The sequence below is a fragment of the Rutidosis leptorrhynchoides genome, chromosome 4 (genome assembly GCF_046630445.1).
Source record: "Rutidosis leptorrhynchoides isolate AG116_Rl617_1_P2 chromosome 4, CSIRO_AGI_Rlap_v1, whole genome shotgun sequence".
Classification (NCBI taxonomy): Eukaryota; Viridiplantae; Streptophyta; class Magnoliopsida; order Asterales; family Asteraceae; genus Rutidosis; species Rutidosis leptorrhynchoides.
This window is the reverse complement of record NC_092336.1, coordinates 206,252,553-206,324,641: the sequence shown is the minus strand read 5'-3', so window position 1 is coordinate 206,324,641 and position 72,089 is coordinate 206,252,553. Positions and strand designations below refer to the sequence as shown.

The window sequence follows — 72,089 nt, the reverse complement described above, 5'->3', positions numbered from 1 at the left end:
AATACATATTCTATATCTATATGATATGCTAACTTAATGATTTAAAACCTGGAAATACGAAGAACACCGTAAAACCGGACATACGACATCGTAGTAACACCGCGGGCTGTTTTGGGTTAGTTAATTAAAAACTATGATAAACTTTGATTTAAAAGTTGTTCTTCTGGTAAAATGATTTTTCTTATGAACATGAAACTATGTCCAAAAATCATGGTTAAAATCAAAGTGGAAGTATGTTTTTCAAAATGGTCATCAAGACGTTGTTCTTTCGACTAAAATGACTACCTCTTATAATATTAACTTGTAACATATATTTCTGACTATAAAGTTATACTTTTTCTATTTAGTTTCATAAATTTCAGTTCATTATGAAACCATGGCAACTTGAATCACTCAAAACGGATTTAAAACGAAGAAATTATGGGTAAAACAAGATTGGATAATTTTGCTTGTTGTAGCTACGTGAAATTTGTAACAAATCTATACAAATCATAACTTAGCTAACTTATATTATATTATACATGTATTCTAACATATATTATGTAATCTTGGGATACCATAGACACGAATACAATGTTTTGACATATCATATCGACCCATCTATATATATATATATATATTTCGGAACAACCATAGACACTCTATATGCAGTAATGTTTGAGTTAGCTATACAGGGTTGAGGTTGATTCCAAAATAATATATATACTTTGAGTTGTGATCGAGTCTGAGACTTGTAGACACTGGGTCGTGGATTGATTCGAGATAATATATATTGCTTTATTTCTGTACATCTAAATGTGGACAACTAGTTGTAGGTTACTAACGAGGACTGCTGACTTAACAAACTTAAATCATTAAAACGTAATAAAAATGTTGTAAATATATTTTGAACACACTTTGATATATATGTGCATATTTGTTATAGGTTCATAAATCGACCAGTGGCCAAGTCTTATTCCGATGAAGGAAAAATCTGTGAAAGTGAGTTATAGTCCCACTTTTAAATCTAATATTTTTGGGATGAGAATACATGCAGTTGTATAAAGGTTTTACAAAATAGACACAAGTACTTGAAATTACATTCTATGTTGGATTATGAATACCGAATATCACCCTTTTAGCTTGGTAGCCTAAGAATTAGGGAACAAACATCCTAATTGACGCGAATCCTAAAGGTAGATCTACGAGCACTAACTCCCCCCATACTAGAAAATGGTATGCTTTACTACTTTGAGTTATTAATACAGAAGGATTTCTATTTTGGGGATATTCTATATGCATTTTGTTAATGTCGGTTACTAGGTGTTCAACATATGAATGATTTTTATACAGATTATATGTTATTGAAAAGTGAAATCTTGTGGTCTATTATTACGATTTGATATATAGGTTAAACCTATAACTCACCAACATTTTTGTTGACGTTTAAAGCATGTTTATTCTCGGGTGATTATTAAGAGCTTCCGCTGTTGCATGCTAAAATATGGACAAGATTTGGTATCAACATGCTTGTATAATATTGTTTAAAACTGCATTCGAGATTTACTTTGTTGTAACATATTAATATTGTAAACCAATATGTATTGGTCATGTGTAAGTGTGATATTTTTAGATTATCAAATTCTTGATAATCTAGGTGGTGTCCTTTTAACCTTGTCAATAAAATAAAGGTTATGGTTTGTTTTAAAAACGAATGCAGTCTTTGAAAAACGTCTCATATAGAGGTCAAAACCTCGCAAAGAAATCAATTAACATGAAACGTTTATAATCGATATGAACGGGACATTTCAGTTGGTATCCGAGCGTTGGTCTTGATTTAATAATTGGCATGGATTGGCTGAAAAAGGTGAGAGCAGAGGTTGTTTGTTACAAAAATACGATTCGTATTATGCGCGAAAAAGGAAAACCTTTAATGGTGTAGGGAGAAAAGAACAACGCGAAGTTAAATCTTATTAGTAGTTTGAAGGCGCAAAAACTAATAAGAAAAGGTTGTTACGTCATTCTAGCACACATCAAGGAAGTTAAACCTGAAGAAAAGAACATCAGTGATGTTCCCGTCACAAAAGAATTTCCCGATGTATTTTCGAAAGAATTACCGGGATTACCCCCACATCGATCCGTTGAATTCCAAATAGACCTTTTACCAGGAGCTGCACCAATAGCTCGTGCTCCATACAGACTCGCACCCAGCAAAATGAAAGAATTACAAAGTCAGTTACAGGAACTTTTGGAGCGTGGCTTCATTCGACCAAGTACATCACCATGGGGAGCTCATGATCTGTTTGTCAAGAAGAAAGATGGTACATTCAGGTTGTGTATCGACTACCGAGAGTTGAACAAACTTACCATCAAGAACCGTTACCCATTACCAAGAATCAACGACTTATTTGATCAACTACAAGGCTCGTCAGTTTATTCGAAGATCGATTTACGTCCTAGATATCATTAAATGCGGGTGAAGGAGATGATATTCCGAAGACTGCTTTTAGGATGTGTTACGGTCATTACGAGTTTATGGTTATGCCGTTTGGATTGACTAACGCACCAGCTGTGTTCATAGACCTCATGAACCGTGTGTGTAGGCCATATCTCGATAAGTTTGTCATAGTTTTCATCGATGACATACTTATCTACTCAAAGAATGATCAAGAGCACGAAGAACATTTAAGATAAGTGTTAGAATTATTGAGAAAAGAAAAACTGTACGCTAAGTTTTCAAAGTGTGCATTTTGGTTGGAAGAAGTTCAATTCCTCGGTCACATAGTGAAAAAAGAAGGTATTCAGGTGGACCCGGCAAAGATTGAAACCGTTGAAAAGTGGGAAACCCCGAAAACTCCGAAACATATATGCCAATTTTTAGGGCTGGCTGGTTATTACAGGAGATTCATCCAAGATTTTTTAAAAATAGCAAAACCCTTGACTGCATTAACGTATAAAGGGAAGAAATTTGAATGGAAGGATGAGCAGGAAAAAGCGTTTCAACTGTTGAAGAAAAAGTTAACTACAGCACCTATATTGTCATTACCTGAAGGGAATGATGATTTTGTGATATATTGTGACGCCTCAAAGCAAGGTCTTGGTTGTGTATTAATGCAACGAACGAAGGTAATTGCTTATGCGTCTAGACAATTGAAGATTCACGAGCAGAATTACATGACACATGATTTGGAATTAGGCGCGGTTGTTTTTTCATTAAAGACTTGGAGGCACTACTTATATGGGGTCAAAAGTATTATATATACCGACCACAAAAGTCTTCAACACATATTTAATCAGAAACAACTGAACATGAGGCAGCGTAGGTGGATTGAATTGTTGAATGATTATGAATTTGAGATTCGTTATCACCCGGGGAAGGCGAATGTGGTAGCTGACGCTTTGAGTAGAAAGGACAGAGAACCTATACGGGTAAAAGCTATCAATATAATTATTCGTACTAACCTTACTACTCAAATAAAGGAGGCGAAACAGGGAGTTGTAAAAGAAGGAAATTTAAAGGATGAAATACCCAAAGGATCGGAGAAGCATCTTAATATTCGGGAAGACAGAACCCGGTATAGGGCTGAAAGGATTTGGGTACCAAAATTTGGAGATATGAGAGAAATGGTACTTAGAGAAGCTCATAAAACCAGATACTCAATACATCCTGCAACGGGGAAGATGTACAAGGATCTCAAGTAATATTTTTGGTGGCCGGGTATGAAAGCCGATGTTGCTAAATGCGTAGGAGAATGTTTGACGTGTTCTAAGGTCAAAGCGGAGCATCAGAAACCATCAGGTCTACTTCAACAACACGAAATCTCGAAATGGAAATGGGAAAACATTACCATAGATTTCATTACTAAATTGCCAAGGACTGCAAGTGGTTATGATACTATTTGGGTAATAGTCGATCATCTCACCAAATCAGCACACTTTTTGCCAATGAGAGAAGATGATAAAATGGAAAAGTTAGCACGTTTATACTTAAAGGAAGTTGTCTCCAGACATGGAATACCAGTCTCTATTATCTCTGATAGGGATGGCAGATTTGTTTCAAGGTTTTAGCAGACATTACAACAAGCATTGGGAACTCGTCTAGACATGAGTACTGCCTATCATCCACAAACTGATGGGCAGAGCGAAAGAACGATATAAATGCTTGAAGACATGCTACGAGCATGTGTTATTAATTTCGGAAACAGTTGGGATCGACACCTACCGTTAGCAGAATTTTCCTACAACAACAGCTACCATTCAAGCATTGAGATGGCGTCGTTTGAAGCACTTTAATGTAGAAAGTGAAGGTCTCCGATTTGTTGGAGTGAAGTGAGGGATAGACAGATTACGAGTCCGGAGATAATACAAGAAACTACCGAGAAGATCATCCAAATTCAACAACGGTTGAAAACCGCCCAAAGTCGACAAAAGAGTTACACTGACATTAAAAGAAAATATATAGAATTTGAAATTGGAGAGATGGTCATGCTTAAAGTTGCACCTTGGAAAGGCGTTGTTCGATTTGGTAAACGAAGGAAATTAAATCTAAGGTATATTGGACCATTCAAGATTATTGATCGTGTCGGACCAGTAGCTTACCGACTTGAGTTAGCTCAACAACTCGCGGCTGTACATAACACTTTTCATGTCTCCAATTTGAAGAAATGTTTTGCTAAAGAAGATCTCACTATTCCGTTAGACGAAATCTAAATCAACGAAAAACTTCAATTCATCGAAGAACCCGTCTAAATAATAGATCGTGAGGTTAAAAGACTTAAGCAAAACAAGATACCAATTGTTAAGGTTCGATGGAATGCTCGTAGAGGACCTGAATTCACCTGGGAGCATGAAGATCGGATGATGAAGAAATACCCGCACCTATTTCCAGAAGATTCGTCAACACCTTCAACAGCTTAAAATTTCGGGACGAAATTTATTTAACGGGTAGGTACTGTAGTGACCTGAACTTTTCCATGTTTATATATATTAAATGAAATTGACATTTACATGATTAAGTGTTTCCAACATGTTAAGCAATCAAACTTGTTAAGACTTGATTAATTGAAATGAGTTTCATGTAGACAATTTGACCACCCAAGTTGACCGGCGATTCACGAACGTTAAAAACTTGTAAAAACTACATGATGATATATATATGGTTAACATGAGATTATGATAAGTAAGTATCTTACTAAGTGTATTAACAATGAGTGATATACATAAAAATGAGATTACTGAATTAAGAAACTCGAAACGATATATATAACGATTATTGTTATAACAACGTCTTACTAAATACATATGAATCATATTAAGATATAGATACACTACATTTAAGATGATAAAATGATATTTAAGTATATCATTAATTGTGTTAACAATGAACTACATATGTAAAAACAAGACTACTAACTTAAGGATTTCGAAACGAGACATATATGTAACGATTATCGTTGTAACGACATTTTAATGTATATATATCATATTAAGATATATTCATACATCATAATATCATGATAATGTAATAATTTAACATCTCATTAGATATAATAAACAACGGGTTAACAACATTAAATGAGATCGTTAACTTAAAGGTTTCAAAACAACACTTACATGTAACGACTAACGATGACTTAACGACTCAGTTAAAATGTATATACATGTAGTGTATTAAGATGTATTTGTACACTTTTGAAAGACTTCAAGACACATATCAAAGTACTTCTACTTAACAAAAATGGTTACAATTACATCCTCATTCATTTTCATCAACAATTCTACTCGTATGCACCCGTATTCGTACTCGTACGATACACAGCTTCTAGATGTATATACTATTAGTATATACTCTTCAATGATCAGCTCCTTAGCAGCCCATGTGAGTCATTAAATATGTGGGAACCATCATTTGGCAACTAGCATGAAATATCTCACAAAATTACAAAAAATATTATAAATCATTCATGAATTATTTACATGAAAACAAACTTACACATCATTTATATCTAATCCATATACCAATGACCAAAAACACCTACAAACACTTTCATTCTTCAATTTTCTTCATCTAATTGATCTCTCTCAAGTTCTATCTTCAAGTTCTAAGTGTTCTTCATAAATTCTATAAGTTCTAGTTTCATAAAATCAAGAATACTCTCAAGTTTACAAGTCTACTTCCAAGCTTTCTAATCCATTTCAAGTGATCATCCAATCTCAAGAAATCTTTCTTATTTACAGTAAGATATCTTTCTAATTCAAGGTAATATTCATATTGTTAGGACCCCGAAGTTGTATAGTGTTAATGTGAAAATAAGCTTAAATGAAGGTTCCTTAGAAGAGGGCTATAAAAGGAACCTAAGTAGTCCTAATTAGATAGCCATTGCATTGTAACCGAGTTCTAGAAGCTGTGGAATGTAATTGTACCGATTCTCTCTAATACCGAGTCTCATGCTTACATACCGAATCTCTCTTTATCTTATCATTTCTCTCAATCTCAACATGATCTGACCTATCATTTGGTATCAAAGCTTCCAGGAAGTGATTCTACATCACTATATCGATCCAGAGATTGTAGATTACAGAATCTGATTACTCTCAGTATTTTGAATCACATTCGGTATCATCGAATTTGATAATCTGACGTTCAAATTCTTGTGATAAGTTCAGCAAAGGTGCATTAGGTATTTTAGAAAGAGTTTCGATCATCATTACAGCTTTTTAACTTCAATTATGGAGAATCAAGTTGATTTTTAGAGTTTGTGGCTAAAACTCTCGGTATTGCTTAATCCAAGCTTGATTCTGGATTTTTGTGAAGATTTAAGGATTCAGTTGTGTTCGTGAGGTGTTAAATCACATTTCTGACGGTTTAATTTCTTCAATTCATTAAGTTTTGAAGATTCGATCAACACTCGGTATCGTAACTATCATACCGAGTCTGCTTCATTACTTAAATTCATCTTAAGTGTTGCAGATTGTGGTGTGATTGTGATTCTATCACATTCGGTTTGATTATACGCAGCTAATTGGTGTGGTTTGAGAAAGGATTCTGTCATATTTCTAAATTTTAAACTTAGACTCGGTATTATCAACTGCTACAGTTGACATTCGGTATCCTATACTTTCGGTATCTTTGATATTTTGTGTGATACTAACGTGTTTCCTTGTGCAGCAAGGTTACAGAATCTAATTCAAAAGGATTGAATTGAGTTTGAACTTCAAATTCATACAGAATCTGACTACCGAATCAAATATAGAATCTGAGTTTCTATATCACTTAATCCATTACTTTAAGTGGTTACAGGCTACAATTCTTGTGATTACCAAATCTATACTGAATCTGGGTGTGTCTCTTGTATTTCTGATCAGTTTCTTTTACAGAATCTGATATACAGAATCTTTACCGAATCTGCTACTTTACCGAATCTGCTACAATACCGAATCTGTTACAGAATCTGACATTCTGATCAGATTGTTGTGATTTTTCATCTTAGATTTGTGTAATACAGAATCTTTACCGAATCTACCTCATTTTCAAGATGTCTACTCAAGATACTTTGATCATTGGATCAGATTCCCGTCCTCCAGTGTTGTTTGATGGCAAATACACTCAGTGGCTTCACCGTATCACTCAGTACATAGACTATAAGGGTGAGAAAGCAAAACACATTTGGGCTTCTCTGAGAGATGGTCCAGTTGTTGATTATCATCCGGATACTGGTATGCCAATTCCAGTCTATGAACTTTCTGGTGATAAGCGCGAGAGAGCTCAGGGTGACATAGAGGCAAAGAATATTGTTATGCAAGCTATCCCGTATGAATTGTTTGAAAATGTTGATAGCAACACAACAGCAAAAGATATATGGGATGAGATCAAACGACAGCAAGAAGGTTATGACATGTCAGACGTTACTAAATTGAATAAGGCTCTGGGATTCTATGAAGATTTCAAGCAGGAAACTGATGAACCACTCAAGGATACCTATCATCGTTTCAATGGTGTTCTCAATGAGTTGAAAAGGTGCAAGATCATAAAAGTAAATGCTGAAGTCAACATCAAGTTTCTCAAAAAGCTCAATGCTGATTGGCTTCCTTATGGAACCATTGTTCGATCTACTAAAGAGATTGACAAGTTGACTATTCATGAGCTTGTTGGAGTTCTTATGCATTACCAACCTAAAGTGTCTAAACTTCAAGAAGGAAGGAAAGAGTCTTCTCCGGGTGATCCACTTGCCCTAATTGCCAAAAAGAAGAGCAAATCGTTGACGTCTTCCAAAAGCTTGTCCAAGAAAGTGCTTATTGAAGAATCAACTGATTCAGAAGATTTGAATCTTTCTGATGTTGATGATTCTCATCTTGAATTAGTCAAGATGGCAGCCATGTTCACAAAAGCCTTGAACAAACACAAGTTTAAAGGCAAATCAAGCAATCAACGCAAAAACTCATCATCTTCCTCGTACTACAAGAAAGCTGATCAATCTAAACAATAACGTGCTGATGATTCCAAGAAGGAAGATTCAATTTGTTTCAAATGTGGCAAAGCTAGTCATTACTCTCGTGAGTGCAAGATGCCTAAGAAGAAGGACGCAGCTTACTACAAGAAGAAAATGTTGATGGCTAAGATTGTGGAAACTGGGGGAGAGCTAAAACCGGTTGATGATACTTGGTTTAACTGGACTGACGATTCAGATTCAGAGGTGGAACATGCAAATGTTTGCAAGGTGACAAAGCTCATCAAAGCTAAGGAAGCAATGGAGAATTCTGACACAACATCCGATGATGATGAGGTACAATCATCTGAAATCTCACCTGATTTTATAAAAATGCAAAATGACTTGATGAAGAATCTGGTCTCAATGTCAAAAGAAGTCAAAGGCTTAAAATCTGAAAACAAAGTTTTAAAAGATAAAATCAAAATGAATGAGACCAGACCTTCCTCATCCAAATTGCAAACGGATGTGCAACAATTGACTCTCCAACTCAACTCTAAGGAAACTGAGTTGGAAGATCTGAAAAAGACAATTCATCCAATTAAAGTTGAAAGAACTGATTATCGTTTAAAATCGGAACGACTTGCAGAAAAAGTTCAATTTTTAGAAAAAGATCTTTCTGATTTGAAAAACCAACATGAACCTACACTTTCAAAACTAAACAAGAAAATCGTTCAACTGGAAAACACCATAATTGAAAAGAACACTGAAATTTCTTTATTATCAAAAGAATCTTTTCAAATGAAAGCACAACTTGCTCGATATGAGGAAAAACTCTATCGAACAGAGCAATCCAAAGCTATCATGGATATGGAACTTTCAAAACAAACGATTTTCATGAATAGACCAAAAACGATTCATGGTGAAAAGTGGGGGTTGGGTTATGAAGATCCGAAAATTTTGGAAGATGCTTCCAAAAAGATTCCAGGATTAAATCATTCTGATTATTTTCAAGCTGGTTTACCATCGCATTTTGTACATGCTTCTGATGCTAATTTTGATGATATTATTGTAAATCGTAAATCTAGGAAATACCATCAAATTAGCTTAATGTATGAAAAAATCAATGCTAAGATAGGTAAATCGAATCCTGATTTCTTGAAAAATCTTGGTGAAACTGAAAAGAACATGCAACGTGAAGATTATGTACCTAAGCGTAGACTGGTTTATATCCCAACACTCATGCTAGAGAAATACATTTTAATGCTTGAGAATGAAGTGTTTAACAAACCTAGTTCTAGCATTACTGCAATAGATGAGGTGTTTGATGAACCAATTTTTGATGTGAAACCAATTCTACCAACTTTACCTGCATGTCCAGATGATGTTTTCCGTGCAGACCTAGCACATGAACTAACTGTCTTCTTTGAGACAGATTCTCTAGGTCAAAATTCTTTAGATGATAAAGTAGAACCTCAGGATGAACCGAACATTGAACCTTTAATAGATTTTGAAAGTCAACTTGATCCTTTGCATGATTATTACTTGCATTTGCCTGCTGTATGTAATTTGAATTGTATAGTAGCTCAACTTGAACAGGAGAATATTGACTTGCAACTTAAGTGCCAATCATTAGAACAAATGCTTGCTTTGTGTGATAAATTGCCTTCACTGCCTAAGAAAGAATGTACTTATGCTTTTAAGGAGGGTGAAGTGATAGTTTCTGCTGAAGAATTATGTCTTGAGATTAAAAGCTTAAAACAAAAGATAATTCAAATGAAACAGGCTAACACACTTAAGCAAACGTCTAATGTTGCAACCAATGTGCTTGAATGTACTGGTGGGATTACTAAGAACGGGAAGGGAACAACAACATCTAAGGATGTAAAACCCATTACTATTCTTAAAAATCCTCTACGTTCTCAATTTGGCAATCATGGTTCGAAAGTTGTTTCTACAACTCAGTATATTGTTAAAAAGGTTCATTCTCCAAATGGTTCTGTGTTAACTGAAAAGATTCCTATGATTCTTATGACAAAAACTTCAAAAGAGAGTCTTTTAAAGAAATCAGTTAAGTCCACAACATACACAAGTTCTAAACCTGATTTAAGTGAGTATGATGCAAAAGAACGTACAATCAAATTGGAAATTCTGCAAAATCAGTCATCTCATGTGTCAACTGAAAAGTTTGGACGTCTAACTAACAAAGGTGTTTTTCGTGTCACATGTCATAATCCAAACATGAATTACAAATCTGTATGGGTTCCTAAGTCCACGGCTAATAAAGTAGCAACCAAACCAAAGCAATCTGCTAGTCGGCCTAGGAAATCATCTCATGTTTTTCAATTTTCGTCTGTGAACAAAACATCTACTTGGAATAAATGTGTGTTAAGACTTCTGATAACGATGTAAAGATTGATATTGCGTATGATGCTTCATGTAATGTGGTTTTAAATGATGCTTTATTGTCTAAACTGCATGATGCTTTACGTGATTATTTCATCATTGATCCAAAGTTTGTTGTTAATCCAAAGTTTATTGTTGGTACTAACCGAAAAGGACCCAAAAAACTTTGGGTACCTAAACTCTAGGAAATTCACATTTACAGGGTTTCGACGTCTGTATTTGGTATATCGATTCCGGTTGTCCTCGACACATGACGGGCGATAAATCCTTGCTTGTCAACTTCATTGACAAATTCCTAGGAACGGTTACATTCGGAAATGATGAGATTGCAACAATAACGGGTTACGAAGATTTTGTGCAAAATGGCATAACAATCAAACGGGTTTCATATGTTGAGGGTTTGGGGTGCAGTTTATTTAGTGTAAGCCAATTCTGCGATGGAGATCTCAAAGTTTTGTTTGAACGTCGACAATGCTCGGTGCAATCCGCCGGAGGGAATGATCTTCTTGTTGATAAACATTGTGCTTCACTATATACTATTGACCTCAATGATGCACCATCACATGCAACCATGTGTTTGGCCACTCGTTCTACCAAATAAAATTCATGGTTATGGCATCATCGGATGTCACACCTGAATTACAAGGGTATCAATCGACTAGTCTCTAAAGATTTAGTTGATGGTATTCCAACCTTTCAATATGATAAACATCATGTGTGTCCATCATGTGCGATGGGTAAGCTGAAATGGACTAATCATCCGCTTAAGCAAAACCCCAGTACTTTATCGTCTTTGCAATTATTGCATATGGATTTATGTGGACCCATGCGTATTTCTAGCCTCGGTGGCAAGAAACATGTGCTTGTCATTGTTGATGACTATACCCGGTTTACATGGATTTTTCTTTTGCGAACTAAGTCAGAAACCCCCGCCATTATCATTGAATTCATTAAAAAGATTCAATGCTCTTTTAACAAACATGTTAAGAGCATCAGAACTGATAATGGGACGGAATTTAAGAATGACCCGCTTGATAGTTATTTGAAAGACAAAGGCATTGAACATCAGTTCTCTGCTGCTCGGACCCCCCCAACAAAATGGAGTAGTCGAATGACGTAATCGTACGTTGTGCGAAGCAGCACGAACGATGCTTGCCTACTCCAAATTACCTCCAAAAATGTGGGGGGAGGCCATTTCAACTGCATGCTATACCCAAAATCGTTGTATTGTAAACAAACATTTTGATAAAACTCCATATGAGTTATTATATGGTAGACGCCCGAATGTCAAATATTTCCGTGTTTTTGGTTGTATATGCTATGTGCTTAACGATTTTGACAGCCTCGGAAAGTTTGATCCTCATGGCGATCAGGCCATATTTCTTGGTTATTCCTCTAACAAAGTTGCTTATCGTGTTTATCATAAGCGGACAAAGATGATTAAAGAGAGCATTAACGTCAAGTTCGATGAATTTTCGGGAATGGCTTTTGAACAACTCAGTTCAAAACCCGATCCTAACCTGACTATTACTTCTTCCGCGCAAAACTCAATTTTCTCGAAGAAGGGTGTTCCTACGGTTACATCCGAGGAACTGGATATCTTGTTTGATAGTCTTTATACTCCTCAACGGGATTCAAATGTTCAAGCCGTACCGGTTACACCATCACAGTCAACTACTGTGGAGACTCTTCAAAGTCTTTTTGATGAAGATTCAACACCAACTGATTCACCTGTTGCTTCTTCATCCTCCCTCCAACCTCCTGTTACTGATAATCTTGAACCAATTCAAGATTCATTAGTTGATACAACTCCAACTGTTTCTCCAGAAACTCTATTGAATCCATTAGATAATGTTACATCAGATCCAGCAGATCAAGGCTCAACGTCAACAACGGTTGATGTTTCAATGGATACCACTGATGTACAACCTCTTCCACACACCCGATGGACTAAAAGTCATCCAATAGATCTTATTATTGGTGACGCATCTGCTCCAGTGTCAACTCGAAGGGCTACTCAGAATATGTGTCTATTCACAGCCTTTCTTAGTAAGATTGAACCAACAACGGTTGCTCAAGCTTTACTAGATCCATACTGGGTAGTTGCAATGCAAGACGAGATCAATCAATTTGAATGATTGAAAGTATGGCGATTAGTTCCAAGACCAACGGGTCAACGACCAATAGGGGTAAAGTGGATTTTCAAGAACAAGAAAGATTCTGATGGAATTGTGGTTTGAAACAAGGCACGTCTTGTGGCCAAAGGATATCGACAACAAGAAGGCATTGATTATGACGAAACGTTTGCTCCGGTTGCTAGGATTGAGGCAATTCATCTTTTCCTTGCATTTACTTCTCATATGAAGTTCACGGTGTTTCAAATGGATGTCAAAACTGCTTTTCTGAATGGTTATCTTCAAGAGGAAGTCTATGTTGATCAACCAGAGGGCTTTGTCGATCCCATTCATCCAAACCACATTTACTACTTGGAGAAAGCTTTATACAGTCTGAAGCAAGCACTGCGTGCATGGTACGAGACCTTAACAAAGTATTTACTGGACAATGGCTTCTCTCGTGGAACGATTGATACAACGCTATTCATCCGTAAAAACCACGGTCACATTCTCTTGGTTCAAATTTACGTTGATGATATTATTTTTAGTTCCACGTCCCCGGCCTTATGCAAAGAATTTGGTGACCTTATGGCCAGCAAATTCGAAATGAGCATGCTTGACCAGTTAACTTACTTCTTGGGGTTACAAGTAAAACAATTACCAAATGGGATTTTTATCAGTCAAACAAAGTATATCAATGATATGCTAAAATGTTTTAAAATGACTGCTTTAAAACCAATGACAACCCCAATGAGGACTTTACTGGATGCTAATACTAATGGGGAACCCTTTGATATTACGCTTTATCGAAGTATGGTTGGTTCTTTAATGTATCTGACTGCAAGTCGACCAGACATTACACTTGCCGTAACTGTATGTGCCCGCTTTCAGTCCAACCCTAAGAAATCTCACTCCAAAGCGGTTGTTAGGATTTTTCAATACCTTAAAGGTACACCTAACCTTGGGATCTGGTATCCTCATGGATTCGATTTCAATCTCACTGCTTATACTGATGCGGATCATGGTGGTTGCCATGTTGATAGAAAAAACACATCTGGATCAATTTAGATGTTGGAGAATAGGCTTGTTGGTTGGTTATCCAAAAAGCAGAACTGTGTGTCTTTATTAACAGCTGAGTCTGAGTACATTACTGCAGCTCACTGTTGTTCACAAGTTTTGTGGATGCAAATTCAACTCTTGGACTATGGCTTTAAGATTTCTAAGACCCCGATCTATTGTGATTCACAAAGTGCTATTGCAATAACAAGTAACCCGGTTCAGCATTCTAAAACTAAACACATAGATATTCGTTATCATTTCATTAAGGACCATGTAGAGAAAGGGGATGTAGAATTATACTTTGTGCCTACTAAAGTGCAATTAGCTGACATGTTCACTAAACCTTTAGATGAACTTAGGCTAAAATTCTTGATCAAAGAGATTGGCATGGTAGAGTATAGTGCTTGATATTCCTTAGATCTGTTGGGACTTATTTTTGGGATCTTGTGTTTAGGGGGAGTAGATACTTTCTAGGGGGAGCAACTAAGTTTCAGTGCTTTAGATAATTTTTCTTTAAGGTACTGCCTTTAGATTAATGATAACTTCCTTGGTACATTTGTTCAATGGTTACGCAAGGGGGAGGTAACTCATTGATATCCTATTTCAAGGGGGAGTTGATTCATTTTCTTGGAAACATAATCAAAATGTTGATTTACTTTCTTGTATATCACATTTTGAGGGGGAGAAAAAGGGAGAAAATGAGAAAATTATTCAAAAATATTGTTTTTCAAAAGTGAATTCAAAATTTCTTTGTTTTTATCTGAAATAATTCACTATGGCTTGTATACATCTCAGTATGCAACCCGTGTCAACAATTGGTATCACTGGAGATTTGTACTTTGTATAAAATTCAAAGTTCTTTTAAGTACAAATCTTATTTTGAAAAATTCATAAAAATTGGAAAAGATAAAATCCAAAAATATTTAAATTTTACTGAATAAATGCTATTTTTAGCATTTTACCGAGTCTGACAACCAACTGTACAGATTCGGTAAGTTCAAAGTTTTCAAAAAATTGTCTCAGAATTGTTTTTCATGAAAAGATTGAAATGGATTTCAAGAGGAAAAATCAGTTTGTCAAGATTTGGAGTTAAATTGTTTATGTTTTGAAAAATTGGACTGAATTCGGTATATTAGGCCCATTCTGTAAAGCCCATTCGGTATTTTACCTTCGGTATCTATAAAAGGAGAGTCAAAGTCAAACATTACTCTTACTGTTATTAATTACTTACCGAGTCTGTTGATTATACCGAATCTGCCTAATTCTACCGAGTCCGTCATTCTGTTTCTTCAAATTCTTAGTAATTGTTCATTTTAATCAATGTTTAAGATATATTATTATTGTAGATCTGAGATAATTATGTTTTTATCAACTAGAAAAGTTCAAAATAACTGGATTATGATCTTTAATTTTTGAAATCTTGTTGATTATACCGAGTCTGAGTCGATTTCAATTAATCTTTGATTAAACTCAATTGATTTGGAAAATCAACATGAAATCTTGTCTAATCTGAGTTAAATAGACTGATCTATCATTTGACCGAGCCTGATTACAAGTTTAATTGCTTATTTGATGGATTCTGTATCTACCGAATGTGTTCTTATCTTGATACCGAATTTGTTCATACAATTAACATGTTAATATGCTTGTAAATGAATGGTTGTTTGATCATGGTTGTGAAATTACATGATATGTGATAGAATATGCATGTTTGAGTGACTTTCTGTTAATTGTTGAAGATACCGAATCTGGTTTTCCTTCTTGATACCGAGTCTGAAATTTGGTACCTTGAAATTTTCTGATTTTTATCTTCAAACACTTAACATGTTTATTCTATATTTTTCTGATATGAAAACTCAAGCTTATTTGGTTACAGAATCTAAAGTTTTCATAACTACCGAATCTGCTTGAATTGTGCTGAAATTGACTAAGTGTTGTTTTGATTCCTTGTGTTACATAATTGACTTTGCATGATGATTTTGTACTAAGATGAATATCATATGAATGTCATGGTTGTCAATTATTTGTTCATATTTGAGAATAAAAGACTTTTATATTTGAAAAACCATAAAAATCTTAAAATTTAAAAATATAAAAAGGATTTCAAAGGCAAATAAGAATAGAGATATATGCTTTTTGCTAAATATCTTGTGGTCTTCTATTTCTTATTTATACAGCTAAATGGCGAACAATCACTTTATCAACTCTGAAACCAATATTCCCTGCAAATATTGGACTGCAATTCTAGAGAGGCATACTTTATGGCCTGCTCTGAGCTCCACAGTTAGTGTGCCAGAAACAGACTTGGATATTCTTAACAGATCAATCAGATTTGTGGAGGCCACACAACCAAATGCTACTAATCCACAGGGCGAACCAGCCAGATTTGAATTTAGGCTGAGAGGAGTACAAGGATTCAGGAGTATCACAAAAGCAGACTTCAGGAGGATATTCAGACTTCCTCTTGTACAGAATGCTCCTGCTTTTCCTGCTACTCAGCAAATGATGACTTCTGTCTTTGATCTTGGTTATGTTGGAGCTACCAATGTTCCACCAGCTAAGTTTCAGAAGAAATATCTGCACTCAAGGTGGTATGTGATCTTCTCAATCATCAACAGATGCTTGTTGATGACAAGAAGTGGATCTGATAGCTTAACTGTGCCGATGCTCAAACTTTTCTACTCATTCACAAGAGTAGAGAATCCTGATTTTGCAGAACTTATATGGGATTTGGTTCAGGCACAGGTTGAAAAGCCAAGGGGTTCATACATCCCTTGCGAAAGGTTTTTCTGTATCTTTATCCATGATGCTATCAATGCTTGCAGAAATGCAAATATCTTTGTACCAGGTACACATGGATTACAGATGAAAAGGTTTGGAGAGCTGAAGATGAACACCCCTATGGTGTCTGATAATCAATTCACTGTGCCAATTCCAAATTGGCTAGTGAGGCTAGCTGAACCCCAAGATGCTCGTATGCGTTCTTATTTTCAGGATGTAGGAATACCTCTTTCGAACTCGGTACAACAAGAACAAGTTGAACCTGCCGTGGTTCCAGCCCCAGAGGTTGTAGAGGAACCTGTAGTTCAACCACCCGGGCCAGCTATTCCTCCACTTAGGGTGAACCTCAAACGATCTAGGGTAGCACACCAAGCTCAACCCGTGAGGATCAGGGAACCTAGTCCAACTAGGATTGAACCAACCCTTTCCACAACACCCGAAGTAAGAAGTGACACTTCAGCAACATCATCTGAATCATCTCCTGAACATTCTCCTAAGAGAACTCGATACATGCCTGATGAGATGATTCAGACTCCGCCAACCCAACGAGTAACTAGATCTAGGACTTCGACACCCATCGTCTGCTAAACAGTTACTCCAACCAGTGGTGATACGGACCAAGACCTAGAGCTAATTAGGTCACCCTCACCCATCTTCGTATCACATTCAAGAATAACAGTAAGCCCTACGCTAAATGAAGCGCAAGCTTCGGTAGGCAAGAGATCTAAACGCACGGATGGTAAAACGACCACTAAGCCCATCCAATCTAAACAGGACTTAATAATAAATCCTACAAAGCAAGGTGCTTCGGCATCTAAGGAAGTAAAGTCTTCCTCTGCAGTAAAGTCTGCGTTGACTCAATCGATTGAGGAAACTCAATCATTGAAGTCCAGAACGGCCGAAGGGGAGCCGAAAAATCTTGAAAAGGCACCCTGTATCGGCTGGAAATCCTCCTGTACTTCAACGTACAACAGGGTCTCGAGGTCCGGCTTATCTTGATGAGGAAGATCTGCCGCGTCCCATGGAAACGAGTCAACATGACAATCCTTCGGGATATATATCAGACTTCCAGCAGACTGTTCCCTTGGTTCATGAAAGTGATCCATTGGTTCAAACCACTTATCATCCGGATTCTGAATCTCAGGGTCTGGAGGAAGAGTCTTTAACTGAAAGAGATGTGCCACCTCATGGTATATCAATGATTTCAGGAGTCGGGGATAGCAATATCTCTGCGAGAACTAAACAGACAGGTAGTTCTACTACTCTGTCAGAGTCCCATGAGACCAAAGTCATGGAGGCGGATGCTTCGAAAGAAACTTCACCGGTGACAACTCCGGTTGTTACCCAACCTCCATCAGAAGGGGATATCACGAATCTGACTAGTAGTATGTACAGCCCTACATATAAGAATAATATTGCACAATCATCCTTACCTGCCCTCACGGTAACTCAAACACTTCCACCGACATCGCCTTCAACAGTTGCTGCTGCTGGTGTTCCTATTGTTACTTTTCCACCATCACCTTCTCATTTACCACTTTTCTATGATGCTTTGGAGCAAGAATAGTTCAGTCGTATGTTTTCTAGAGTCAATCTAGATGTTCTTCGACACACTTCGCTTCAAGCATTGTTTCGTGCTCGTGTTCGATATCCACTTAATTCCTGCTCTTCTCCGTTGAGTCCTCACCGTGATGATGAACATGACGATTCTGATCCTCAGAATAGCCATGAGGGGGAGATAGGAGTAGATGGAGAATATCTAACGGTAAACATTTCAACTAAGGGTGGTGGTGTAAGGTCTTCATCAGCTTCACAAGCTCAACAAGTTCAGATGGAATCAGAAATGGTTTCTACACATGATGAAATTGATGATAAGGAGCCTGAGCAAGTTATAATTCCGATTGTTCATAATGAGGCTGATAGTGGACTGGTAGATGAGGATTTGAACTTGAGTGATTTCTATCTTGAAGAGACGGATGACGATGGATTTGTCATTCTAAGCAAGTTATCATCAGTATCTTCAATTCCGGAAGATGTAGAGATTGTAGATGAAGAGAATCCTGAACCAGTAATAGAAAGTGATGATGAAATGGATTCTTCTGATGACGATGAAGACAAACTTTATGTTAATCCAAATGAAGATGAGATCTTTGATCATATTGAAGATGATGATGTAACAAATCCTACTGGTCATTCATCAAATTATACACCCTCATCGAGTTCAAATCCAACAAATGCTAATGAAAGTTCAACTTCTGGTACACCTACATCAAGTGAAACAGTAAATTCCAAATTCAAATACAATTATGGAATATTCTTTAAGAATCAGGAGCAAAGATTATTGTTGAGAGTAGAACATGATTTTATAACGTTACGAAACACATTCATCGAGGAAAATGCTTACAAGATCTTCCGCATCAATGAATTACCAAGGAGTAAAAGGTTTACTTATATAGGTTCACGATTGCTTCCAGCAAGTGAAAGGAATTGGTATGAGTTTATGTGGAGAAAACATATCAACAAAGATGAAGATGATTTGTGGCTTCAAAGAAAATATCGTATTTCAGAAGTGTTGAATATTACTCGAGTCGGAGTAGAGATAAGCGAAAAGAAAGACGTCATCAGTTAGTTCCACGTTATTAGAGAAGATGAGAAAGATTACAAGTTCACAGAAGCAGATTTTCATAATCTTCACATGCTTGACATCATTCACATCTACAACTACCTCAGTATCATTATCATTCGACCTTTTGCTAAGGCTCAAGCTTTGGAAGCTGTAAAAAGATACATGATGGAGACAATTGAACTGATGAGACGTGAAGATTTTCAAATAGGTCTCGAAGCAAAAAGAAAAAAGATTAGAATTACGTGTCCGGATCAATTTACAGAGGGACTGAAGGATATGAGGATGTTTCAAATGCAATTCGAACCCGAAGGGTTTGTTTTTGTAAATTCTCAAAAAGATAAGGTGTTCATTCGTACTGAAGAGCTGAACAAATATTCAGATGGAACACTTAAGGCTGCACTTAAGTATCTTAAGATTCATCAAAGCAAGTTCCATGACATTGACATGATAATGGGTCTTGGAGAATTCATAAAGCATATAAGAGATCGTCTGAAACTCCGAGTTCGTACAAGACAGTTTGAGATACTTCGTGGACATAGAAAGAGAAGATATTTCAAGGAAATGGATGAATATCCATTATATGAGGGAGATCCAAGAAAAGCGTGGGGTGTCTGGAAACCTTCTAAACAAGTTTCAGAAAATCAAGTAGAAGTTTCGAAACCAGATGGCACACGATGGAAACTAACGTTTGGACCTCTCAAGATTTCAAAATAGGGTTATGTTGTAAAGTTCACATTTAACACTAAGGGAGAGATTGTTAGGACCCCGAAGTTGTATAGTGTTAATGTAAAAATAAGCTTAAATAAAGGTTCCTTAGAAGAGGTCTATATAAGGAACCTAAGTAGTCCTAATTAGATAGCCATTGCATTGTAACCGAGTTCTAGAAGCTGTGGAATGTAATTGTACCGATTCTCTCTAATACCGAGTCTCATGCTTACATACCGAATCTCTCTTTATCTTATCATTTCTCTCAATCTCAACATGATCTGACCTATCACATATTCAAACTTTGGTTCAATTTCTATAACTATAACAATCTTATTTCGAGTGATAATCTTACTTGAACTTGTTTTCGTGTCATGATTCTACTTCAAGAACTTTCAAGCCATCCAAGAATCCTTTGAAGCTAGATCAATTTTTGTCACTTTCAGTAGGTTTACCTACTAAAATTGAGGTAGTAATGATGTTCATAACATCATTCGATTCATATATATAAAACTATCTTATTTAAAGATTTGAACATGTAATCACTAGAACATAGTTTAGTTAATTCTAAACTTGTTCACAAACAAAGTAAATCCGTCTAAATTGACTTTTAAAATCAATTAAACACATGTTCTATATCTATATGATATGCTAACTTAATGATTTAAAACCTGGAAACACGAAGAACACCGTAAAACCGGACATACGCCGTCGTAGTAACACCGCGGGCTGTTTTGGGTTAGTTAATTAAAAACTATGATAAACTTTGATTTAAAAGTTGTTCTTCTGGGAAAATGATTTTTCTTATGAACATGAAACTATATCCAAAAATCATGGTTAAAATCAAAGTGGAAGTATGTTTTTCAAAATGGTCATCAAGACGTCGTTCTTTCGACTGAAATGACTACCTCTTACAATAATAACTTGTAACCTGTATTTTCAACTATAAACTTATACTTTTTCTGTTTAGTTTCATAAATTTCAGTTCATTATGAAACCATAGCAACTTGAATCACTCAAAACGGAATTAAAACGAAGAAATTATGGATAAAACAGGATTGGATAATTTTGCTTGTTGTAGCTACGTGAAATTTGTAACAAATCTATACAAATCATAACTTAACTAACTTATTGTACATGTATTCTAACAAATATTATGTAATTTTGGGATACCATAGACACGAATACAATGTTTTGACATATCATATCGACCCATCTATATATATATTTCGGAACAACCATAGACACTCTATATGCAGTAATGTTTAAGTTAGCTATACAGGGTTGAGGTTGATTCCAAAATAATATATATACTTTGAGTTGTGATCGAGTCTGAGACTTGTAGACACTGGGTCGTGGATTGATTCGAGATAATATATATTACTTTATTTCTGTACATCTAACTGTGGACAACTAGTTGTAGGTTACTAACGAGGACTGCTGACTTAACAAATTCAAATCATTAAAACGTAATAAAAATGTTTTGAATATATTTTGAACATACTTTGATATATATGTACATATTTGTTATAGGTTCGTGAATCGACCAGTGGCCAAGTCTTATTCCGACGAAGGAAAAATCTGTGAAAGTGAGTTATAGTCCCACTTTTAAATCTAATATTTTTGGGATGAGAATACATGCAGTTTTATAAAGGTTTTACAAAATAGACACAAGTACTTGAAATTACATTCTATGTTGGATTATGAATACCGAATATCACCCTTTTAGCTTGGTAGCCTAAGAATTAGGAACCAGACACCCTAATTGATGCGAATCCTAAAGGTAGATCTACGGGCACTAACTCCCCCATACTGGAAAATGGTATGCTTTAGTACTTCGAGTTATTAATACAGATGGATTTCTGTTTTGGAGATATTCTATATGCATTTTGTTAATGTCGGTTACCAGGTGTTCAACATATGAATGATTTTTATACAGATTGTATGTTATTGAAAGATGAAATCTTGTAGTCTATTATTACGATTTGATATATATAGGTTAAACCTATAACTCACCAACATTTTTGTTGACGTTTAAAGCATGTTTATTCTCAGGTGATTATTAAGAGCTTCCGCTATTGCATGCTAAAATATGGACAAGATTTGGTGTCAGCATGCTTGTATAATATTATTTAAAACTGCATTCGAGATTTACTTTGTTGTAACATATTAATATTGTAAACCAATATGTATTGGTCGTGTGTAACTGTGATATTTTTAGATTATCAAATTTTTGATAATCTAGGTGGTGTCCTTTTAACCTTGTCAATAAAATAAAGGTTATGGTTTGTTTTAAAAACGAATGCAGTCTTTGAAAAACGTCTCATATAGAGGTCAAAACCTCGCAAAGAAATCAATTAATATGAAACGTTTATAATCGATATGAACGGGACATTTCACAATCAAACAAGCAAGATCATAAATTTGATCAAAAAAAGTAATGAAACCCTAAGCTAGAAAGCTTGGATCCCTTAATAATAATTATGAGATTTCAAACCTAGAAAGCTTGAATCTTTTATGTTCTTGAAGATCTTTAAAGCAAGAAGCTAGATCTTCAAGTTTCATGAAGATCGTAAACACAAGTTTTGATCTTTTAGCAAAAACAAAGTGATCTTAAGCTATAAAGCTTAGATCCATCAAAGTAATGAAGATGCAAAGCTAGAAAGCTTGAATCTTTTATGTTCTTGAAGATCTTTAAAGCAAAAGGCTAGATCTTCAAGTTTCATGAAGATCATAAACACAAGTTTTGATCTTTTTAACAAAATAAAGAGATCATAAGCTAGAAAACTTAGATCCAACAAAGTAATGAAGATTCAAAGCTAGAAAGCTTGAATCTTTTATGTTCTTGAAGGATTCAAATCAAAGTTTGAATCTACAAGATATAACAAGATCAAAAATCTAGAAAGCTTGATCTTAGATGATGATGATGTCGTGATCATGAAGAGAAAAAGAAGAAGAAGAAAATTTAAAACTTACTATTTTTAGTGTGAGAAAGACTAAAGAGAAAATTAGAGAGCAAGTATGTGTAAAATGAGAATGAGATCAAGTGTGAAATGGGTGAATGAGGCTTAGTATTTATAATGGTGGTAGATGGTTTAGGCCATGGGTATGGGGAGGGGATAAGGGGACAACTTTTTGCTTTTTGCATGGTGGTGGTCTAAAGGTGGTGCTTATTGTTGTGATCCCATGCAACATTTGTAGTAATGGTTAACAAAAATGCTAGTATGTTAGCTCATCTTAATGGGTTTTTGTCCTACTTCTTAATGGATCATAATCCATTTAAAATTGGGCTAACTTAAGAGTCCAATAGCTAGAGTAGGGTGGGCTTAAGTCTAATAAGGTAGAAAGTCCATTAAGACTAACTAGTGTGCATTAGCAAATTACTAAGCGTAATTAAGCAACCAATAAGCCAAGTAATTGTCATTAGAAAATAACAATTAGTATTACGTAGTCATAATATTCTAATTATGACAAAAGTTAAACGTGTACCAAAATACATAGCTCGTTCTAAACGTCAAGTGACACTAACGGTCATAAAAGCATTCGAGGATCAAGTTAAGTAACTAAGTACTTAATAACACGTTTTAAAATATAAACGAAAGTAATCAACATGAAATAAGATCCCAGAATATAATCTAACACAGTACGCACAAATACGCAGTTTCGTGAAAATATAAAGCACAAATATAGGTCGAAAAAGTCGAGTCGTTACATTACCTACATGTTAAAGAAAATTTCGTCCTGAAATTTTAAGCTGAGGTAGACGGTAGAGTTGTGAAGAGGTGAGGACACTTCTGCTTCATTTGATCCTCTCACTCCCAAGTAAACTCGGGTCCTTGTTTAGCATTCCAACGGACTCGGACAATTGGAATCTTGTTGCGTTTCAAGGTTTTGACCTCAAGGTCCATAATTTCAACAGGTTCTTCCACAAAGTGGAGTTTGTCGTCAATCGTAAGCTCCTCGAGTGGTATGACAAGTTCTGGTTCAGCAAGACATTTCTTCAGATTCGACACGTGGAAGGTGGGATGAACAGCGCTCAATTGAGTCGGAAGATCCAAACAGTAAGAAACGGGTCCAACGCGCTCCAAGATTTCGAAAGGACCAATATATCGCGGATTTAGCTTCCCACGCTTTCTGAAACGTATTACACCTTTCCATGGTACGACTTTCAATATTACGCAGTCACCTACCTGGAATTCGAGATCTTTACGTTTAAGGTCGGCATAGCTCTTTTGACGATCACGGGCCGTCTTGAGCCTCGCTTGGACAATCTTCTCGGTTGTTTCATGGACGAGTTCGGGTCCAGTGATTTGCTTTTCACCTACTTCGGCCCAACAGATAGGAGAACGGCATTTGCGGCCATATAAAGCTTTGAAAGGTGCGGCCTTAATGCTCGCGTGATAGGTATTGTTGTAAGAGAATTCGGCCAGAGGCAAATGCTTTTCCCAAGCTTTTCCGAAATCAACAACACAAGCTCGTAACATGTCCTCCAAAGTTTGAATCGTGAGTTTGCTTTGTCCGTCAGTTTGAATCATGGCAATCGAACATGATTTTCATATAGTTTTCCAATACTTGGAAAATCAGATTATAGTGTTTATAAAGCTTTAAAACATGATAAGACAGTCAACTTTGACAATTGTTCAACAAGACGAGACGTGCCTTATATAGAAATTCATTTACTCGATTAGTAATATTTGAAAATCCAATTTATCAATCTTATAAACAAGTTGTTTAAATATCAATTACAGATTCAAAAGCAATTTCAATTAATGTTAATTATAATTCAGTTGACCATAACTTTTAATCCGTTCATCGAAAACATACGATTTCTAAATGAAAAGTTATTAATTTTTCGACAGCTTTTCAATGACATGCATATCATATACCTTTTATCAATAATATATGTATCAAATTCGTGATTCATTATTGTAGAAAAGTACTTAGACGCAACGGAGATGATAAATACTAGTTTGACTTTTACCCATAACCTCCATAGTTATAACCCATAGTTTCCCTAGCTCTATCCCGCTCGGAAGGCTTGTTTGAAAATAATTCGCTCATGACCTCGTCGTAGTATTTTATGTATAATAATACTAATAATAATACTCCTAACTATAAGATTAATAATAATATTAATCTTAATAATAATAATAATATAAATAATAAATATAAATAAAAAATATATAATATAATACGGAGTAATATAGATATTAATATGTGTGTGTGTGTTGAGCAAACTGGCCAATTTATAGAATGTTTCTGAATTCTGACTGCCATGCGATCGCATGGGTTTTATGCCTATTTCTCATGCGGTCGCATGGCCCCAAAATCCAGCTCACAATTTTTTTGTTTTCTTGTTTCTCGACATATTATTATATATATATATAATATATATAATTTATATTAATTATATATATATATTATATTATATTCATGTACATAGTTGACTTGTAATTTTAGGTCCGTTGACTCGTACGTTGATACTCGACTCGTGTACCACTTTCGGTTTTTCGAACGCACTTTCGTACGTTTAGAAAACTAGCATTTTACGTTACACGACGTGTACCCTTATTAATAATTTGACTTACTCATCAATAAATTACCTTATAAAAATGTAACTTATAAAATTGAGCGTTGTGGTCATTTGCTTCTATAAATCAGTGACTCGTTGTTTATCAAAATATATTATTTTAAATCAGGACATTTTTTGACTAAGTTAATATTATATTTTTGTAAATATATATATATATATATATATATATATATATATATATATATATATATATATATATATATATATATATATATATATATATATATATATATATATATACACGTATATTTTCCAATCCAATTATAATGGTTCGTGAATCGTCAGGGTTTGGTCAAGGTTAAATGAATATATGAATACAGTTTACACTTCTTGAGATTCAACTTAACAAACTTTGCTTATCGTGTCGGAATAATATAAAGATAAAGTTTAAATTTGGTCAGAAATTTCCGGGTTGTCACAAAGTCCATCGTTATTCCTTCCCACTTCCATTGCGGGATTTCGGGTTGCTGAAGTAACCCGGATAGCCTCTGATGTTCGGCTTTGATCTTGGAACAAGTTAAACACTTTCCAACATAAGTAGCAACATCCCTTTTAAGGTTTGGCCACCAATATTGGTCCTTGAGATCGTGGTACATCTTACCAGCTCCTGGATGAATCAAATACCTTGACTTGTGGGCTTCGTCTAGAATAAGGCTTCGTAAATCCCCATAACTAAGTACCCATATTCTTCCGGCGAAATATCGGAGTCCGGTTTCTTTAACCTCGAATCGAGAGACGAGAATGTTCAAACGTTCCTGAGAAATATTCTTCTCTTTAAGAGCCTCTTCTCGGGCTACGCAGATTTGGCTATTGAGATTCGTGTGAATGGTGATGTTCAAGGCGCGGACACGAAGAGGTACCATTCTCTCCTTTCGGCTCAAGGCATCGGCTACAACATTTGCCTTACCAGGATGGTAACGAAGTTCACAATCATAATCGTTCAACATCTCGATCCACCGTCGCTGTCTCATGTTCAGCTGCTTCTGATCGAATATGTGTTGGAGGCTTTTGTGGTCGGTGAAGATAGTGCTCTTGGTTCCATAAAGATAGTGTCTCCACAGTTTGAGCGCAAAGACGACAGCTCCAAGTTCGAGATCGTGAGTCGTGTAGTTCCGCTCGTGAATCTTCAATTGTCGGGAGGCGTAAGCAATAACCTTCTTCTGTTGAATCAATACACACCCAAAACCTTGTCGGGAGGCATCGCAATACACAACGAAGTCATCACTGCCTTCGGAAAGGGATAAGACAGGTGTGGTGGTTAACTTCTGCTTCAGGGTTTGGAATGCCAACTCTTGCTCGGTTGCCCAAACGAACTTCTTCCTCTTGTGAGTTAATTCACTCAAAGGACGTGCAATCAAAGAGAAACCTTCGATGAACCTACGATAGTAACCGACGAGGCCTAAAAATTGGAGGATATGAGTAGGAGTAGTGGGGGTTTCCCACTTGCTAATGACTTCAATTTTCGCGGGATCGACTTTGATACCTTGGCTACTAACAACGTGGCCAAGAAATTGAACTTCCTTCAACCAAAATTCACACTTGGAGAATTTGGCATAGAGTTGCTCTTGTCTTAAGAGTTCAAGCACGAGTAGAAGATGTTGCTCATGTTCTTCTTCGCTTTTGGAATAGATTAGGATATCATCTATGAAGACGATAACGAACTTGTCTAGGTACGGCTTGCGTACGCGATTCATGAGATCCATAAACACGGCAGGTGCGTTAGTTAAACCAAATGGCATCACAAGAAACTCATAATGACCATAACGAGTTCGGAACGCAGTCTTAAGTACATCGCTCTCCTTCACCCTCAACTGGTGATAACCTGATCACAAATCAATCTTGGAGTAAATGCTGGATCCTTGCAGCAGATCGAAAAGATCGTCAATCCTGGGAAGGGATGCCGGTTCTTGATTGTTAACTTGTTCAGCTCTCGATAGTCGATGCACATGCGGAAAGATCCGTCCTTCTTCTTCACGAACAAAACAGGTGCGCCCCAAGGTGATGAACTCGGTCAGATAAATCCACGGTCTAGCAATTCCTGCAGTTGACTCTGCAACTCTTGCAGTTCGGAAGGCGCAAGTCGATAAGGTGCGCGAGCTACCGGTGCAGCTCCCGGCACTAGATCAATCTGAAACTCCACTGATCGCGGCGGGGGTAATCCCGGCAATTCTTCTAGAAAGAAGTCGGGAAATTCGTTCACAATTCGTACATCATCCACGTTTTTCTCCTCAGTTTCTAACTTCTTCACATGCGCCAAAATAGCAAAACGCCCTTTTCTCATGACCTTTTATGCCTTCATGCAACTAATAAGGCTCAGCTTTGGGCTACATCTCTCCCCGTATACAATTAGTGGCTCACCATCTTCGCGAGGTATATGAAGAATCTTCTCATTACAGATAACTTTGGCTCTTACCTTGGACAACCAGTCCATACTGACTATCACATCAAAACCCCCCAACCTAATGGGTATCAAATCAATCTTGAAATCCACACCAGCTAAGTTTATAATACCTCCTCGACCAATTTGGTCAACTTTCTCAAGTTTTCCATTGGCCACCTCGACAAGTATACTCTCATCCAAAGGAACTAACGACCAATCTATCTTAGAGCAAAAGTGTCTACATACATAACTCCTATCGACACCAGTATCAAACAAGACAGAAGCTAATAGGTTATTGATAGTGAATGTACCTGTGACCAAGTCAGGATCCTCGCGGGCATCTCTGGCGTTTATGTTGAAGACTCTTCCACGTGCTGGCCTGCCATCCTTCTTCTTGTTAGGACATTCATTCTTGAAGTGGCCCTGCTGACCGCACTCAAAACACTTCCTTGGCCCATTCGGATTTGTCCTCACAGCTGGGGTGCTGATCTTACAATCTCTGCCGATGTGTCCAGTCCTTTTACACTTCTCACACACTACGTTGCAGTATCCAGTATGATGCTTGTAGCATCTCTTACAATGAGGAAGGCTACTTTTGTAATTAGGGTTAGGGTTAGGGGTCCTCCAGTCGTTGTTTCCCTTAAAGTTCTCATGCCTCTTAGCTGGGTTCTGATCAAAACCTTTTCCCTTACTTTCGTCCCACTTACGTTTCCCATTACTAGCTCCCGATTCTGATTTCACCTTCTCCGGCTCTTGGCGGGTAATATGATTCATCAGGGTGTGCGCCATGTCTAATGACCCGTCCTAATCCATCCGGACGAAGTCCATATCGATTATAAACGATTCATAATAGTTCATTTCATCGCGAGGTACTTGACCTCTATATGATACATTTTACAAACATTGCATTCATTTTTAAAAGACAAACTTTCATTTCATCGAAAGTTGACAGGCATGCATCCCATTTCATAATATATCAAAATATCAACGACTTAATAATAATCTTGATGAACTCAACGACTAGAATGCAACGTCTTTTGAAATATGTCATGAATGACTCCAAGTAATATCTCTAGAATGAGCTAATGCACAGCGAAAGATTTCTTTCATACCTGAGAATAAACATGCTTTAAAGTGTCAACCAAAAGGTTGGTGAGTTCATAGGTTTATCGTAAACAATAAAATTCATCATTTTAATAGACCACCATATTTAATATTCCCATTTCCCATAACCATTATGAATAAAATTCATTCATATGGATTGAACACCTAGTAATCGACCTTAAAAAATTGCATATAGAATATCCTCATCATTCTGTGACAACTTCGGGCATGATAAATTTACCATCATTCCGGGAAAACTTCGGACATGATAAATTCGCCATCATTCCGGGAAAACATCGGACATGATAAATTCGCCATCATTCCGGGAAAACATCGGACATGATAAATTCGCCATCATTCCGGAAAAACATCGGACATGATAAATTCGCCATCATTCCGGGAAAACATCGGACATGATAAAAAGGGCACATTCGATTTCGATAATTCAACCATAGAATGTATTTTCGATTACTTGTGTCTATTTCGTAAAACATTTATAAAAGTATTTCATGTATTCGCAGTTCAAAATATATTTCAAAAACATTTAACAAAACAGTTATAAAACAGCGCATGTATTCTCAGTCCCAAAAATGTAAAGAGTAAAAGGAAATTAAATGAACTCACAATACGTATTTTGTAGTAAAAATATTCATACGACGAAACTGAACCATGCAGGGTTGGCCTCGGATTCACGAACCTATATCAATTGTATATCTATTAAAATATATAATGAAAATCACATAGTTTCCCTTTATTAATGTGTTTGTAGTTTATATAATTTATATTAAATTCCATTTAAAATATATAATTATATTATATCTTAAAGTATATGTTATATATATTTATTTTATATATATTTAAAATGATTAAAATTTACACATTTAGTTATATTAATATATCCATATATATATTTAGTATTATATTAAAAATGTCAAATTTGTTGTATGTAAGTATTTATATAAGAAATGTTAATATATCTTATATATATAGTTATATAGATTATTAATATAATTGTAGTATATGTGATAAGTAGATTTTATATACCAAATATTTATTTGTTAAAAATGATAGCTTTGATATTAATGATTTACTAATAATAGTCATACTAATAATAACTTTATTAATAACGATAATACTAATAATAAAAATGATAATGATATTAATGATAATACATATGTTAATAATGATTCTAATAATACTAATAAGTACATAATGATACTAATACTAATATTAATATTAATAATAATAGTTTGTGTTATTTTGTTAATAATAATAATCTTAATCATCATAATAATAATAATAACAATCTTAGTATTAATGATAATATCAGTAGTTATCCTACTTAATAATAATACTATTAATGATAATAATATTAGTATTACTAATAATAATAATCCTAATTGTAATTATAATCATGATAATAATAATAAATTGTAACTAATACTTTTATTAGTAATAATATTGATAATAATAACTATAATACTACTAATAACAATAATAATAACAATCATAATAATAACAATAATAATTATGATCATAACAATATCACTTATAATAATAATAATAATAATAATAATAATAATAATAATAATAATAATAATAATAATAATAATAATAATAATAATAATAATAATAATAATAATATAATAATAATAATAATAATAATAATAATAATAATAATAATAATAATAATAATAATAATAATAGTTTAGGTAACAACCTTTGAAGAAAAACAAGTCCCAAAAAAATACGCCACTGCCCGGGCTTGAACCGGCGACCTCTCGATAACACGCAAGCACTCAGCACCACTCCTCCGTTTCAATATTTCTGATTTATATTACTCCTAAATTAATTTAAACCTGATGTTTCCTGTTTTCCTAACTTCCTTCTTCTTCTTCACTCTTTAAACGACCAGTGATCAAACCCAGTTACAAACAATTTATTTGATTTATTTTAGGATCTTTTAAACGTAACAAAACCACGGATAACCATTTACATTAATTTAACAGACTTGATTAACTCAAAAAAATAAATAAAACAGTTTAAATGGCTCGATGATAACTCAACCATTGATTCAAAATTCTAGATGTTTTTAGCTTACGATTATAACATGAATTATACTCTAAAACTTATTTATAAACTTTCTGAACCCTTAATAGATCCTAAAACATCAAATTGATTTTGAATTTCGCGAAGAACAATAACTTTGATTTTTTGAAAAACAACTTTGACTCAAAAATTCAGAATCAATAGAAAGAATTGGACTCTGAGATTTTACAGATAGTTGGAATAAAAGATTCCAACCAACATTGCATTAATACATTTTTGAAATCTAATTCGAAATCGTTCAATTTGAAAATTGGAAGCAAAACAGAGAACATGCTGTGTTCTTCAGTATTTTAGTTTAAAATTCGATTAAATAAGAGTTGTAATGGTTCTTAATTGAGAATGGAGATGTATAAAAGAAAGACTGAATCACTCTTCCCTAATATAATGACTTAATTGATCGTTATAAAGCTGAAACAAATCGCCAAATAATCAATTATTCGTACAGACGAGTAAATAAATAAAAAATAAAAAGTGATATAGATGGCTAACAGAATTTGGTTTTATCCTTGTGTTAAGATTCTGATTTGTACGACTGAGATAATCATCTACAAAAAGAGAACGATTGGAAACAGATTTATACTTATTTTGCCTTTTTTTTATAAACTTTAAGTAATATAATTATATTAGTGATAATAATAATATTAATTAATAATAATTATATTCCTAATACAGATTAATAAAAAAATACTAATAATAATAATAATATTAGAAATACTATATTTATGTATTTATATATTAGTATATACGTATTTATCTATATATAACTGAAATTCGTATTTGTTTATGTATTTATGTATATCTTAATATATATCAGTATTTATATATCCGCATTTATATATTTATTTGTATTCCTCTTATATTTATATATTTATATTTATAGATTATATTTAATCTTTTAATAAATAGGATAATAATAATACCCTTAATATTTTATCTAATAATAATAATACAAGTATAATAATAATATTATTACGAATCATACAAATGATATTAATAATATTCTTAATGATAATAATAATTAATTTGTGTTATTTTCTAATAACTATAATAATAATAATAATAATAATTTATAATTTCAATAATATTGATAATACTAATATTAATCACAGTAACTAAAATTATAATTTCACTATTAGTTATATTAGTAATGATATTAACAATGATAACAATAACATTAATAATAATGATACTATAACAAATCAATGTATCAAATTTCATATTATAATCTTTATAGTACTAATATTGATATTAATAATTATAATGAATGTAATAATAATATAACAACTATAATTCAACTTGTAATTACATTTAATTTATTAATTATGTAATAATTATATTATATATGATATGATAATATTTATTGAATATTTAATATTTATATATTTCATATATTTTACAATATAATAGTTATAAATAGAAATCACACACACACATATATATATATATATATATATATATATATATATATATATATATATATATATATATATATATATATATACAACACTTGTTCGTGAATAGTCGGGAATAGTCAAAGGTTAAATGGATATATGAAATAGTTCAAAACTTTCGAGACTCAACATTACAGACTTTGCTTATCGTGTCGGAAACATTCAAAGATTAAGTTTAAATTTGGTCGAAAATTTCCGGGTCGTTACAGTACCTACCCGTTAAAGAAATTTCGTCCCGAAATTTGATTGAAATCGTCATCGCTAACAATAAGAATGTTCTCATGACGAATATGAGCTGATAAATAGAGTTTTATTACTGTTGAGTAATATGGATAAAATGATTCAATTACTTGAAGAGTATGAGTGAAGCTATCACAAAAAAATAGAGATTTAACTTTTGACGTAGTCACTGTTGAATTCCAGAATTCAAGGGATTTAAAGAAATCTTTGAAATCTGAATAAGATTTGATTCTTCGGTGAGTAAGGAAATTAAGATTTCTATAATTAACTACGGTGATCTGCCTCGATTACTCTGTCTGATATTTCCATTATAAATTAAGCTCTTCCGTTCCATTATTCTCACTATTTCTATACTTTCTTTCTTAGTTCATACATCCAAAAGATCATGAAAATGCTTAATCCAGTTCTAATCCTTGATATTTTCCGAATTATCATTTCTGTCATCCTTCTTTTCAATCTTCCACCAGGAAAATCTATTTACTTCCACTATTACATTGGGGTGATACTATTCTTAATTCTACCGTATCTTTATATTGCTATTCGTATTAATGTACTCGATTTGTGATTTCTGTGTTGTTGTCGAGTTTTATATCTTCCCTTATGTTTCGGAGCTCTTTGCCTTTTTATTCTCTTCTCGACCTCTAGTAAAGCGAGTAACAGTCCAGAATTCGTAAGTATGAAGTTTCGAATTATCATAATATGCAAAGTAGAAAGGAAAGGTATTAGCTCGATTTGATTTGTCAAATTACCAGAATTCAAGAGAAAGATAGAACTATCAAGAATTTATGTTCTTGATATGTTTATATATTAGATGGAATGTAAGAGTCGTGTAACATGGCACATGATGACGTTAGGGTCTGTGAATCATCACGTTCCATTAGAAACTCAGCATGACTTACTGTAATATAATCACGTTGATCAAGTATCATTATATTATACTAACTCATGTATCAGTTTCCAACACTACTTCAAAAACATTCATAATTCAAACCCTAAATTTTCAGAGATTTAGAAACTAAACAGTTTTCTTTTATGATATAACACAGATAGAGCGAAGAGATAATTAATATCGGGCAAGAATATTTATAAAGATATCTTCAGAAATATCGAAGATATTTATGATGATATTTTGGAATTTCTAAGATCGAAGGTTGATGAAGAAAGATTTTTCACAAGATTTAACATGACTTCGGAGCAAGATATTTGCTGAAGATTTCATTGGATCCATAATTACCTGAATTCTTTGAATATAGAGTTTGGTCCTTGTATTTGTCCTCGACCTCCTTCAGGGTTAGCTTAATCTGTTTTTCAGTACTAAATTTTCTATCAAACGTTCCCAACCTTCCATTCTTTATTATCAAACTTTTGGCCGTTTAGACCATCTACAATTTTACTGTTTCCTCTGCATTTCATGCTACCATATCTGAATCATCGTTTATCAATCCGAGGTGGTTTCAAGAGAATTGTGTTTTTAGATGATTAAACGCTGATGGTAATATGGTGGAATATGAAAGGTTCTCCGGTAACAATAAAAGAGCACGCATATATATCAAGATTATAATAAGGTTGTTTCGAATGAAAAGTCGAAATTGATTTGCTGAAGCTGCGACAAATTTGACTACTTTAGAAAGGGATTGCAAAGTTATTTTCGGTAATAACAACGCTAAAGGAGCTAGCACAGATACGTGTTAAATGTTTACTCATGTTCCGAGTGTTTTTCAGGTGCATGACTATATGCATAAGTTCTTTCTTTCGTAGATAACGTGTGGTTGGATCATCCTCTCAATTGAGGTGTTTTCAAGAATCATGAAAGGTTTGAACGCAAATTGTAATCATCAAGGTACAAATGAGGTTTAAGATGAAATCAAGTGGCAACTTGAAGAGATGTTTAGTTTCATATGTTATAATCAATATTTTAATTCATTTTAATTGTCCAATGTCATTAGTCCATAGTTAAGAGTCCACAATTTGTAGTTCAACAATTCATATATAGTTTAATATATAATACTCGGATTATTTAATACATATCGTGACCCGTGTACATGTCTCAGACTCGATCACAACTCAAAGTATATATATTACTGTAGAATCAACCTCAACCCTGTATAGCTAACTCGATCATTACCGCGTATAGAGTGTCTATGGTTATTCCAAATAATATATATAGATGCATCGATATGATATGTTAAAACTTTGTATACGTATCCTGATATTTAAAATGCGTAAAATAAATAACAGAAATTAAATGACGATAAATAAAATTACGAGAATATAAATTGCGATAATTAAATTGCGATAAATATAATGTAATCAGTTAGCTAGGAACAGTTAGCTAGGAACAGTTAGCATGGATTCTTAACAAAATTTCTCATAGTTAATTTGTTTGTTTCTAATAAATTTTATTTTGTCAAATGTTTTCTTTATTATGCCACTTGTTGGATTCTGATAGATCAAAATCCAAATATGAAATTGAATGGAAATGATTATTTTGCGGTGAATGGACACGTATATCTGTGGATGTAAGTAGGATACGTATTACCTACCCGTTAAAATATTTTCACCATTAACAGTTTGTACAAAAGAATTTTTAATTACAATCTTTATGAAAACATATATACATATATATTTTCTTCAGATGTAATCATGGATTTATTGAGTTAATATGATATTAATCTCATTTGGTTTACCGTTAGAACTAGAATACATAATCTCTAAAACATTAGAGATTACTTAATCGCCATAAAGAACGAAGATAATTGATGTAGAACGATGATTATACTCGAGGTACAGAATGGGATGTTGAGGCATGTGATGTTGAAACTTGGTTTGTTGGTGGTATTGTTGGGGCTGGTGATGTTGCTGAAGCTGGTAAGTTTTGCACCATATTCTCCAAATTGATTACTCGAGCGCGAAGCTCGTTGACTTCCTCTATTATACCGGGGTGATTATCGGTTCAGACGAGCGGATAAATAAGGTCTAGAATTTGGTTTAGTATATAATCATGACAAGATACTCTGGAAATGAGAGAGAAAATGGTGTTTCGGATAGGTTCGCCGATAAGTGCTTCAGGTTCCTTGTTGAGAGGGCAATAAGGTGGGTGGAAAGGATCACCTTCTTCTTGTCTCCAGTGATTAAGTAGACTACGAACCCATCAGATGAATTAGGGATGGATGATTGGTTGGTCCATTCCGGTCACACTGCTTTCGGAGCTAGAGTGTGTTTCCATATTGGAATAGCTATCGGAATCCAAGGAACTTGAACTAGTGACGAGTTCCATTTCGTTCGATTGAATGAAGGATTTTTCGATAAGAAATAGATTATAGAATGTAGATTAGTACCCTGCAATACATAATTTACATATGCATATATAATACTAAAATTCCATAAGTTACGGAGGAATCTACGGAAGCTGTCAGGCAAAGGTAACAGTAACAGATACACTAAGATATGAATTTATCTATACACTGTCTATGCAATAAAGACAGTAAGACGTGTCTAGACTTTAAGGATGATAAGCAAATAATTTTTCGACACTAAATGATAAGCAAAACTTTTGACATGTAGACACGGTCGAAGTCCAGACCCACTAATGTATCTAAACAACTATCAGTTAGACACACTAATGCAAGACCTGGTTCGCTAAGACCACCGTTCTGATACTAACTCTAATGACCCGTCCTAATCCATCTGGACGAAGTCCATATCGATTATAAATGATTCATAATAGTTGATTTCATCGCGAGGTACTTGACCTCTATATGATACATTTTACAAATATTGCATTCGTTTTTAAAAGACAAACTTTCATTTCATCGAAAGTTGACAGGCATGCATCCCATTTCATAATATATCAAACTATCAACGACTTAATAATAATCTTGATGAACTCGACGACTCGAATGCAACGTCTTTTGAAATATGTCATGAATGACTCCAAGTAATATCTCTAGAATGAGCTAATGCACAACGGAAGATTTCTTTCATACCTGAGAATCAACATGCTTTAAAGTGTCAACCAAAAGGTTGGTGAGTTCATAGGTTTATCGTAAACAATAAAATTCATCATTTTAATAGACCACCAGAATTGATATTCCCATTTCCCATAACCATTATGCATAAAATTCATTCATATGGATTGAACACCTGGTAATCGACCTTAACAAATTGCATATAGAATATCCTCATCATTCCGGGACAACTTCGGACATGATAAATTTACCATCATTCCGGGAAAACCTCGGACATGATAAATTCGCCATCATTCCGGGAAAACATCGGACATGATAAATTCGCCATCATTCCGGGAAAACATCGGACATGATAAATTCGCCATCATTCCGGGAAAACATCGGACATGATAAATTCGCCATCGTTCTGGGAAAACATCGGACATGATAAATTCGCCATCATTCCGGGAAAACATCGGACATGATAAAAAGGGCACATCCGATTTCGATAATTCAACCATAGAATGTAGTTTCGATTACTTGTGTCTATTTCGTAAAACAGTTATAAAAGTATTTCATGTATTCGCAGTTCAAAATATATTTCAAAAGCATTTAACAAAACAGTTATAAAACAGCGCATGTATTCTCAGTCCCAAAAATGTAAAGAGTAAAAGGTAATCAAATGAACTCACAATACTTATTTTGTAGTAAAAATATTCATACGATGAAACTGAACCATGCAGGGTTGGCCTCGGATTCACGAACCTATATCAATTGTATATCTATTAAAATATATAATGAAAATCACATGGTTTCCCTTTATTAATTATATATTAATTATGTGTTTGTAGTTTATATAATTTATATTAAATTCCATTTAAAATATATACTTATATTATATCTTAAAGTATATGTTATATATATTTATTTTATATATATTTAAAATGATTAAAATTTACACATTTAGTTATATTAATATATCCATATATATATTTAGTATTATATTAAAAATGTCAAATTTGTTGTATGTAAGTATTTATATAAGAAATGTTAATATGTCTTATATATATAGTTATATAGATTATTAATATAATTGTAGTATATGTGATAAGTAGATTTTATGTACCAAATATTTATTTGTTAAAAATGATAGCTTTGATATTAATGATTTACTAATAATAGTCATACTAATAATAATCTTATTAATAACGATAATACTAATAATAAAAATGATAATGATATTAATGATAATACATATGTTAATAATGATTCTAATAATACTAATAAGTACATAATGATACTAATACTAATAATAATAATAATAATAATAATAATAATAATAATAATAATAATAATAATAGTTTGTGTTATTTTGGTAATAATAATAATCTTAATCATCATAATAATAATAATAACAATCTTAGTATTAATGATAATGTCAGTAGTTATCCTACTTAATAATAATACTATTAATGATAATAATATTAGTATTAATAATAATAATAATCCTAATTGTAATTATAATCATGATAATAATAATAAATTGTAACTAATACTTTTATTAGTAATAATATTGATAATAATAACTATAATACTACTAATAACAATAATAATAACAATCATAATAATAACAATAATAATTATGATCATAACAATATCACTTATAATAATAATATGAATAATAATAATGATGATGATGATGATGATGATGATGATGATGATGATGATAATAATAATAATAATAATAATAATAATAATAATAATAATAATGATAATTACAATTATAATAATAATAATAATTATAATAATAATAATAATAATAATAATAATAATAATAATAATAATAATAATAATAATAATAATAATAATAATAATAATAATAATAATAGTTTAGGTAACAACCTTTGAAGAAAAACAAGTCCCAAAAAAATACGCCACTGCCCGGGCTCGAACCCGCGACCTCTCGATAACACGAAAGCACTCAGCACCACTCCTCCGTTTCAATATTTCTGATTTATATTACTCCTAAATTAATTTTAACCTGATGTTTCCTGTTTTCCTAACTTCCTTCTTCTTCTTCACTCTTTAAACGACCAGTGATCAAACCCAGTTACCAACAATTTATTTGATTTATTTTAGGATCTTTTAAACGTAACAAAACCACGGATAACCATTTACATTAATTTAACAGACTTGATTAAATCATAAAAATAAATAAAACAGTTTAAATGGCTCGATGATAACTCAACCATTGATTCAAAATTCTAGATGTTTTTAGCTTACGATTATAACCTGAATTATACTCTAAAACTTATTTATAAACTTTCTAAACCCTTAATCGATCCTAAAACATCAAATTGATTTTGAATTTCGCAAAGAACAATAACTTTGACTTTTTGAAAAACAACTTTGACTCAAAAATTTAGAATCAATATAAGGAATTGGACTCTGAGATTTTACAGATAGTTGGAATAAAAGATTCCAACCAACATTGCATTAATACATTTTTGAAATCTAATTCGAAATCGTTCAATTTGAAAATTGGAAGCAAAACAGAGAACATGCTGTGTTCTTCAGTATTTTAGTTTAAAATTAGATTAAATAAGAGTTGTAATGGTTCTTAATTGAGAATGGAGATGTATAAAAGAAAGACTGAATCATTCTTCCCTAATATAATGACTTAATTGATCGTTATAAAGCAGAAACAAATCGCCAAATAATCAATTATTCGTACAGACGAGTAAATAAATAAAAAATAAAAAGTGATATAGATGGCTAACAGAATTTGGTTTTATCCTTGTGTTAAGATTCTGATTTGTACAACTGAGATAATCATCTACAGAAAGAGAACAATTGGAAACAGATTTATACTTATTTTGCTTTTTTTTTTATAAACTATAAGTAATATAATTATATTAGTGATAATGATAATATTAATTAATAATAATTATATTCCTCATACAGATTAATAAAAAAATACTAATAATAATAATATTAGAAATACTATATTTATGTATTTATATATTAGTATATACGTATTTATCTATATATAACTGAAATTCGTATTTGTTTATATATTTATATATATCTTAATATAATACCCTTAATATTTTATCTAATAATAATACAAGTATAATAATAATATTATTACGAATCATACAAATGATATTAATAATATTCTTAATGATAATAATAATTAATTTGTGTTATTTTCTAGTAACTATAATAATGATAATAATAATAATTTATAATTTCAATAATATTGATAATACTAATATTAATCACAGTAACTAAAATTATAATTTCACTATTAGTTATATTAGTAATGATATTAACAATGATAACAATAACATTAATAATAATGATACTATAACAAATCAATGTATCAAATTTCATATTATAATCTTTATTAATATTTATAGTACTAATATTGATATTAATAATTATAATGAATGTAATAATAATATAACAACTATAATTCAACTTGTAATTACATTTAATTTATTAATTATGTAATAATTATATTATATATGATATGATAATATTTATTGAATATTGAATATTTATATATTTCATATATTTTACAATATAATAGTTATAAATAGAAATCATATATATATATATATATATATATATATATATATATATATATATATATATATATATATATATATATATATATATATATATATATATATATATATATATATATATATATATATCCTAATAGAACTTAATTATTTTATTTATTATTTTTACATTTTAATTCTAATGATTCGTTTATATTTTTTTTATTTTCAATACTCTCATTTATATTTATTTAGATATATATATATATATATATATATATATATATATATATATATACTTATATATATTTATATATATTTATTTATATATTTATATATATATATATATATATATATATATATATATATATATATATATATATATATATATATATATATATATATACAACACTTGTTCGTGAATCGTCGGGAATAGTCAAAGGTTAAATGGATATATGAAATAGTTCAAAACTTTCGAGACTCAACATTACAGACTTTGCTTATCGTGTCGAAAACATTCAAAGATTAAGTTTAAATTTGGTCGGAAATTTCCGAGTCGTCACACCATGTGCATAGCTTCTGGGACATTCGCTGGTTTCGAAGAGGTGACATTTCCCTGGATGTCCTTGGGGAGTCCCCACAGATACCGTTCCATTCATTTGAACTCGGGAGTAACCATTGTGGGGCACATCAATGCCAACTCCAAGTACCTTCGGTTATAGCCATCAAGATCAGTTCCTACGACCTTCAGTTCCCAAAATTCTGCTTCCATTTTCTGAATTTCGGTTCTGGGGTAGTACTCCTCGATCATAGCCCTCTTAAACTCCTCCCAGGATGTTGCATAAGCTTCGTCAATTCCATGGGCCTGGGCGAACGTATTCCACCAAGTCAAAGCGCCACCCGACAGCGTGCAGGATGCGAACTTGGTCTTATTCACTTCGGAGCAGTTACTCACACGGAACACAGATTCCAACTTTTCAAACCATCTCGTTAGCCCAACTGGCCCTTCTGTTCCACTAAAATTGTGGGGCTTGCAACTCTGAAATTCCTTATACGTACACCCGTTCTGAGCAATCTGGTTCACCATTAGAGCTTGTGCAGGGTTGGCATCCGCCATAGCTGCGGCTACTAGAGCAGCTATCATCTCCTCAATTTGTGCTGCGGTGGGCATTTTTCTTGGACCTCTTCCGTTTGCCATCGATCTTCCAAACAAAAATTTTGACTTAAGTCAAAATCCGTTATCCAATAAGTAATAATGCTATAGTAATATAGCAATCAATTACTTATTCCATGTCAGTAAGACATATAGCAAGCACGTAATCAGGCATAATAACTACAGCAGCCTAGATTGTCTACAATAGTACATAGCATGGCATTGTTAACAGTATCAAACAGAAGTAACATGCAATCAAAAGCAGATAGTAGCATGCAGTAGCGAGAATAAGCAATAGCATACAGCAAGTTCACATAGCAGTAAAAGTAAGCAGTAGCATGCAACAGTTCCGCAGAAACAAGTAAACGAGCAAGTTGTAGATTAGTCCTAATAGTGAATCCTACTCGACTCGGTCAAGACACACTAATGCAACCTAATTCCCTACAACCAATGCTCTGATACCAAATGTGACGCCCCGTACAAAACTATCATGTACGGATCATCAACAACAAGTCCATTACACGGTATAATACTATATGTTGTTTTAAAACAAGTTTTGCATTCGTGAAAAGGTAACGTTTTTACCAACGTCAAGTGTTTTACAAAAGATAACGTGCTTCTACAAATAGAAGGCATTAACATAAGTACGTGACACAAAGGTCATTACAACGTCATTGTTCAAAAATAATATAAGTTGTGAATGCAAAATAAAAGTTCCATGATTGAGACATCTCTAAATAATGCAGCGGAAGTCTAACACAGCGAGTCTATAACAGTAAGTCTAACAGCAGAAGCAACAACGTCTAAGCACCTGAGAAATAACATGCTTTAAAATGTCAACGCGAAAATTGGTGAGCTATAGTTTTTGTAAACAACGATATAATGTAGACTACGAGATTTCCGTATTCTAAACAGTATGAAAAGTATATGCTTATCCGTGGGCACATGGTAACTAACTTAACGTAAAATAATATATCACCCCCTAAAAGTACACATGGCGAGTGCGTATGTTCTCGGAGTATTAAACACCCATTAAATGCTAGCGAGACTAGCCCGAGTGGGGATGTCAAACCCTATGGATCCATATCTAAGATTCGCGTCTACCGGTTCAAAAACCAATAGTTAAACGTTACCGTGCTAAGGGGAAAATTTATGCGTTATATAACCCACACATATATTAAGTTTAAGTACTCGTATCTAGTAAGTAAAACATAAAAAGCGCATGTATTCTCAGGCCTAAAAATAGTAAAGTAGAAAGGGAGCTATAACTCACAGTGATAAACGCGGTAAAAGTCGATATGAAAAGTATGCAAGTAGTAAGTCGGTTCGAAAGGTCCTCAACCTAAGTCAAAGGTTACTAAGTCAGTAAATTGTCCCCAAAAGTTCTAAGGTAAATAAATTAAGTCTTAAGTATCATCATCATCATCATCGTCATCATTCGTAAAAGACAAAGTAAATTTTCAACAAGAATAGAGATCGAAATAAAAGGTTGACTTCGGATAGCTGCTACGACCTCTATACAAACCGAAAAGACGCGTGGTCAGTGGCCAAGGCTCCGTATGTGAGTCCTCGTACCTCTTTCAAATTATCAGATCCTAACTCGATGTCGTTTGACCGTGGCGACGGTTCAAGCGCGAGTAGGTCAGAATTTTCAGCACGTCGTTACAAAGGCGTAGTGATTTTCGGAAGGCTATAAATCCTAAACCGTATATCGAATTTATGCGAGTATTAAACGAAAAGTAATCTAATCGAACCGAACTATATGAAAATCAACTTTCCAGAAGTCTCAAGTGTCTGATCAGACCCCGAAAAACAGTAAACAAGTGCTCCAGTGAGTTTCTTGATGCTTGATGCTCATCACGGTTCTCATCCGTGATGCGTGTAAGCTTCAAGTGTACAACTCTTTGATGTTTTAACATCACTTTGACCAAGGTTCAACCATCAACACACCATGTCAAGACTAAGGAGATATACAACTCACTTAAGAGTTTTAGAAGGATGATGAACCAAGGTTACATCATGTTCTTAGTCTCAACACAAATACAAATTCTATTCACAAGTAAAGCTACAAACTTTGATTCAATCAAACAAGCAAGATCATAAATTTGATCAAACAAAGTAATGAAACCCTAAGCTAGAAAGCTAGGATCCCTTAACAATAATTATGAGATTTCAAAGCTAAAAAGCTTGAATCTTTTATGTTCTTGAAGATCTTTAAAGCAAGAAGCTAGATCTTCAAGTTTCATGAAGATCATAAACACAAGTTTTGATGTTTTAGCAAAAACAAAGTGATCTTAAGCTATAAAGCTTAGATCCATCAAAGTAATGAAGATCCAAAGCTAGAAAGCTTGAATCTTTTATGTTCTTGAAGATCTTTAAAGCAAAAGGCTAGATCTTCAAGTTTCATGAAGATCATAAACACAAGTTTTGATCTTTTTAACAAAATAAAGAGATCATAAGCTAGAAAACTTAGATCCAACAAAGTAATGAAGATTCAAAGATAGAAAGCTTGAATCTTTTATGTTCTTGAAGGATTCAAATCAAAGTTTGAATCTACAAGATATAACAAGATCAAAAAGCTAGAAAGCTTGATCTTAGATGATGATGATGATGTCGCGATCATGAAGAGAAAAAGAAGAAAATTTAAAACTTACAATTTTTAGTGTGAGAAAAACTAGAGAGAAAATTAGAGAGCAAGTGTGTGTAAAATGAGAATGAGATCAAGTGTGAAATGGGTGAATGAGGCTTGGTATTTATAGTGGTGGTAGGTGGTTTAGGCCGTGGGTATGAGGAGGAGACAAGGGGACAACTTTTTGCTTTTTGCATGGTGGTGGTCTAAAGGTGGTGCTTATTGTTGGGATCCCATGCAACATTTGTAGTAATAGTTAACAAAAATGCTAGTATGTTGGCTCATCTTAATGGGTTTTTGTCCTACTTCTTAATGGGTCATAATTCATTTAAAATTGGGCTAACTTAAGAGTCCAATAGCTAGAGTAGGGTGGGCTTAAGTCTAATAAGGTAGAAAGTCCATTAAGACTAACTAGTGTGCATTAGCAAATTACTAAGCGTAATTAAGCAACCAATAAGCCAAGTAATTGTCATTAGAAAATAACAATTAGTATTATGTAGTCATAATATTCCAATTATGACAAAAGTTAAACGTGTACCAAAATACATAGCTCGTTCTAAACGTCAAGTGACACTAACGGTCATAAAAGCATTCGAGGATCAAGTTAAGTAACTAAGTACTTAATAACACGTTTTAAAATATAAACTAAAGTAATCAACATGAAATAAGATCCCAGAATATAATCTAACACGGTACGCACAAATACGCAGTTTCGTGAAAATATAAAGCACAAATATAGGTCGAAAAATTCGGGTCGTTACATTACCCACCTGTTAAAGAAAATTTCGTCCCGAAATTTTAAGCTGAGGTAGATGGTAGAGTTGTGAAGAGGTGAGGATACTTCTGCTTCATTTGATCCTCTCACTCCCACGTAAACTCGGGTCCTTGTTTAGAATTCCAACGGACTCGGATAATTGGAATCTTGTTGCGTTTCAAGGTTTTGACCTCACGGTCCATAATTTCAACAGGTTCTTCCACAAAGTGGAGTTTTTCGTCAATCGTAAGCTCCTCGAGTGGTATGACAAGTTCTGGTTCAGCAAGACATTTCTTCAGATTCGACATGTAGAAGGTGGGATGAACTGCGCTCAATTGAGTCGGAAGATCCAAACGGTAAGCAACGGGTCCAACACACTCCAAGATTTCGAAAGGACCAATATATCGCGGATTTAGCTTCCCACGCTTTTTGAAACGGATTACACCTTTCCATGGTGCGACTTTCAACATTACACGGTCACCTACCTGGAATTCGAGATCTTTACGTTTAAGGTCGGCATAGCTCTTTTGACGATCATGGGCCGTCTTGAGCCTCGCTTGGATCTGGACAATCTTCTCGGTTGTTTCATGGACGAGTTCGGGTCCAGTGATTTGCTTTTCACCTACTTCGGCCCAACAGATAGGAGAACGGCATTTGCGGCCATATAAAGTTTCGAAAGGTGCGGCCTTAATGCTCGCGTGATAGCTATTGTTGTAAGAGAATTCGGCCAGAGGCAAAAGCTTTTCCCAAGCTTTTCTGAAATCAACAACACAAGCTCGTAACATGTCCTCCGAGGTTTGAATCGTGCGTTCGCTTTGACCGTCGGTTTGCGGGTGATATGCGGTACTCATATCTAAACGTGTTCCCAAACCCACTTGTAAGGAACGCCAAAATCTAGAAGCGAAACGGGCATCTCAATCTAAAATAATCGATAAGGGTACACCGTGACGAGATACAATTTCCTCTATGTATAGTTGCGCCAGTCTCTCCATTGTATCGGTTTCCTTTATGGCTAGGATGTGTACAGATTTGGTAAGACGGTCGATAATAACCCAGATGGTATCAGAGCCAGGCCCCGGACCAAACGTGCACAGCGGGGACGTTGTGTCCCATTAGGGGGGATGATTGTAACATCCGTGTTACATCCGTCCCACATCGGTTGGAGAGGGGAACGAAGCATGCCTTATAAGGGTGTGGAGATCTTTCATAGCATGACGCGTTTTGGGACCACAAGCGCAGCAGATCTCATGAGAACTCTGCAGTTAAGCGTGCTCATGCGAGAGCACTACCAGGATGGGTTACCTCCTGGGAAAGTGCTCGTCGTGTTTGGTCGCCAAGAAAAATCTGTGCGCCTACATTCAAAGCGGACAATATCATGCTACGGGGAACGTGTTACCTGGGATGTTACAGAGTACCCATGTTAGTAACTAGAGATCGGGTTGAAGCTTAGCGAATTTGGTGTCAAAAGACTTCCTTCCGTGCATGGAAGTGCGAGGTGATTCGGATGTTTGATTCTGGTGTTATCAAAAGTCGTAGCGGAGAGGAGATCGAGAGTTTTTATTGATGTTTGAGCAACATTGAAAGTTGAGGTGGTTATCAGTTTCTAGTTCTGACAGGTAGTGTTGAAAACCTTGTATCGAAAGTCTGCTCTTCCATCGATATTGACTTTGTGTGTCCCATGTTTAATTGACGGTATAATGGTGATTGGACGTTCTTGGTTGGAATGGAGATCGATGTTCGGGTTTGTTTAACATATTTAAGTGAGAGATTGTTGAGTAGTGAAGAGTTTGCTCGAATTCTTCAAGTAGGAGATTGTTGAATGTATGAAGAATTTGATCAAAGGAACAAGAATTCGTGTTTGACTTGATGAACAAGTAGTTGGAATTTTGCTGCCTTATTTAATTCCTTTTAGCACGAATGAGTATGGAGCAAATATCCGATTTATGGAAAGTTCTATAGCTTGAAGACAAAGTTAACTTGTGCTACAAAGTTGAATTGCAAGAATGAAGGTTCATAAACCTGACTGACAAAATTGTCTTGCATGCCAAGTCGTTTTCTTAATTAGATTTGCCTATATGATGTAATCTCTAGCCTCATTGTAATGTGTGCACAATAATAAAGAAAAATCTCTGGTTTACGCCCGTGAACTAAACTCTTCTCCACGCCAATGAAGTTGAGATATAACTACGTTAAATCCTTGCGTCGTTTATCATATTTTTTATCGTATATGTTTGTTATTATCCGTTTGTTGTTTGTGTGTGTTACGATTGACGATACCACAATCACATATTTTTGTTAGAGTCCACTACCGAATTCCTAACAAGTAACCTCCGAATACACTCTCAGACTCCATCCATGTATAACAGGAATATCGTAAGCCACTTATTAAAAGTGACGACCTATATTAACTTTTCACATAGACCATAAAATAATAAAATTTATTTTATAACTCTAACATACTATGGAGTACCACATATAAGCTCTAACCTAGATCGCAAATTTTTTACTTCGTCATTTACTTCTAACTACGTCAATATCTATTAATTCAAACAGGACATAAACGGGACTAATAATATTTATTCTATCTAGTTATGATGTTAACCATACGGGATGAAGAATCCTTATCCTCAAACCATAACTTTAATAGATAAATCAAACAAATATAATACGGAGTACAAGTGTAATATAAATATTAATAGAAGAATTTATTGTAAATGTATTCCTAATATTGTCGTTATAACTTATATGTACAAAGATATTGTACAAACAATTTCACAATTTAGTTAAAAGCTAAATATAATAGCATGTTAACATTAAGCACAAGGACTACCATCACTAAATATAATATTACCCTACAACAAAAAAGTTGTAAATAATAATACTCATTACTTAAAGGATGTAAAATGCAAATATTTATATACATAAGGGATTATAAGTTAAAAAATCAATCCGGTTATATTGTAATTCTAATCAATTTTATTGGCAATTTATTATTCGTTACCCTATATAATGAACCCATCACATTCTACACTCTCCCACACCCTTTTTTTCTTATCTTTTATTTTCTCTTTAATTTTTTTTGTAGCCGATCTTCACCGCGCGCCGCCGTTTTCCGATATCACCGGAGATCCATTAAATTATTTGTTTTAATTTTTCAAACTTTGATCCGAAAATTTACTTCAAAAAAGTTATGGTAATTACCATTTTAGCCCTGACTTTTGATATTAAGGAGTATATCACATCAGATTGGGGGCATTTTCGTAAATGAAAGATACGGTATTTTCTGACGTGGCAAACGCACATGCAAATTTACAATGAACCACACGCGTAGACAAAAAAACAGAGATGAAACATTGGACTTCCTCAAGCCGTTAACAATACCGAAGCTAGCCAAGCCGTTCACACCTCGAACTACGGCTCAAGCCAAACCGCATAAGCCGCCGGCTCGACTACCCCCGAGCGATAATAAACTACTACTTGCTGGCTACCTGGCTCGTGAGTTTTTAACCAAAGGTACATTGTTCGGTGAGCCGTGGAACCCGGCTCGAGCCGAGGCTGTGCCAGTTTCAGCTGCGGCTAATTCAGCAGATTATAGAAAACCGGTTAGCCAAAAGGAAAAACCGGTTGAGCCGAAGCCAGGGGAGAAAAGAAAGTTTGAAAGCTACAATGAAGTAACGGGTATTTTGATGGGTAACAATGGAGTGCATATACCGGGCATTGTTAACCCGACCCAACTAATCCGTTTTTTGAATTTACAATAAAAATTATATTTATTTATATTTATATTTATTTAGTATTAAAATTTGCCCTTACTTAAATTTGTTGTATAGTGTAATGTTAGGCCATGAGGTAGGGTTTGTGAAACTGTGTTGTTTTTGATGTATTGCAAATAGTTGCAACAATATACTCGTAGTTATTAGCGCTTATAAATTATGATTAGATGTTTATTACTCCACTTCTCTATAGTTGTTACGTATTGTATGTTACAAGTCACATATATTGACATTAAAGTTTGTTAGGTAGAAAAATATGTAATGCATGATTCCTACTTATCAACCGAGTTACCTTTTTTTTTTTTTTTTTTTTTTTTTTTTTAATATGTTCTGTAATAGTAATGGAATATTTCTAGTTGTACCCATTTTTAAGGGGTGGCTATAAATATACATAACTAGAGATGTGGCCCGACGCGTTACGCTGCGTGGTTACGTTTTTATGTATTTCGTATTGTTAAGCAAAAAATACAGCTATGTACATAGTGTACTTTGTTGCTAAGCAAAAGATAGTTACAGAAGGGTGGATGCTATTAATTTTATGAAAGCCAATATCTACATCAATTACAGTAACTTCGAAGGAACTTCATTACTAATCATACCCAAGACTGTTATATAATAATTACAAATAAACAACCATTAGATTATGGTATACCTTTCTCGCGCACTAATTACATACCAATTTTTGAAATTGTATTAAACCAAAATCAAGCAATGAATTGATCTTTCTTTACCTGCAGCAGTCAATTATTATATATGTCCAAAACATAACCAATCACAACAGAGCTTAGTTTTTTTTAGTAACGCATCGTTTTTGTTTAAAAATGGTGAAAATTATTACCTGATACGAATGCATATCTATGCTTTGCTGCTGATGTAGCCATGCTTTCGAATCCAGTCAGTAATTCAAATCGAAGTATCACAAACACTGAAACACCAATAGCAATGTGAAAGAAAATCAACCAAAATAATAATGAATACAATCTTGATAAAAACGATATTGTAATTACCGTAAGCTTTAAAGAAGAAGTGCATGTTAACCCTCCAACAAACACATGTGAACATCATGATGAGGAGTGGATTTGAAAATCCTATTCGATTAGAGCGGAAACCAATTGAATGTGAATCTTAAACTCCTAAAAATAAATAAATCCTCAAACAACTAACGGCCATACGTTATTTATTTACTAATTGCATATCTAGAAAAGGCCAAAATACATTAAACAACAACAAACAAAGGAAGAAACATACATATCAAGGAAAATCATGTAAAAGATCATCAATATTGACGCTAAGAAATAATGATACTCTAATAAAGTTAAAATTAAGAGGCTATACCAGAAACAATTCTTCATTGCATATACCATTAGTACTTTGCCAAGTTATTATACGTATAAAATTAAGTACTAATCTTAATTAAGAAACCAAAAAAGACCTTCATAACATGTAAAAGAAAAGATGTTCCCTAATAATGTTTCAAACAACAACAACAATAGTAGGTTACAGAAAATCTGAAACAAATCCAGCATCCCTGTAACTTCCAAAAAGTGACATAACAATATAAACATTATACCTAATATCACATACCAGTTACATACACAAACCTTAAAACCAAGATGAAAATCACAAAATACCAAACCTTGAAATACAAAAACAAAAATAGCACATACACAAACTTCCAATAATATGAAAACTAAACAATAAATAAACTAAAAGAACACACAAAATGAAACAAATTGCATTCACTTGATATTTAACAAATTCAACCATAGTTGCAGTCCTAAGCTCACATAATAATCAATGATCAGTTAAGTAAGCATGAAATAATTAAAACTAATTTCTATGAGTTTCAGTTCTAAACTCACATCACTGATCAAATAATCACAACAGCAGGTAATGAGAAATAACAACAGTAGATGTAGAATAAAAAAGAGAAAAGCACAAATATGATTAATTGAGTTAATATGTTTAGTAATTAGGGCTTCAATTTTAGCATCTACGGAAAATGTATTTTTTTTAAGCCTGTAGAAATCGGTTCAAACCCTAAAACTCACGAAAATCAACAAATCAAACCTGCGCTACAATCGAATAAGGAACCTGCAGTGACCAGGAGTAGACGGCAACAACGAACCCTAACTTTTTATCCTCAAGAACATCAATTAAGAAAAGGGAAAAAATGGTACATCAAAGAAGTATCATCGTAACTTCCATTTAGAGAGCAAGTGTGTGTAAAATGAGAATGAGATCAAGTGTGAAATGGGTGAATGAGGCTTGGTATTTATAGTGGTGGTAGGTGGTTTAGGCCGTGGGTATGAGGAGGAGACAAGGGGACAACTTTTTGCTTTTTGCATGGTGGTGGTCTAAAGGTGGTGCTTATTGTTGGGATCCCATGCAACATTTGTAGTAATAGTTAACAAAAATGCTAGTATGTTGGCTCATCTTAATGGGTTTTTGTCCTACTTCTTAATGGGTCATAATTCATTTAAAATTGGGCTAACTTAAGAGTCCAATAGCTAGAGTAGGGTGGGCTTAAGTCTAATAAGGTAGAAAGTCCATTAAGACTAACTAGTGTGCATTAGCAAATTACTAAGCGTAATTAAGCAACCAATAAGCCAAGTAATTGTCATTAGAAAATAACAATTAGTATTATGTAGTCATAATATTCCAATTATGACAAAAGTTAAACGTGTACCAAAATACATAGCTCGTTCTAAACGTCAAGTGACACTAACGGTCATAAAAGCATTCGAGGATCAAGTTAAGTAACTAAGTACTTAATAACACGTTTTAAAATATAAACTAAAGTAATCAACATGAAATAAGATCCCAGAATATAATCTAACACGGTACGCACAAATACGCAGTTTCGTGAAAATATAAAGCACAAATATAGGTCGAAAAATTCGGGTCGTTACATTACCCACCTGTTAAAGAAAATTTCGTCCCGAAATTTTAAGCTGAGGTAGATGGTAGAGTTGTGAAGAGGTGAGGATACTTCTGCTTCATTTGATCCTCTCACTCCCACGTAAACTCGGGTCCTTGTTTAGAATTCCAACGGACTCGGATAATTGGAATCTTGTTGCGTTTCAAGGTTTTGACCTCACGGTCCATAATTTCAACAGGTTCTTCCACAAAGTGGAGTTTTTCGTCAATCGTAAGCTCCTCGAGTGGTATGACAAGTTCTGGTTCAGCAAGACATTTCTTCAGATTCGACATGTAGAAGGTGGGATGAACTGCGCTCAATTGAGTCGGAAGATCCAAACGGTAAGCAACGGGTCCAACACACTCCAAGATTTCGAAAGGACCAATATATCGCGGATTTAGCTTCCCACGCTTTTTGAAACGGATTACACCTTTCCATGGTGCGACTTTCAACATTACACGGTCACCTACCTGGAATTCGAGATCTTTACGTTTAAGGTCGGCATAGCTCTTTTGACGATCATGGGCCGTCTTGAGCCTCGCTTGGATCTGGACAATCTTCTCGGTTGTTTCATGGACGAGTTCGGGTCCAGTGATTTGCTTTTCACCTACTTCGGCCCAACAGATAGGAGAACGGCATTTGCGGCCATATAAAGTTTCGAAAGGTGCGGCCTTAATGCTCGCGTGATAGCTATTGTTGTAAGAGAATTCGGCCAGAGGCAAAAGCTTTTCCCAAGCTTTTCTGAAATCAACAACACAAGCTCGTAACATGTCCTCCGAGGTTTGAATCGTGCGTTCGCTTTGACCGTCGGTTTGCGGGTGATATGCGGTACTCATATCTAAACGTGTTCCCAAACCCACTTGTAAGGAACGCCAAAATCTAGAAGCGAAACGGGCATCTCAATCTAAAATAATCGATAAGGGTACACCGTGACGAGATACAATTTCCTCTATGTATAGTTGCGCCAGTCTCTCCATTGTATCGGTTTCCTTTATGGCTAGGATGTGTACAGATTTGGTAAGACGGTCGATAATAACCCAGATGGTATCAGAGCCAGGCCCCGGACCAAACGTGCACAGCGGGGACGTTGTGTCCCATTAGGGGGGATGATTGTAACATCCGTGTTACATCCGTCCCACATCGGTTGGAGAGGGGAACGAAGCATGCCTTATAAGGGTGTGGAGATCTTTCATAGCATGACGCGTTTTGGGACCACAAGCGCAGCAGATCTCATGAGAACTCTGCAGTTAAGCGTGCTCATGCGAGAGCACTACCAGGATGGGTTACCTCCTGGGAAAGTGCTCGTCGTGTTTGGTCGCCAAGAAAAATCTGTGCGCCTACATTCAAAGCGGACAATATCATGCTACGGGGAACGTGTTACCTGGGATGTTACAGAGTACCCATGTTAGTAACTAGAGATCGGGTTGAAGCTTAGCGAATTTGGTGTCAAAAGACTTCCTTCCGTGCATGGAAGTGCGAGGTGATTCGGATGTTTGATTCTGGTGTTATCAAAAGTCGTAGCGGAGAGGAGATCGAGAGTTTTTATTGATGTTTGAGCAACATTGAAAGTTGAGGTGGTTATCAGTTTCTAGTTCTGACAGGTAGTGTTGAAAACCTTGTATCGAAAGTCTGCTCTTCCATCGATATTGACTTTGTGTGTCCCATGTTTAATTGACGGTATAATGGTGATTGGACGTTCTTGGTTGGAATGGAGATCGATGTTCGGGTTTGTTTAACATATTTAAGTGAGAGATTGTTGAGTAGTGAAGAGTTTGCTCGAATTCTTCAAGTAGGAGATTGTTGAATGTATGAAGAATTTGATCAAAGGAACAAGAATTCGTGTTTGACTTGATGAACAAGTAGTTGGAATTTTGCTGCCTTATTTAATTCCTTTTAGCACGAATGAGTATGGAGCAAATATCCGATTTATGGAAAGTTCTATAGCTTGAAGACAAAGTTAACTTGTGCTACAAAGTTGAATTGCAAGAATGAAGGTTCATAAACCTGACTGACAAAATTGTCTTGCATGCCAAGTCGTTTTCTTAATTAGATTTGCCTATATGATGTAATCTCTAGCCTCATTGTAATGTGTGCACAATAATAAAGAAAAATCTCTGGTTTACGCCCGTGAACTAAACTCTTCTCCACGCCAATGAAGTTGAGATATAACTACGTTAAATCCTTGCGTCGTTTATCATATTTTTTATCGTATATGTTTGTTATTATCCGTTTGTTGTTTGTGTGTGTTACGATTGACGATACCACAATCACATATTTTTGTTAGAGTCCACTACCGAATTCCTAACAAGTAACCTCCGAATACACTCTCAGACTCCATCCATGTATAACAGGAATATCGTAAGCCACTTATTAAAAGTGACGACCTATATTAACTTTTCACATAGACCATAAAATAATAAAATTTATTTTATAACTCTAACATACTATGGAGTACCACATATAAGCTCTAACCTAGATCGCAAATTTTTTACTTCGTCATTTACTTCTAACTACGTCAATATCTATTAATTCAAACAGGACATAAACGGGACTAATAATATTTATTCTATCTAGTTATGATGTTAACCATACGGGATGAAGAATCCTTATCCTCAAACCATAACTTTAATAGATAAATCAAACAAATATAATACGGAGTACAAGTGTAATATAAATATTAATAGAAGAATTTATTGTAAATGTATTCCTAATATTGTCGTTATAACTTATATGTACAAAGATATTGTACAAACAATTTCACAATTTAGTTAAAAGCTAAATATAATAGCATGTTAACATTAAGCACAAGGACTACCATCACTAAATATAATATTACCCTACAACAAAAAAGTTGTAAATAATAATACTCATTACTTAAAGGATGTAAAATGCAAATATTTATATACATAAGGGATTATAAGTTAAAAAATCAATCCGGTTATATTGTAATTCTAATCAATTTTATTGGCAATTTATTATTCGTTACCCTATATAATGAACCCATCACATTCTACACTCTCCCACACCCTTTTTTTCTTATCTTTTATTTTCTCTTTAATTTTTTTTGTAGCCGATCTTCACCGCGCGCCGCCGTTTTCCGATATCACCGGAGATCCATTAAATTATTTGTTTTAATTTTTCAAACTTTGATCCGAAAATTTACTTCAAAAAAGTTATGGTAATTACCATTTTAGCCCTGACTTTTGATATTAAGGAGTATATCACATCAGATTGGGGGCATTTTCGTAAATGAAAGATACGGTATTTTCTGACGTGGCAAACGCACATGCAAATTTACAATGAACCACACGCGTAGACAAAAAAACAGAGATGAAACATTGGACTTCCTCAAGCCGTTAACAATACCGAAGCTAGCCAAGCCGTTCACACCTCGAACTACGGCTCAAGCCAAACCGCATAAGCCGCCGGCTCGACTACCCCCGAGCGATAATAAACTACTACTTGCTGGCTACCTGGCTCGTGAGTTTTTAACCAAAGGTACATTGTTCGGTGAGCCGTGGAACCCGGCTCGAGCCGAGGCTGTGCCAGTTTCAGCTGCGGCTAATTCAGCAGATTATAGAAAACCGGTTAGCCAAAAGGAAAAACCGGTTGAGCCGAAGCCAGGGGAGAAAAGAAAGTTTGAAAGCTACAATGAAGTAACGGGTATTTTGATGGGTAACAATGGAGTGCATATACCGGGCATTGTTAACCCGACCCAACTAATCCGTTTTTTGAATTTACAATAAAAATTATATTTATTTATATTTATATTTATTTAGTATTAAAATTTGCCCTTACTTAAATTTGTTGTATAGTGTAATGTTAGGCCATGAGGTAGGGTTTGTGAAACTGTGTTGTTTTTGATGTATTGCAAATAGTTGCAACAATATACTCGTAGTTATTAGCGCTTATAAATTATGATTAGATGTTTATTACTCCACTTCTCTATAGTTGTTACGTATTGTATGTTACAAGTCACATATATTGACATTAAAGTTTGTTAGGTAGAAAAATATGTAATGCATGATTCCTACTTATCAACCGAGTTACCTTTTTTTTTTTTTTTTTTTTTTTTTTTTAATATGTTCTGTAATAGTAATGGAATATTTCTAGTTGTACCCATTTTTAAGGGGTGGCTATAAATATACATAACTAGAGATGTGGCCCGACGCGTTACGCTGCGTGGTTACGTTTTTATGTATTTCGTATTGTTAAGCAAAAAATACAGCTATGTACATAGTGTACTTTGTTGCTAAGCAAAAGATAGTTACAGAAGGGTGGATGCTATTAATTTTATGAAAGCCAATATCTACATCAATTACAGTAACTTCGAAGGAACTTCATTACTAATCATACCCAAGACTGTTATATAATAATTACAAATAAACAACCATTAGATTATGGTATACCTTTCTCGCGCACTAATTACATACCAATTTTTGAAATTGTATTAAACCAAAATCAAGCAATGAATTGATCTTTCTTTACCTGCAGCAGTCAATTATTATATATGTCCAAAACATAACCAATCACAACAGAGCTTAGTTTTTTTTAGTAACGCATCGTTTTTGTTTAAAAATGGTGAAAATTATTACCTGATACGAATGCATATCTATGCTTTGCTGCTGATGTAGCCATGCTTTCGAATCCAGTCAGTAATTCAAATCGAAGTATCACAAACACTGAAACACCAATAGCAATGTGAAAGAAAATCAACCAAAATAATAATGAATACAATCTTGATAAAAACGATATTGTAATTACCGTAAGCTTTAAAGAAGAAGTGCATGTTAACCCTCCAACAAACACATGTGAACATCATGATGAGGAGTGGATTTGAAAATCCTATTCGATTAGAGCGGAAACCAATTGAATGTGAATCTTAAACTCCTAAAAATAAATAAATCCTCAAACAACTAACGGCCATACGTTATTTATTTACTAATTGCATATCTAGAAAAGGCCAAAATACATTAAACAACAACAAACAAAGGAAGAAACATACATATCAAGGAAAATCATGTAAAAGATCATCAATATTGACGCTAAGAAATAATGATACTCTAATAAAGTTAAAATTAAGAGGCTATACCAGAAACAATTCTTCATTGCATATACCATTAGTACTTTGCCAAGTTATTATACGTATAAAATTAAGTACTAATCTTAATTAAGAAACCAAAAAAGACCTTCATAACATGTAAAAGAAAAGATGTTCCCTAATAATGTTTCAAACAACAACAACAATAGTAGGTTACAGAAAATCTGAAACAAATCCAGCATCCCTGTAACTTCCAAAAAGTGACATAACAATATAAACATTATACCTAATATCACATACCAGTTACATACACAAACCTTAAAACCAAGATGAAAATCACAAAATACCAAACCTTGAAATACAAAAACAAAAATAGCACATACACAAACTTCCAATAATATGAAAACTAAACAATAAATAAACTAAAAGAACACACAAAATGAAACAAATTGCATTCACTTGATATTTAACAAATTCAACCATAGTTGCAGTCCTAAGCTCACATAATAATCAATGATCAGTTAAGTAAGCATGAAATAATTAAAACTAATTTCTATGAGTTTCAGTTCTAAACTCACATCACTGATCAAATAATCACAACAGCAGGTAATGAGAAATAACAACAGTAGATGTAGAATAAAAAAGAGAAAAGCACAAATATGATTAATTGAGTTAATATGTTTAGTAATTAGGGCTTCAATTTTAGCATCTACGGAAAATGTATTTTTTTTAAGCCTGTAGAAATCGGTTCAAACCCTAAAACTCACGAAAATCAACAAATCAAACCTGCGCTACAATCGAATAAGGAACCTGCAGTGACCAGGAGTAGACGGCAACAACGAACCCTAACTTTTTATCCTCAAGAACATCAATTAAGAAAAGGGAAAAAATGGTACATCAAAGAAGTATCATCGTAACTTCCATTTATCTACGAAAATTGGCTAAATCGCCCTTCATCACCACCGTCAAAGGCGGTGATGCCAGTTACAAAATCTATAACCCTCAGGTGTAAAAGCAACGACAACGGCGGAGGAGGAGACGTTAACAACGGTGAGCGATAGTGGTGGTGATTGCAGCAACGACGATCGGATCGGCGGCGATGGAGACGAACGTGGCGATTCTAAAATCGTCGGAACCTTGTGGGAGTGCAGATGAGAATGTGTAGAACAAAGAATGGCGGTGGAGGTGAAGTGAAGAGTCTGGAAGACTATAAAATCCAGTGTGTGAACTTATATAAAAAGACTAAAATGCCTAAGTTACTGTTCATACATGTGGGCTGTTATACTTATTTAGAATATTTTCAAACATGATGCATCAAAGGATTATGCACTATAATAAGGATTATGCATTGTAACCGATTAACGCTTAGTTTTGATGCATCAAACCTAACCACTGACATGGTGGAAAAGATAAGAAACTAGTGTAATAATAACCAAGCCACATCTGAAAGAATCCGAAGTACCGACATGACCAAACCATTTCCGACAAACACATTAAGAAGTTGGGAGAACGCCGAAGACCACTGTATCCGACGGAAATCAGAACACCGACAACCACTTTATCACACCCCCAGTTAGGGCCTGAGTGAAATGTGACTTAATATCAAAATATACCAACATATTATATAAACGAGAACAAACTAAATGATTAAATTAACTTGAATGAGTACGCAACGGAAAAATGAATTGTTGTTACAATCGTAAATAAATAATTGTTCAAATGCAAAAGTAAAATATGCGATAATCTCTTGATCCTATGTCCAAGTAGTATCACATAAGCAGTAGGTAGGTAAGCTTGAATCAAACAGCACCTGAGACAAAACATGCTAAAGTGTCAACCAAAAAGGTTGAGTGAAGTTCATAGGTTTAACAAAAGTTTGATCATTGTTTTAGACCACAAGACTTAGTTTGTAAAGTTGATCTCGCAAGATCAAAAGTTATGCCAATGCGTGATATTTAGACTAAACGTTGTTTGCCCCATGACAAATTAGTTCTCCTTGTCGGTTAAATTTCATTATCAAGTAATACAAAGACTTAGTCAAATGTATCGGGGACATTACTCCCGATAGGCCTACCCCCAATAAATAAGCATGCCGCAGCACTTAAAAATATCACTGTAGGGACTTAGTCGGACATAGCCGGGTATAGCATAGTTTAAGTAGTTTGGTACTTGTGTCTAAATTGTAAAAAGTAAAAACAGCATGTGTCTCACCCCAAAAGTAAGTAAGTAAATTTGCTAGCAATAAAGAGGGGCTATGAATTCACCTTAGTAAGTAGAGAGAGAGTTATTCCTCGGAATAGAGAGTTGAACGAGTGAGCAGGAAAGTCAACCTATTGACATTTAAGAGTAGTTAATTGTTTTGCCCATGTTTGAGTTTAAGTACGTGTTTATGTATAGTTTGTTTCACTAAATTTTTGTTCCTAGTAAGTTTCTATACTTAGAAAGTTTCTACTTTAAAGAGTGTTTTCCATTTTAGGATACTTGTCGTATTAGATCAGCTTCCAATCACCCCTTTCCCTTCGAATGGCCATTTGAGATCTAGGGGCTTGAGCCATAGGACCCTTTAAATCGGAAGTCCAAACCCTCTGCCTAGAGTCTCGTAGAACCATTCGTCAAGAAAGTTCGAAGATCTATACATCTCTAATACATATCCCAAAACGTTCTTAAGTGTTATAATATAAGTAGTAGGTTATAGGTGCTAGTAATAGTAATAGTGTATACATGTTAATAGTAGTATTAGGGTTTCATTAATTAGAGTTAGTTATTTATAGTGGTATTTAATTAACTAGGGTTTAGTAATTAGTGTCCTAGGATTTCATAAATTAGGGTTTAGTAAATTAGGGTTTTATTTAATGTAGTAATGATTAGGTAATGATTAGGGTTTAATAATTAAAGTGGTATTAATTAATTAGGGTTAGGTTTAATGAATTAGGGTTTAGTAATTAATTAGGTTTTTAATGAAACTAGGGTTTGATTAAAGTAGTATAGTTTAGGTATAATTAGGGTTTAAGGTTTTAGTATGTATATGTATATGTAATCGTGTATATATATATATATATATATATATATATATATATATATATATATATATATATATATATATACAAAAAAAATTAATTTTTACAAATATACATATATATGGATCGATTTATATGTATATGTATATATAATTATTTTGTTTCCTTAATTAAACACTAACAATCTTCCATGTAACAACCTAGGGTTTTAAGATTAAAGTTTTTCCCTTTTTTTTTAGTCGACATTATACATACATACATATATTCATATTTTTTTTTTTTACATATATAGATCTAGGTTTGTTCTTATGTTTATGTGTTTATGATTTTATGTGAATATAGATTAAAACAAAGATCAAAGAATTAAGGAAATAGATTAGGGTTTTATGTTTATACCTTTGAAGATTCAAGAAGATTAACAAAGAAAAGAAGAACTTGATGAAGATGGAAGATCAAAGCCCTGAATATCTTAAAGAACACCTTGAAGATTCTTGAAGAACACGAAGAACGCGAAGAACACTTGAAGATTTCTTGGAAACCCTAAGGATTTCGATGGTGGTGGGGGATTTTCGGTTTTGGTCGAAAATTGGAGAGGGAGAGAGATATTTTTGAGTGAGGGATGTAATTATGATTTGGTACATGGAATGGTTTAGCCTAGGGGTCTATTTATAGGGAGGATAGGAGCATTCTAGAATTAGGGTTTTATAAGGAATTACTTAGGGAACAAGTTAGCTTGGAAAAAGGGTTAGGAAGGGATGCATGGCCGAAATTTAGAGGGGTATATGGGTAATTTTACCTTTCCAAATTGGCTAGGGTTTTATGAGCAAGGGTTTTAATATTTTCACTTAAGTCCTTGTACTTTAATATAGCTTAATAACCCTTAATTATTCAAGTTTATTCATTTTAATTACACAAGTCTTTTTAGTTATTTAGTTACTCCCAAAAGTTTATTTACTTATTATTTTTATTAACTTGTCAATTAATGTACAAAGGTAATTATCATATTTTATAATTCTTAACGCTTAACCTTTATCGATTAAAGTTTACTTATTAAGTTTAACTATTTTATTGGGCATTTAATAAGGAAAAGTATTGAATGAAAATATGAGAAATGTAGTATGGAAAAATGAGAGTCGTTATAGTACCTCCCCGTTATTGAAAACTTCGTCCCGAAGTTTTTAGGTAGTTTTCTCGTTTGCATCAGCTGTTGAGAAGAGATGGGGATATTTCTGTTTCATGTGGTCTTTGCGTTCCCAGGTATATTCGGGGCCTCTACGCGAATTCCACCGGACTTTTACAATAGGTATGTTGCTTTTACGCGTTTGTTTGACTTCTCCTTCCATGATTTCTATAGGTTCTTCAACGAAGTGCATTTGCTCATCAATGCGGACGTCATCCAGAGGAATAGCGAGTGTGTCATTAGCAAGACATCGCTTAAGATTCAAGACATGAAACACATCATGTACTTGACTGAGTTCGGCTGGTAGTTCTAATCGATATGCCACAGGACCGACTCTTTCAGTGATTGTGAAAGGTCCTACATATCGTGGACTGAGTTTACTTCGCTTACCGAAGCGAACAACACCTTTCCAAGGGGATACTTTCAACATGACTTTATCTCCAACTTGGTATTCGATGTCTTTTCGTTTCTTATCGGCATAGCTCTTTTGTCGGCTACGGGCAGTTTCTAAACGTTGCTTAATCTGAACGATCTTTTCAGTAGTTTCGTGGATAATTTCGGGACCAGTTAAATGTCTGTCCTCAAGTTCATCCCAACACAGAGGGGATCTACACTTTCGTCCATATAAAGCTTCAAAAGGTGCAGCTTTAATGCTAGAGTGGTAACTATTATTGTAGGAAAATTCAATCAAAGGTAGGTGTCTATCCCAACCTTTGCCGAAATCGATTGCACAAGCACGTAGCATATCTTCCATGGTTTGAATAGTTCTTTCACTTTGACCATCAGTTTGTGGATGATAGGCTGTACTCATGTCGAGTTGAGTTCCAAGAGCAGATTGTAAAGTTTTCCTGAATCTAGAAACAAATCGACTATCGCGATCAGAAATAATCGAGATAGGAACACCATGACGTGAGACGATTTCTTTAATATAAAGCTGTGCTAATCTCTCCATCTTGTCGGTTTCCTTGATTGGTATGAAATGTGCAGATTTAGTAAGACGATCAACTACGACCCAAATAGTATCGTTACCGTTCGCAGTCTTTGTTAACTTAGTAACAAAGTCCATAGTGATACATTCCCACTTCCACTGCGGAATATCGGGTTGTGTCAACATACCAGAAGGCTTTTGATACTCGGCCTTGACCTTCAAACAAGTAAGACACTTACTAACATAAGTAGCAATGTCGGCTTTCATATTAGGCCACCAGTAGAATTGCTTCACATCGTGATAAATCTTACTGGAACCGGGATGAATAGAATATCTAGTCTTATGAGCTTCATCCAAGACTAGTTCACGGAGATTACTGAAACGAGGAACCCAAATTCTGTTGCTAAAATACCATGTACCATTAGCTTTCACTTGAAGTTGGTTCTCAAAACCAATGGGTCCTTCACCTTCGACATGTGTCGGTTTAATGGCTTCCAATTGAGCTTCACAGATTCGTGAGATAAGATTTGATTTGATTTTCAGGTTTAGAGCACGAACACGTTTAACATCGTCTTTTCGACTAAGGGCATCAGCAACTACATTCGCCTTGCCATGATGATATTTCAGCTCACAGTGATAATCGTTCAAAGTCTCGAGCCATCGACTTTGTCTCATATTCAACTGTTTCTGATCAAAGATATGTCTAAGACTTTTATGGTCAGTGTATACTGTAAAATGGGTACCATACAAATAATGTCTCCATATCTTTAATGCAAATACCACAGCACCTAACTCAAGGTCATGTGTGGTATAGTTCTCTTCATGTTTCTTCAACTGCCTAGATGCGTACGCAATAACTTTTTCACGTTGCATTAAAACACAACCAAAGCCTTGCTTCGAAGCATCGCAGTAAACAACAAAGTCGTCAGTGCCTTCAGGTAAAGAGAGAATCGGGGCTGTGGTCAATTTCTCCTTCAGAATCTTGAAAGCAAATTCCTGTTCTTCGAACCACTCAAATTTCTTCCCTTTTTGAGTTAGCTTTGTAAGAGGTTTAGCAATGAGAGAAAAATCTTTAATGAATCTTCGATAGTAACCGGCAAGTCCCAAAAACTGGCGAATATTCTTCACAGTCCTTGGTATCTCCCAGTTCTGAATAGCAGTGATTTTAGCAGGATCGACATGTATTCCATTTCTATCAACAACATGTCCAAGAAATTGTACGGTTTTGAGCCAAAACTCGCACTTAGAGAATTTAGCATAGAGTTTTTCCTTTCTTAAGAGTTCAAGAATCATGCGCAAATGCTGCTCATGTTCTTCCTCACTCTTGGAATAGATCAGAATGTCATCAATGAATACAATGACGAATTTATCAAGATAGGGTTTACATACACGGTTCATAAGATCCATGAACACAGCAGGAGCATTAGTCAAACCAAAAGGCATAACACAAAACTCATAGTGTCCATAGTGAGTGCGAAAAGCAGTCTTAGGAATATCGGATTCCTTAACTTTGAGTTGATGATAACCAGACCTTAACTTAATCTTGGAATAGACACTTGACCCTTGAAGTTGATCAAATAGATCATCAATACGTGGCAACGGATAACGGTTCTTGATAGTCAGCTTGTTAAGTTCACGGTAGTCAATACACATCCTTAACGTACCATCCTTCTTCTTAACAAACAGAATAGGAGCTCCCCATGGGGACGAGCTAGGACGAATGAAACCTTTATCCAACAGTTCTTGGAGCTGATTGGATAGTTCCTTCATCTCGGGAGGTGCTAAACGATATGGGGCTTTAGCAATAGGAGCAGCACTGAGAGTTAAATCAATTTGAAATTCAACTTGTCGAGGAGGTGGAAGATCAGGAAGATCTTCGGGAAACACATCAGGATAGTCTTTAACTACTGGTACATCTTCAATACGCTTCTCTTCTGATTCAATCAGCTTAACGTGAGCTAGAATAGCTGGATAACCTTTCATAAGGTATTTGCGAGTTTTAATACAGGAGATGATATTGAGATTGGAACCACTCTTTTCACCCTGAATGATGAGAGTATCTCCATTTCTCAATGGAACATTAACAGTTTTATCGTAACACATTATAACACCCCAGATTTTTTTTTATACAGCGGAAGACCAATTTAACTAGTATATAAGTTAAAAATGTATATATACATATATAATCCACTTAATGAAAACATGTTAATAAATAAACGAACGGGTGTTATATTAAAACGTAAATACAACTTTAATAGAAAAGATGCGACATCAGAGTTTCCGGCTTTGTCAAACATATCTTCCAACATCCCATCTTTGCCCTGATAACTAGCATACAACAAATCCATAACCTGCAGGGAATATGTGGGGGATTAGCACGAAGCTAAGTGAGTGCAACTAACTACAGGCAATAGTATACAGGAACCGTCATACTAATCATGTCACATAGTCTAACACATAAACATCACCCAAGTGCCGTCTACAGAGACTCTGGCGGCTCGGCCAAACCATTAACCACCAGCTGATCGGACTGGGGCTTACCAGAAGTTCCTCCACCACCGTGTTGTAAATATATAATCCACACGCGACGGACGCGTCATTCACATATATATATATACACCACGATTGACTAGGCTACCACATGAGGAACCCAACCCGCAGGTTGATCTCTTCTACCGAGGCTACCACACAATAGGGACACACTGGGCTCCAGCAGACAAGCATCAACTAACATGCAGTCATCACAACATACTAACTAACAGTAGTAGCAAGTATATCTATCAAGCATGGCAATCATAATATAACATGCTACTCTATACTATATACTCCAGTTAGTCCCACTCACCGATACCGACATCACTCGGTAGTCTAATGTCACCGAGTCTTCTCCTCGTCTGTATCACCTGAAAACAATACTCACAAGTTAGTTATAATATTATTATCATCAAAATATAAACGGGCAGCATAACGGCTAAAAATCAACACTTAGTAAAATTTTACACTTCCAAAGACACTCGGTCGACTGTCAGAGACAGTCGGCCGACTGTCTACACTCACTCGGCCGAGTGTCTAGACACTCGGTCGATGGTCTCTCACAGACACACTCGGCTGATGGTCGATTCAGTCGGTCGATGGTCGCGTCGGTCGGTCAACTGTCAAGAGACAGTCGGCCGACTGTGTTTATCTGCAGAAGCTGAAGAACAAAGTGACGGATTTCACCCAAAATCGACCAATTCTGGCTCTAGAGCTCGATTACGCCCTCAAAACTGACCAAATCGAAGATACTAAACATGTAGAAACATAAACCCACAAGATTTGGACTCAAACAACATTAAATCTAACCATTTTGACCCAAATTACACACTTTGTAAAAACTAACACAAAACTCCATTTTTCTCAAAGATTAAAGCATGAAGGCTTGTGATTCTTACCTTGTTAGAATCAGTAGACAACAAAGAACACGATTCTAAGATCAATTTGAGCCCAAGAACAAGTTTTGATGATTAGGGTTTGGTGAGATGGAGATGAACGTACGGAAGTAATATTTGGGGAAGAATCTAGAAAAATGAAGATAATTCTCCCCACCTACACACTTAAGGGTTAAAAAAACCCATACATCACAACACACGGGTATTTATCAGTTATCTGAATTCTTTCGTATCTCATTTAGTGACACATACGAAGTCCAAATTAAATAAACAAACCTGTTATGTGACCCTTGTCACAAACTGGTCCTATCCACAACATTAAAATAATACAAAATATAAAATTAGAATAAAAGCATATAATAACACCACACAACCTGAGGGCAAAATAATAATCTAACAGCTAGGCCCGCTTCGAGGGTGTTACAAATCTACCCCCCTTAAAGAGATTCCGTCCTCGAAATCTACTAAGTCATAGCCAACACAGGTCACAGGTAATAAATACCAACACAATTGGTCACACCGGTAGCTACACCAAAACACATCCTAAGATAACAAACATTACCAAGGTTCATTAGTTTTCTCATCTACCAACCTATAAGCGAAAATCATTAATTTAAAAACTCACCGTCACTAAGTTAATGCTAACCCTTTCTGTTACGACCAACTCCAATCATGCAACACAACATTCAGATAATTTATCCCGCAATTGTCTATAGCATCACAATTATCGCTTGAAGTGGTAACCAAGTACCAACAATCTACTGTTTAACAAGGGCCGTGCACGTCATCATTTATCCTAAGCTAAGCTAAGAGGATAACGATCAAGCAATTCAACACTAGATGCAATCAACATTCATGCAAATACAAGACAACCCAAAAGTATTATATAGACCCATCATCAACTTAATTGACTTCCACAAAAAGTTTCACGTCAAACTGTCACTACACCCCACTTTCTGAAGATAGCAACGGTTATACACTGTCAATTTCATTGAATCGGACTGATCCATCAAATTTCGAGATTACCCATAAAGTTAACCCATTAAATCTTATATTCAGTTTATTCTAAGTCATCAGTCTGTTGTCAACGTGTCACATGAATACGCAACTCAGTTAAGCCCACAATTCTACATCACTAAATCAACAAAGGTCATGGGTATTACAAACCACCAAAACGGGCCACAACGTAACCTAAGTCAAATCATGTCCTACGGTCATATGCCTTACAAAGCTCCGTCCATTCTCATAGGTCAAAAGCTAACTTATCGGTCTAAGGCCAAACACATCATCTGCTAGTCTACTATCCAAGTGTCGAGACCCGCTATATGCCGATCTGCAAACTTACTTACTTACATTACACGATATTCGAATCTTTCCTCACATTCTGGTCTAGAAAACAGTCTTTACCACGAGCTAAAGAAGTTCAATGCTGACAACCTACCGCTATCTAATAACTAAAAAAGTCTAATTTCGTCTGAATTCCAAACTTGATCTATCAATAATCTTACGAAATACCACGAAAATTCCATCTCATATCTAGGTTTTACACACTAACTCTCGAGTCACTACTAATGACCCACAACATTATATCTGTCAATCATGATTTGAGGTTATTCTCGAGTCACTTTCATCAAATTTCCTAGATCAACTCACTCTAAAACACTGAATAATGGCTATCATTTACCTTAGAATACACAAACTTAGCTAATTTCATCACTACAACATAGCCAAATCAACTCGGATTACACTGATTTACCCAAATTCCGTAATTTAATACTTGTTTCAATCCTGATATTTAATAATTTCGTTGAAATTCGCTTATCTGGTTCAATGTTCCCCAATTATTCAACGACTAAATCGTTATTCTGATCAACTCAATCATAGTAGAAATGATTACCAACCCAATTTCAAATCAATTCAATCATTACATCACAAATCTTGAGTAAATATTAATCGTCCACCCATTCCGAAAGTAGATATCTAAATTTTAATTTCCTTAAGTAACATCAATACACATGCCCAACACCGACACAGTTACATCAGATAGATCGTTACTTGGCTAAAGTGCTACCAGAACCCACAATTAAATACCTAGTTCAAAATCGATTTCTAAGGGTTTCGTCATAAATCACTTATCTAGGTCGATACTTACCCGAAATTCATCACTTAAAGCATGGCTTTATTCATTTCATCATTAGAAGAAACACTTACAAATGCAATATTAGACCAACATTAATCATTCGAACATGGATTTCAAGTCAACGATATCCACTACCACAAACAATAAACATCCATCTAGCAATTAAGTCCGTCAAATGACATCAATACATGTGTTTGACACCGCTAAGGCTATCTCTGCATCATCTTTAATTTGCTTAGAACTTCATCAGAACTCAAAACTAAAGCTGATTCGATCATCAATAGCCTAAGTCCAGATATTGTTCAACTAGCATTACTATGTCGAAAAAAATCAACTCTCGGTCAACAGTCCTCGAAAATCGCATTAATCATCAAACAACATCCGATCTAACACTTGTTACATCTCTTCCGACTCTCAAAAATACGGTATGATTTACTATAACGTATTTCCGTTGGCCAGACGTAATACATCATTCTAAATCACACTTTCATTTCGAGTATTTCGGAACAAGATCTTAATAGAGTTCATCAAAACAACACGGTCTATCTTCTTAAGTCACCGATAGTTATAAATCTCCACTATATCCCAAACTAAAAGATTTTACAATCTAAGGCTGTCAAAACCGCAAAAGTCTTGAAAGAAAACACCTAACTCGGTTCTAATTCGATCTTAATTCTACTAAGTCCTCTTTAGTAACCACGTTAGTAACTCTGATCCAACATCCAATAAACTATACCTACTTACTTCGTCTTATTTGCAAATGCTATTATTGTCCGTCCTCGACCTTATATTAAAATCTTCAAAAGACAAAATATTCACAACGGTCACTATCGAACTACCAGATCAATGCTTCTATCTTAACAGTAATATGATCAATGTTCTAATCTCGTCTCCCGACCTAGTCAAGATTCATCATAATTCAGCTTGAACTGAATTTCTATTCCCGTTAAGGTCTGCTCTACTTCCAAGAAAGTCACTAAACGAACGTCTTACATACTGACATCTAATGAGTCATATCAATTCACAAAAAATCAACAACTTCTCGGGACAACTCTACAGGTCCTACTTAGCTAGTCAAATCCTGCAACAGTACATCCAGGCTAATAATACTCCTCACATAACGACAAAACATGGTTTTCCTATTTTTCAGTCAAGACTACATGGAAAAATCCAATCAAACTTACTTCCAAAAGGTCACCACTAACTCACATTAGTCTATGGTAGGAAAACGATTCTTCAAAGTCTTACTACGGCCACAATCATCTAAACCAAAAGTCAACATCATATGTGACACGGAAACCACCTACATATGACAACAACAAACAGGGTCCGGATCCTCTTATCAGAAGACAAGGAAACTACTACTCTATTTCAATCCTTAAGGGCCACTACGTGTGTCCCGTCGATCCATGGGAAAGAATTACATTTCACCTAAGTCCAACACAACAAGTCCCGTCATACTATAATATCATAGGGTCCGTCATCTACTGGTCCAGTCACGGTCGCCAAGCATGAAGACTACACTTCACATAGTTACACAATAGGGTTCGAGACTTTCACTACTCATCAAGGGGTCACTACCCTAATCAGTCTTTATGGGTCACTACGTGTGTCCCATCAGTCAACGGTCAGGAAATGACTTCATATTCGTCTTGGTTAATACTACAAATTATTCACCTCAATTCTTCCAGTCTAGGCCAACAGTAGTCTCACGTATAGTATAACAGGCCATATAACAACAATTCACAAAAGCATGACACAATATTCCAATGATCATGTCTATAAAGTCTCACAGAACATAGCAGTCAGTCTAGGGGAATAAAATCCCGATAGTAGCAAAGGTAGTTCTAGACACAGTCGCCGTAACTGTGTCCATCAACAGTCATCTACTTCTATCTTACAAGTACAATTAATCAATCGCAACTTGAAACACTAATCGTCACAGATTATCATTACAACAATAAACACCAAATTGACAAAGGCATGAACTCAATCTACAGGTTCAATAATAATAATAGTTATAGTAATGTAACAAGAATGTACCTTTATGAATAAGAAGACATCTTCTGTATCTATCAACACCTCGGTCGCACCCGTACCCTTAACCCTCATCAACTCTGCAACTGAATCCTCATCATTGGAGCCACGTCAACTAATACGCGTCAAGTCCTTCATCCAAATCGGCATCAAACGCATCCACCAAAGTTCTGTCAGTACTGAGGGTCATCAGGGCACCAGCAGGGTGGAATCGATCTTCATACCTGTCTTAACACATCTCACACACAAAGCTTAGTAGATAATCTGTTAGTTTCCGCCAACTAACTCGTCAATACCTTTTTCACTCACTTAACCCACCCCAAGATATGTTTGACTCGACACACGGTTTGGAAAGATGTCACTTCCGTGCACATGCTGCCAAACCTATGCTCTGATACCAACTTATAACACCCCAGATTTTTTTTATACAGCGGAAGACCAATTTAACTAGTATGTAAGTTAAAAATGTATATATACATATATATTCCACTTAAGGAAAACATGTTAATAAATAAACGACCGGGTGTTATATTAAAACGTAAATACAACTTTAATAGAAAAGATGCGACATCAGAGTTTCCGGCTTTGTCAAACATATCTTCCAACATCCCATCTTCGCCCTGATAACTAGCATACAAGAAATCCATAACCTGCAGGGAAGATGTGGGGGATTAGCACGAAGCTAAGTGAGTGCAACTAACTACAGGCAATAGTATACAGGAACCGTCATACTAATCATGTAACATAGTCTAACACATAAACATCACCCAAGTACCGTCTACAGAGACTCTGGCGGCTCGGCCAAACCATTAACCACCAGCTGATCGGACTGGGGCTTACCAGAAGTTCCTCCACCACCGTGTTGTAAATATATAATCCACACGCGACGGACGCGTCATTCACATATATATACACCACGATTGACTAGGCTACCACATGAGGAACCCAACCCACAGGTTGATCTCTCCTACCGAGGCTACCACACAATAGGGACACACTGGGCTCCAGCAGACAAGCATCAACTAACATGCAGTCATCACAACATACTAACTAACAGTAGTAGCAAGTATATCTATCAAGCATGGCAATCATAATATAACATGTTACTCTATACTATATACTCCAGTTAGTCCCACTCACCGATACCGACATCACTCGGTAGTCTAATGTCACCGAGTCTTCTCCTCGTCTGTATCACCTGAAAACAATACTCACAAGTTAGTTATAATATTATTATCATCAAAATATAAACGAGCAGCATAACGGCTAAAAATCAACACTTAGTAAAATTTTACACTTCCAAAGACACTCGGTCGACTGTCAGAGACAGTCGACCGACTGTCTACACTCACTCGGCCGAGTGTCTAGACACTCGGTCGATGGTCTCTCACAGACACACTCGGTCGATGGTCGAGTCAGTCGGTCGATGGTCGCGTCGGTCGGTCAACTGTCAAGACAGTCGGCCGACTGTGTTTATCTGTAGAAGCTGAAGAACAAAGTGACGGGTTTCACCCAAAATCGACCAATTCTGGCTCTAGAGCTCGATTACGCCCTCAAAACCGACCAAATCGAAGATACTAAACATGTATAAACATAAACCCACAAGATTTGGACTCAAACAACATCAAATCTAACCATTTTGATCCAAATTACACACTTTGTAAAAACTAACACAAAACTCCATTTTTCTCAAAGATTAAAGCATGAAGGCTTGTGATTCTTACCTTGTTAGAATCAGTAGACAACAAAGAACATGATTCTAAAATCAATTTGAGCCCAAGAACAAGTTTTGATGATTAGGGTTTGGTGAGATGGAGATGAACGTACGGAAGTAATATTTGGGGAAGAATCTAGAAAAATGAAGATAATTCTCCCCACCTACACACTTAAGGGTTAAAAAAACCCATACATCACAACACACGGGTATTTATCCGTTATTTGAATTCTTTCGTATCTCATTTGGTGACACATACGAAGTCCAAATTAAATAAACAAACCTGTTATGTGACCCTTGTCACAAACTGGTCCTATCCACAACATTAAAATAATACAAAATATAAAATTAGAATAAAAGCATATAATAATACCACACAACCTGAGGGCAAAATAGTAATCTAACAGCTAGGCCCGCTTCGAGGGTGTTACACACATGATAGCAGCATGTAATAGACGTAACCAATCCATACCAACTACGATATCAAAACTTTCGAGTTCGACCGGCAAAAGGTCTATCTTAAATTCCTTATCGGCTAAGATTAGGTTACAGTTTTTATAGATTTTATCGACTTGCATGACTTTTCCATTAGCAACTTCTACTAATCATTTAGTCTCTAAGGGTTGAGGCTTTTCAGTAAATAGGGTACAAAAATCACTAGACACGTAACTTCTATCGGCACCAGTATCGAACAAAATAGTTGCATAACAATTATTGACAAGATACGTACCCGTGATAACTTCATCCTCATCTCGGGCTTAAGCAGAAGTAATAACAAATGCATGACCCTTCGCAGCAGTAGCATTTGCTCCAGTAGCGAGATTATCCTTCTTCTTAGGACAAGTCGGACTAACATGTCCCTTTTCTCCACAAGTATAGCATGTAG

General features: G+C 34.7%; 2 protein-coding genes across 2 annotated transcripts; both read left to right on the top strand.

Annotated features, from left to right (window-relative positions):
• Positions 1 to 48,339: 48,339 nt before the first annotated feature.
• On the top strand, positions 48,340 to 48,786 carry LOC139841373 (uncharacterized). Its single transcript, XM_071831594.1, has one exon. It carries the CDS (start codon positions 48,340 to 48,342, stop codon positions 48,784 to 48,786), a length of 447 nt encoding a protein of 148 aa, XP_071687695.1.
• A 6,231-nt stretch (positions 48,787 to 55,017) lies between these two features.
• On the top strand, positions 55,018 to 55,464 carry LOC139841372 (uncharacterized). The gene has a single exon (XM_071831593.1). It carries the CDS (start codon positions 55,018 to 55,020, stop codon positions 55,462 to 55,464), a length of 447 nt encoding a protein of 148 aa, XP_071687694.1.
• Positions 55,465 to 72,089: the final 16,625 nt, after the last annotated feature.

What these genes read in the sequence shown, in the direction of transcription:
- LOC139841372 (XM_071831593.1), top strand. Translation starts at nt 55,018, where the DNA reads ATGAACCACACGCGTAGACAAAAAAACAGAGATGAAACATTGGACTTC.
- LOC139841373 (XM_071831594.1), top strand. Translation starts at nt 48,340, where the DNA reads ATGAACCACACGCGTAGACAAAAAAACAGAGATGAAACATTGGACTTC.